This window comes from Gastrolobium bilobum, unplaced genomic scaffold, assembly GCF_033153095.1.
Source record: "Gastrolobium bilobum isolate Gb01-03AN ecotype WA unplaced genomic scaffold, APGP_CSIRO_Gbil_v1 utg16366, whole genome shotgun sequence".
NCBI classification, from domain to species: domain Eukaryota; kingdom Viridiplantae; phylum Streptophyta; class Magnoliopsida; order Fabales; family Fabaceae; genus Gastrolobium; species Gastrolobium bilobum.
This window is the reverse complement of record NW_026897955.1, coordinates 12,234-84,322: the sequence shown is the minus strand read 5'-3', so window position 1 is coordinate 84,322 and position 72,089 is coordinate 12,234. Positions and strand designations below refer to the sequence as shown.

The 72,089-nt window shown below is 34.2% G+C and overlaps 3 protein-coding genes across 5 annotated transcripts; all 3 read left to right on the top strand.

The window, feature by feature from the left end:
* Window positions 1–22,808: 22,808 nt before the first annotated feature.
* Window positions 22,809–24,102, top strand: LOC133311682 (uncharacterized). The gene is made up of 3 exons (XM_061512756.1): window positions 22,809–22,840; window positions 22,985–23,367; window positions 23,453–24,102. The coding sequence occupies exons 1-3, from the start codon at window positions 22,809–22,811 to the stop codon at window positions 24,100–24,102; spliced, it is 1,065 nt and encodes a 354-aa protein (XP_061368740.1).
* Window positions 24,103–37,918: 13,816 nt separating this feature from the next.
* LOC133311692 (29 kDa ribonucleoprotein A, chloroplastic) lies at window positions 37,919–40,070 on the top strand. The gene is made up of 5 exons (XM_061512778.1): window positions 37,919–38,337; window positions 38,459–38,560; window positions 38,843–39,244; window positions 39,722–39,818; window positions 39,965–40,070. Exons 1-4 carry the CDS (start codon window positions 37,990–37,992, stop codon window positions 39,782–39,784), a joined length of 915 nt encoding a protein of 304 aa, XP_061368762.1. The 5' UTR covers window positions 37,919–37,989; the 3' UTR covers window positions 39,785–39,818; window positions 39,965–40,070.
* Window positions 40,071–43,969: 3,899 nt separating this feature from the next.
* Window positions 43,970–49,234, top strand: LOC133311695 (protein CNGC15a-like). Of its 3 annotated transcripts, none has more exons than XM_061512786.1 (7): window positions 43,970–44,031; window positions 44,226–44,751; window positions 45,129–45,203; window positions 45,378–45,670; window positions 46,448–46,559; window positions 47,145–47,381; window positions 48,244–49,234. In XM_061512786.1, exons 1-7 carry the CDS (start codon window positions 44,000–44,002, stop codon window positions 48,952–48,954), a joined length of 1,986 nt encoding a protein of 661 aa, XP_061368770.1. In that variant the 5' UTR covers window positions 43,970–43,999; the 3' UTR covers window positions 48,955–49,234. The 3 variants fall into 3 exon arrangements, with proteins under 3 accessions (XP_061368770.1, XP_061368768.1, XP_061368769.1); XM_061512784.1 differs by having other exon boundaries at window positions 44,991–45,203; XM_061512785.1 differs by having other exon boundaries at window positions 44,991–45,207; window positions 45,385–45,670.
* The last annotated feature ends 22,855 nt before the right edge of the window (window positions 49,235–72,089 follow it).

Here is a 72,089-nt window from a genome sequence, read left to right as displayed (position 1 = left end):
TTGTTCTTGTTCATCATCCTTTTATTCAACATAATAAATTTAATGAGGTATAAGACATAGGTAATAAAGACCATGTAGACATTTTACCGAAACAAACAAGATGAAGATGAACTTCAAAATGAAACCGATGAATCAAATGCATTGTCAAACTATGTTTTAACCAAACAACTAAAAATAATTGAACTCCTCTTGAAATCTGGAACAAAACAGTCACCCGAAACCAAAGTTTTTTAACTAACTTGTTTGATTGCTAATGCAGACACAAGTTTTCATTTTCAAGCTTAAAATTTCTTTGTCCACCGTTGATAGGCATGCCATGTTTGAACTACTACAAATAGTAGCAAACATAATCAGTGATTTTTGAATCATTGGCTCATCCGTTAACCAAGCCTTAACTTACCCGTGTATGGTTCTTTTCATCATCTCTGGGAATTTTTCTTTTAGTGTCCCTGCAGTCCACACTTGAAGCACTTGACTTGTGGCTTTTTTCATAGCAACTGCTTTGACAACTGATAACTAAGCCATTTTGTTTCTGTTACCACCATTGGGTTTCCCCTTGGATTTAACAAGACTTGTAGCAAAACCTGCACTGTCTGCATTCTGTCTAGCATAACTGGTAGATGCAGCAAACATGTCATTAAGAGTCTGAATCATCTCTACTCCACTCTTAATCATGTACACTTGTTTATGCAAGTGTTTGGAAAGACTACAAGAACATAGTAGAGAACTATCATATCTGTCCATTTTCAATCTGAGTATTGCGCCTTAGTTTCCTTAGACGCATCCTCTGCAGGTTGCTATTGCCTTGGTATTGTAAGCACAAATTTTAGCTTTAATGTTTTAGAACAATACCGGTTTTCCACTTATTCGTAGTTGGTGCTATCTAGAGGTTTTTGACTCAAAATTATTTCTAAGATATTTTTTGAATAACATATAAGGCACAATATTTCAAACAAATAATGCAATAAATAAACAAAGTTCAAGTAGATTCTCATAACTACTCTTATTTATTGTTAACAATCTTTCAGTTTTCTTTACAAGGCTTACGATGAGCAAGTCACTTGTAAAAACAAAAATGTTATTTGGGCCTTCGGTGTCATTGCAGAGCCTCGATGGGAGGGTTAACAACTTTACCAAAGATGAATGTAATTAACCATTGTTTAACTTCAAAATTATCCTTAGTGTTCAAGCATTGCCGATGATGGGTCGTACAATACTTTACTAAAATATTAAAAAATTTAAGATTTAATCTAGTGAAATCCAATTATCCTTATCTGATGGGGCTTCAGCAATAATCATTTCACTAATAAACCCACCAATGGAGCCGATAAGTTTTAAAATAATTACTTAATTTAAAACCTTCACCCATTCAATATTTTATTTGAGAATTTTCATAAGCTTAGTCGAATTCAATGTTTAATTTCAAAATTATCTTAAATAACTTAGTATTGCTGAGTGATGGGTTGTACAATACTTTATTAAAATTTTGAAATTATTAAGACTCTAATAAAATCCAATCATGTTTATTCAATGTGGCTTCACATGATAATTTTGTTAACAGGCCCACAACGCGCCTGGAGGTTAAATTAATTTCTTAATTTAAATCTCCTCCCATGATTGTTTAGGTCCAATCTAATAAAATTTAATCATGCTTATCCGATGGGTTTCACATGATTATTTTATTAATGGTCCTATAATGCTCTTGGAGGTTCATTTAATTTATTAATTTAAATCTTATCACATTCAACATAAGCAAATTTTTCAATTTCCAAGAATTGTTTAATTGAGAGTAACCTTTGTTTAATTTCAAAAATATTTCCTTAGCATCCAAGAATTTTCGACGATGGGTCGTACAATACTTTACTAATTTTTTGAAATTATTATGGTCCAATCAAATAAAGTCCAGTCATTCTTATCTGTTGGGGATTCACACCACCATTTTATTAATGGACCCACTATTTACTCGTAAAATAAATAATTCTCTTAGGAAATTTTTAATTATTTATCTAAATTTAAATTATATTAAAAATTGACTTAATTATTAATCTAGATTATAGGAATCATAATATTTGTTATTTATGACGATAATTTGAAATCAAAAAAATTACCATAACGATTATTAAATTATTAAATTCGTTATGCACATATTTCGAAAATTAGAATTAAGGTCATAATGACCATTAATCCAGCCTATCAAATGTAATAACCATTACATTTACATTTCGAAATATGAATTAATTACCATAATGGCTATTAATCTAGTCGTACAAACATAACAGTCATCATGCTAATGTAATTAACAAGTTATGCAACAATATGACACCACCTATTTTATATAGCATGTTATCACATCAAGCATGTCATCAATCATATAATTCATCCATTCATAAAAATAAAGCAATTATAAATAAAACTTTAATCCATGGTTCCCTAGAAAAACAATTACAAAATAAGAAACCAAAAATTTCTTCAGCCCATTTCCTTTTTCCTTTCAGTCCATATGTTCTGTTTCAAGCCCCTTTATGATAACCACGAGCCCAAAATATCAAACTTTGGCAATAAACCCTAAGTCAACTTTCAGGAAATCTAGTTGTCACGTCCACTGCGCTGTCACCCAGACTCATCTCAAAACGAAACTTCAGGGTAAGGACCGCCATGAAGAGATAAAACCACGACCACCGGAATCATCCTTATCGGAGGTCACACGCGCTACGTAAGAACCCGCACCGTTAATTAAGGAAGTTAATTTATTAATTATGAGAAATTAGGAAATAATTCCATAATTGACCCTAATAATTATTATGAGGCTTAAATAATTATGGTAAGTTTTGCTTTTCTGATGAAAAGTGCAGATACCGGTTCTGCTACTCGGTATAAATGCGTACCGATGAAGTATCCCGGAAAATTATAATAAGTATGAGAATATTACTAGAATAATATATAGGACTTGTAAAACGAGTTTCAAGTCGAAATAATGAGAATTGGTGCCAGAACTGATACTGGCTATGGAAAAGCGCGTACCAGAAACGTGCTGCGAAAAATAAAATAAAAATATGATAAATCTTAGAAATATGAGTAGGTTCAGAATCCTAAGTTTGGAATTAAATTGCTAAGCGTAGCAATTAGCGCTAATACTATGCGATTAAGACTTAATGCACTATATATATGAATTGTTGGCCCAAAACCCTAGGCCATACAATATCCCTACGTGACTTGGTGGCTGATCAGCCCTTCCCCACTGTTCCATTGCCTTCCCTTCCCCATTTCTTGAGCCTAGAGGCCATTTCTTCATGAAATCTTCTCCTAAACACTTAATGTGAGTGAGGTATACCATTGGGGGTGAGTTGTGGAACTTGTTTCTGGGTTGTGGCCACTGCCTTGGTGAGTTTTTGGTGCTGAATTTTGGTTTGGTGGAGTGTGAAGCCATTATCTTGGTTGTTGAAGCTCCAAATGTCAACCTTTGTGAAGAAAAACCAAGTCTTGTGTGCCATTTTCGTGCACCCTTGAGGTCTGGACTTTGGGGGCTGTTTGTTGAGCTCCATGAGCCTTTGCTACTCTATTTGAGTCTTGGGTAAGTGTCACCAACCATGACCTTGTGTTTCCTTTGCTAAAAATGAAGCCTTGATGCATGTAACAAGCTAAAGATCATAACTTAAGGTTGGGTAAGGTTAAACACACCTAGAAATGCATGTTTAAGCTTCTGTAATCCGTAAAAAAGGAACCTTTGGATTGATATATCGCGAAATGCAGAATCTGAGTTCTGCCGTGAAATATCTGGATATTGGGTTAGAAATATTCGGATATTGATATCCGGATATAGATATCCGGACATGGGGTTCTGAATATCCGAATATTGATATCCTGATATTGCAAGTCAGATATCCAGATATTGACATCCGGATATGCCCCCGACGAATATCCAGATATTTTGGGTTTTCGAAGAACAATAGCTGCATTGTTCATACAGAATGTTGTTATGGGTTTGTGGACCCTAGTTTGATGAAGTAGGACTTCTGTAATGATTAATCTAAGTCAAAATCAAGTGATTAAGGGCTTGTGAATTTGTGAGAAGCCTTAAGACGTGAAAAGTAAAGGAAAGACGTTGTCTTTATGTCATATACTTGTATGTTGTATATTGATATGATTATTGGTCAAAAACAGATTGTGATTTTGCTGTGTTTGGGCTTTGAGATTGGTTGGACTCTTGACATTGGATAGTTAGCTTGCAAGGTAAGCTTTCTTGTCCTCGGTTTAGCCATTGTGTGGTTCCACCATACCTCATGGGAGATAGTTTATATGCATGCTATGTTTACATGCTTTGATAATAGAAGATGTTGATGAGCTTTATGTGCAATGACTTTTAATATGTATGTGTTGTTCCACTTCGACGGTTAGCCTGAGTATGTGGCGTCATACAAGACGGTAATACCGTGGGTGGGTGCAAGTGGCGTCTTGCACTAGTGTGGGTAATAGACGTATTCCTGCATTCTCTGGCCAGTAGATTAGTATTGACACACATGACATGATTATCTGCTGCATTGCACTATTTTGGAACTTATATTGTTGAACTGTTTTAGAACTTATATTGCACATGTAAGTGAGCTTGGGGTGGAAGATCCTTGAGGACCCCTTGCCTTACTGAGATTTTTGTTTAGAGATCTCATCCCATGTTTGGGCCGCTTATTTCAGGTTCAGGTAACTCAGGGGCCGAGACCTCTAGCGGTAGGAGGCCGGAGCTTAGTTGATTATCATGTTTGTTGTTATGCTGATGCACCTACTTGGTTTTATGCTTTTACCATTACCATGCTGTTTGTATTGAGACTTCATGAGTATGCTGTTTATTTGGTGAGCATGGGGATTGTCCATGCCATATTGATTTGACGATGTTTAAGTTTGTTTGCGTTGTATAAACTATCAGGGTTGTCCGGTCTACGTGTTGTAGTTCCGGGACTAGAGAGATATTGATCTTAATTTTATATTGAGGTATTTCAGTTAGCTGTCTTTTGCAATTTACATACAGGAAATGTTTTGAAATGAATTAAGTAATTCAACTTGGTAAGGATAATGACGTCATAATTGAAAAGAAAAAGATATTCCGCAATTTTAATTTAGCATGGCTTAATACAATGACATGTTAACAAATCGAGTATACACGGGGTGTTACACACTGCTTCTTCACCGGCGCGTGGCACCCACGCGCAGCTACTCGTGGCGGCGCATGACAGTGCGTGGAGGCTCCTCCCGGCTGGATCTGGTCATCTTCTTGTTCGATTTTCTGTCCTTTTTCATCCCATGTGGTTGGTTTCTCAGATAGGCCACCGGATGATCACGAACATACCCAAAATAGTGACAAACGTGCTTCTTTTTGCACCTTCTTGATCTTCTTTAATTACAATTTTGTAATATAATGAAAAACTATACAAAAATTGAAATAAAAAATCAAGGAGGAAACCTAATCATAAGGGATTAGCCTCCTTGTTACAACTCAAGTAAATACATTCAAATCTCTACCATGGATTAAAGCTAAAATCCAAATATAAAAGCATCGATTTTTAAAGAAAAGAAATATAAAGATACACATGCAAAATACATGCCAATAAACGTAGAACCCTATGTGCCATATTTCATGAAGCAAAACTAATTACATAAATAGTGAAACTAGATTCACATACCAATGTACAGCTAAGGCTCTGATACCAATTGTAGGAACTATTGGATTTATGCGAAAGCGATTTAAGACCTAGTACATTGGTATGCTTACTGAATCATCCTCATTTCACAATTACCTCTTAACGCGCAAATCTTCGTAGAATCACCTTGTGTATGTTTTTTCTTCAGTTCACGAACTGATCTCCTTTGCATCACAGCACGAACGCACGTACCGTTCTCTTCTGCATCATAGCATGAACAGATTTCTCTAGTTCGAACAGATCTCTGTACTCTATGGTAAACCTTCCAAGCTATCTCGAGGGAGAAGGGAAAGTGTGTGGGCACCTTTTCAGATCTAAGTTTACCTTTTCTATTCAATGACCTAAGAGGTTGATGACTTAAGCGATAGTATTTATAAGGGTTCCAAGAAACCCTAGCCCTAAGCTCATTGGACTATATGTTTTTTGGGCTCTTCTCATACTCTTAGCCTATTGGACTTTAGTAAAAGAGCACAAACCCAACATTAAGATAACTTGTGAGACTTATAGGTTTAGTAGTCACTATAATGGATTCCGTTGTCAGCACATGTACGAAAAGATTGTTGATATACATATTTTGTGTTAATAATTTGGCTATAGTTTTTGCTAGAGAATAATATAAACTATTGAAAAGATCTTCACCCAACACCTTAAGGTTTTGGGTTGAATTGGTTCTTTACATGATATTAAACCTTCAGTGACAATGTGACAATAAGGTCACGGGTTCGATCCTCACTGCCACCTACATATGGAATTAAACAAGCATAAGGTAAAAAAAATAAAAAATTGGGCTTATGGAATATCCGTGTTTCAAGCCCAAAAAAGCTCTTACTAATATAAACTATTTAAAAAATCTTCACCTAACACCTTGAGATTTTGGGTTGAATTGGTTCTTTATAATTTTAACTATTTTGGTTGTGGAAATACTTGATTCGACAAGGCCTAGTGGATTTTGGCGATGCTTTTTTAATATAAAGTTATTATTATTACATATATATTTCTTTAGTATAAAAGAATCTACTACTTTGTCCTTAAATATCTATTACCGTGTTGATAAATTTTATTAAGAATTTCTTGTTCCATAGACGGGAAATCAATGATCTTATTGTAGTTATGCTTTTATAAGCTTCCATCCAAAGATTATGGAAAAAATGTTTGAACAATTATTTTAGTTAAAATTAATTTTTTATTTAATATTTAAATTAAAAAAACCATATTTCCTCATAAATTTTATTTCTCTCATTATAAAATATAGCAGTTTTGACTAAAATAACATAAATCTATATCCTTTAAAAGGACAAATAATAATCTCAAAGTATATATATATATATATATATATATATATATATATGGGGAATGATATTGTGACAACCAAGTTGTGTTACTACCAAGTGACTACCAATTTATTACAAAAAAAAAAAGTGACTACCAATTAATCTCACCGTTAGATCGATTATGTTGATCCAACGGTTATATTTATTTCCATCTTTGTATGGTTATGGTTTCCCAAATTTAATACTTTATATTTATTTCCACCTTTTTATGGTTATGATTTTCCATATTTAATGCTTTCACTTTAAATATGAGAAATCATAACCATACAAAGATGGAAATAAATATAACCGTTGGATCAACATAATCGATCTAACGGTGAGATTAATTGGTAGTCACTTGGTAGTAACACAACTTGGTTGTCACAATATCCTTCCCCTATATATATATATATATATATATATGGTGTACAAAGACAAAAAACAACAAAAAGATAATTATCAACTAATCAGAAAATTCCAATCTTCATTTCTGCTTTTTTCTCATTTTATTTATTGGAAGAAGTGTTTATCATTTTAAATAATATTGCTATGTCATTTTAGATTAAACAATGTCGGTTTGGTGTATAATTAATAAATAATTTTTTACATTCTCTTACTTCCGGAAAATTAGGAAGAGAGAGAAAGTGAAAAAAATAAAAAAATCATTAATTATGCATCAAAATGACGTCATTCCATTTAAAATGACACAAAATTATGTAATTTAAAATTATAAATAATTTTTTCTTATTTATTTATTAATTGTTTTTGGGAAAAAAATAGTAATAATAAGGAAAGGTGTGGAATACACATTTCTCCTAGGGTGTGTTTGGTTTAGGGATTCTGATGAGATACATAGACATCTGAGAAGTGGGAATATTGAGTGTCCATGTTTGGTTTAAGCATTTTGAAAATATGTCTACCTAAACAGAAAAGCCACCTTAACTATTTGCATAGACATCTGATGAAAATAGCCAGCAAAATTTTCCCATTTGCAATGTGGTATTATATGTTATCTACCTAAATCATCACAATAGGCAAGAATCTGATGACAAGCCTACCCTCCTATTAGCATGAATAAACGAGAACCATCGACAGTACAATCTTGTATCAAGATGTGAATCTTTTGGGAGGTGAAGTGGAGTTATGAGAAACAGAGGACAATAGAGTCAGGGATAACCAAGCCATAAGGAGAAACACTTTTATAGAGAAAGAAAGGAAAACAAAACATAAAATAAAAATAGCTTCGTTTATTTAAGTATCTGTTGCTGAGGCTGTGTAATTTATTGACAAGCCAAAAATGGCAACTTTGCTGGGGAAGGAGCATGATTTGAACCTGAAGGAGACAGAGCTATGCCTAGGTTTGCCTGGTGGAAGCACTGAAGTGGAAACTCCAAGGGCCACCGGAAAAAGAGCGTCTCTGAGACTGTTGGAAATATGAGTCATCGAAATAAAAGAGAACACACACCAAAATTTTCCCATTTACAATTTTTTTATTTTCCCAAAAAATTTAAAAACAAGGATATTTTTGTAATGGTATCTTATTTCTCCATCTATATTTTACCTCAAACCAAACATAGACTTTATAAATCTTACCTAATTTGCCCAGTAAAATTTTTTCTAACCAAACAACTTTTTTTATATTTTCCTACCAAACTCACTTTCCAACCATTTTCCTATCAATTACATTTCTCTAGTATTCAAAAAATTTCTCCTCAACCAAACGCCCCCTAGTTGTGTGGATGGATCGCTGGGGAAACTTGACGTTACCCTAGAAATTAAGGGTTTCCTTTGGCGCCTGTTAGGTGGTTACATAATATTAGGGTTCCTTGGATGTCTTGTTGTAGGATATCTTACAAAAAAAAAAATAACTATGTACTATAAAATAGTACATAATTAATTATTTTCATACTCCTTATAATTATGTATTTCAAGTAATACATAGTTATAATATTAAAGTTTTTTTTATATCTCTTATAACTATGTACTATTCATAGTATATAGTTATTTTTTTGTTGTAGGAATTCTTAAAACATAATTCTTATATTTCCCATAATATTATATTTTACATCGCACTCTACTATCTTTATTGGTGACCAGCGACATGATATTGAATACAAACTTGAAGAAAACAGAGAATGGCGCCATTTGGGTATCTTGAACTTACAAAATAAAATAAAATCTGGACTTAAATCTTTTAACATTTTAAGTATTGAACTTATTATTATACTATAATCAGCAAGTATTTCGAGTATTATATAACTAACTTTTTAATTTAAGTAAAATATAAAAAACATAATAAAAGAAAAATATTTGAAATTATAAGAGAGAGATGTGTGTAATTGATTTAATAAATAAGAATAAATATAAGTAGCTGAGATTTGAAGAGAAAAATAAAATTTAATATGAATTAAATTTAAAATAAATTAATTTAAAAGTATAAACAACTAATATTTAGTAAAAAAAGATAATTCTAATTTAAAAACAAAAATAATTAGTAATATAAATTCTTTAAAAAGCCATAAGAATGTGTTAAACAATAATAAGTGAATAAAAAAGTATAATAAAAAATACTTTACTTTCAAATGTAAAATCTCTATGTTATTATAAGGATGAATATATTCTTTAAGTGTTACTGTGAGCATTAGCTTGTGGGGCAAACACAACATGATAAAGATTTTATTATTCAAGAAAAGGAGTAAATACGTACGTATGGATTTAAATCATCTTTCTTCGTTTTTTTTTTTTTATGTGTGTGTCTTTAATTTGAAATTAACATTTTAACCAAAAAAAAAAAAATTTCGTTAATATTTTGTAAAGAATAATATTTTTTCTTAAAAAAATATTTTTAATAAAAAGATAAGAAAAACAAGTGGTTTGATTCCAAAGCTTAAAGGACATTAGACAAAATGATACATACTTGATTCTGCTTAAGTAAAATTTTAGATCAAGTTATTGTGAATGTAAACAAATTTCTTTGAGAGAATTAGCCCCACCATGATGTGAATTTTTCCAATTCAAACACATGTAGTGATAATCCCTGTATTTATTTAAAAAAAAAAAAGGAGATGCGACAAAATGCGTTTCGCGACCAAGTGTTTGTCATCTTCTTCGATGGGTTGAAGGCCAATAAATGCCCTCTCATTTAAATAAACATTCATGCAACCATAAATAAACCAATAGGCATGGAATGAGAAAAAGAAAGGTGGATCATGAATGCAATGAAATTCGTTCTTATCAAAAGGGTCGAAAGAGAGAGCAATAGATGGGGTCGAACATGAATATAGGGTAACTTTTATAGTAGGACACTCAAAATCCAATTATGGTGGAAAAAGGCGAGGTTAAGAATACTTGGAAGTGATTATAATATAAATTTCTATTAAATAATAAAAATATTAATTAAACAAAATACATCAAAATTTAGTTTATTAAATAATTTAATAACATATTTTTATTCACTTTAAAAACAAATCCTCGATCCTTATATAATCTTTTGGAAAAAGTTCAAAAAATGTCATTGGTTGTTGCTTTGAATCACTTATATCTCTATAATTTTTTTTAATCACTTAATTTCCTGTGTTTTTTTTTTTCATCTACCTCATCCTCGACAGTGTTAGAAACTTAACTAAATATGTTTACTTTACATTTCTTAGAAGAAGAAAATAAAGTGATAAAAAATAAAAATAAGACCAAATATTATGAAAACTTAGACTACTTAATGAAAAACTAAAAGAAAAAAAAAAGATCAAATCCATATAAATAAAAACACATAGAAGAAGGACAAAAAGTAAAAGAAAAAATAAGACCAAATAAGATAAAAATTACAACAGTAACAGAAAAAAATAAAAATAGTCTAAATGGAAAAATATATACTGAATACAAGAAAATAGAAGAAAAAATTAAGATAAAAAATAAAATAAAAAAAGGAAAAAAGAAATAACATTTATGAATTTTCAAAGTATTTGGTTTCATTTTTTCTTTTTTTATCCTTGATCTATTTTATTTTTTTATTTAGATATGTTTGATCTTTTTTATATTTCTATTTTATTCTCTCTTTTTAATTTTTTTTTTTACGAAAGTCTTTAGTAAATGGGTAAGCACAAGGCTAAAAAAAGAAGAAGAAGAAAATCAGAAAAAATAGATCAAAAAGTGAAAAAAAAATAGAAAAAAGAGAAAACATATCTAAATAAAATAGATCAAGTGCAAAAATTAAAAGAAAAAATAAAACCAGATTAAAAACTCATAATTGTGATTTCTTTTTGTTCTATTTTATTTTTTATATTAATTTTTTTTCTATTTTTTTGTATTAAGTATATATTTTTTCGTTTAGCCTATTTTTTTATTTTAATTTTTTCTGCCACTATTGTGATTTTAACATATTTGGTCTTATTTTTTCTTCTATTTTTTTATCTAGAAACATTTGATCTTTTTTTCTTTTGGTCTTTTATTAAGTATTCTAAGTTTTCATAATATTTGTTTTTTTTCCTTTTTAATACTTTATTTATTTTTATTTTTTTTGGAAATAATATTTTTTACTTATTATTTTTTTCTTCTAAGAAGGATAAAGTAGTCATATTTAATCAAGTTTCTAACAATGTTAAAGAAAGGGTAGATGAAAAAAATTATAGAAAATTAAGTGATTAAAAAATATAGGGATATAAATAATTTAAAATAATATCACATAGAAATTTTCAACTTTTTCCTATTTTTTTTAAGGAAAAAATATCTATCCTTTTAGAGGATATAAGTTTATATCAATTTAGATCCTAACAGTTGATTTTCGTCCATCAACAGTTATAATTTATTGGGTCAAACTTAATGGGCCAAATTTATTATTAATTAATTAATAATTTTGATTCAATAAATTATAACCGTTGATGGACGAAAATCAACGGTTAGGATCTAAAATGATATAAGCTTATATCCTTTAAAATGACAGATGTTATTCCCTTTTTTAAAAGAGAAAATGGCTTGCGGACATAGCAATCGGCAAAAAGGCAGAAAGTACCGTGGCGTATTAGCGTCAAATTAAACCGTCAAACGAAAAACCCATGTGATCGTTAATTCATAATTACTATCCTATTAACCACTAGCCTAGCCTTGGCACATGTACCGACACCGATACGAGACACATGATACGACACTATACTCCGACACGTTAATTCTAAAAAATGTTAAATTTTGACACGTTAGGACACGTTTTGATATTATATAATTTTTTTAATTTATGTAGTGTATATTATATTTAATATTTAATAATTTAACAAAAAATAAAGCTAAACTTATAATACCTATCAATTTTGCAAAGAAACATAAGATATCCCAAATGTTTATATTAAACTCAATAAAATAATAGTCATAATCCAACGAATCTAATAGTTGGAACTCAAAATGCAACGCAAAGTAACATTTGAATCTTTTTTGAGTCTTTGCAACGAGTATTGGAGTGTCGGAAAATGTCGGAGTGTCGGGAAGTGTCGGACACGACATGTCAGAGATTTTGAAGTGTCGATGCTTCATAGCTTGCCACTTCCTATCCTATTACTGCCACCCCTCATTATGTGGATAATTCTCAAATAGAAAAAGGAATAAATATCAATACAGAAAAATATTTCTGCAGTTAATGCAGATAAGTTATCGGCATTTATTTCTAAAATGACATCATTTTGGGATTGAAAGATTAAAAATTATAATTATAAAGACTATAATAACCCTGAAATAAATTAAAATTACAAAAATATCATGATTTCTGTCCCAAAACGACGTCGTATTGGGCTTACTGCAGATAACTTATCTGCAGTAACTGCAGAAAAAGCAAACCCATATCAATATATAGAATAATAAAAGGGAAATCATATTCTTATGTTGCATGAGATTGATCTCTTATGTTATTCTCACTCCGAAAAAATGTGCCTTTTTTTTTCTTCTAAAAATTGTTGGGGCCCACTTTTTTTATCTCTTAATATGAGAGAACTTCTCTCATACTATATGAGAGAAGTAATCCCCATAATTAAATTAACGTCATGGATTTATTAAAACTATTTTAGTTGACTCTTTTGTGTATTAATTGTACATATAAACCTTTTTTAATCTACAATATGATTTATGGGTACATCTAGATTTATTTATGGAATTAGTGTTTTTCATGTTATAAGAAATAAGTTTATGTCTTATACATACATAAAAGTGTATGGAGCTTATATTTCATTCTATTTTTATCTTCTCTTCACATGGCCTTATATGAGCTCCACATATTTTTATGTATATATATAAAAGATAAAATGATCTCTTATAACATAAGAAACATTAATCCATTCATTTATTTACATCTATCTCTACGATTTTAAAAATATAAATGCTCAAGGTTGAAAAGCTATTCAAATATGTAAATTGCCAAGGAGATAAGTGGGAGTTCATGGGATCATTACCAATAAGTTAAGCCAAATGGGTATGACATTACACTACTAGAAAATTCACAATCAGCGAGGGACAAATTCCCTCACAAAAATGGAAAATTCCCTCGCAAAAACGGTCTGCGACGAAATTTGCGAGGGAACACGGTCCATCGCTAAAACCTTGGTCGCAAAGATATTTGCGAGGGAAATTTGTCATATGCAAATTCCCTCGCAAATTGCGACGGAAACGTTCCCTCGCAATAAAGAAATTTCCCTCACGAACAAGAAATCTGTCTACAGTGTATTTCCGTCGTAGATTGCAACGAAAATTTTGAGTATAATTTCCCTCACAAAATCTGCGAGGGAATATGTGAAATTTCCATCGCTGAATTTGCGAGGGACTGTATTAAATTTCTGTTGCAAAACTTGCGAGGAAATATTTTTATTTTTCCCTCGCAATACGCTACGAATTTTGCAAGGGAATTTTGAAAATTTCCGTCACAGATTCTGAAATTAAAAAAAAAATTAGAAAATGAATTAAACTTTTGCTAATTTTTCTGTAAACAATACGGATTCCAAATGAACATAAATACATAAATTGAGCAACAGAAATCCAAAAAAATACTGGATAAACAATTAAATTAAAATCAAACGATATATCAATAAAAGTGAACAACAATCCTAAAAAATACAACTAAAAATTCTAAACAAAATAAAACATACAAAAAATATCTGATATGTGTCTGAAGTCTTAAACAAAGTAAAACATACAAACAACAACTAATATGCCTCTAAAGTCCTAGCAAAGTCGTCATCATCATCAGGGTCGTCATCCGACGCTGGTCCCTTTGTCTTGTTGTAGTTGGCTTCTTTGTCCTGCATTAGAAGTCGAAGTTGTTCCTGCATTTGTTTCATAATTTTAGCTTGCTGCTTCATGAAGTCCGCTTGCTGAGTTAGCTGCTCTGTCATAGCATCCAATTGCTCCTGAATCTGGGAGTGGGATACGTTCATCCTTTTAAGCTCATCTGCAAATACATTATTATAAAACAGTAAGTTAAATGTTTAAAATAAAATATTAATAGAATAGAGATTGAAAACATAAAAGAATTAACTATGCATTGAGTTTACCTGCAGAAACACTGTCAACCTGGGTAGAGGGCCGTTTACTAGGCTTCAGCCGGCTAGCATATCCTCCCAGCCCGACCACCCTTCCTTTCTTGTTGAATCCACCTGCAGCTATAACCAACATGTTCCCATTATCGGAATAGGAGGAGCTGGAATGACCGTCTGTCATCGCCTGTGCGGACCTCTCCTCTTCAAGTTTTTGATAATTTTCCTGCAAGTAAAGAAAAACCAGCACACATGTGGACATGTAAAACATGACATAAACCATCATAGGAAAAACAAACGTCAAATAATAAATGATCAAACCGTTATTTGCTCCGCTCTAGGGCTTAACCATCGCCTTTGACCAGCTTCAAGCTGCTGGGAATGAGTTCGCTCAAAGGTAGCCCAATCAACCTTTTCAGGCGGCACTTCTCCAGAAGCCTCCTGGAAATACAAATGAAAATCATTAATTCATTAGTTGCAAGTACAAATTGTTGAATACTGAACTAGAAAAAAATTTATACTTACTATGTTTTGTCGATGCTTGCTGATTGGAATCGACCCTCTAGCATATGTGGGTGTTTCCTGCTTGGACCTATGTTTTGAGCAGATCTCTGTTGAAACTTAGGGCAGTTCTTCCATTTTTCTTTCAATTGGAATTTTAAATTTTCACTACACCATGCATTTTTGCCGATGTCATATCTTACTCTATTCATTTTATGTGAGAACATTGTGGTGGCTTTGTGATGCCAAGCTCTTGCCAGGTTATAGCGATCCTCGGGCAACCACCTATAATGCTCCTGTAAATTGCCAATTTTTTTCGATTAGTGCACAAATTGGTGACAAATGTGTAGTTAGTATACATTTTTGTAATAAAACATTAGCAAAAACGAGATATACATAACTTAGCAGGAATTCATTCAACCAAGCACGTTGAGTGTCCTCAGGAATATCTTTTCAGGTGCTCCATACTTGAGTAAAATTACGGAATATTTGATCTTTAATGAATTTCATGATCTCATTATAAGGTTTGAACCTGACAATATTAAATCAATTTATTTGATTATAACAATTGAGAAATGCTAGAAGCCACATTAGTACATCATTAGTAAGAATTACAACTTACTCTGTGGTTCCTAAAGGACGAACCCATATACGTTTAGTCTGTGGATCACAACTCCCCCACTCTGGCTGAAGTGCCGAAGCAGCATCTCCTACCTCGCTTGCAGGGGATGCAGCCTGCAAAAGGGAAAAAATATTAAGCATTAAAAAAGTTAGTACATAGATGCTTAAAAGAAACTATAATATATATCTAAATCATAAAATGATGGTTTACTTAACTTGCTGTGTCGGCCCCATCGGGTCAGAGGGAGTGTGAGGAATACCCGCACTTCCCATAACAGAGTCGGTGGTAGATGGTGATGATCCTATCTGAAGTGGAGGGAGGGATGGGGAAGCTCTACGACCTCTACTAGAGGATGCAACCTGCAAAAGGGAAAAAATATTAAGCATTAAAAAAGTTAATACATAGATGCTTAAAAGAAACTATAATATATATCTAAATCATAAAATGATGGTTTACTTAACCTGCTGTGTCGGCCCCATCGGGTCAGAGGGAGTGTGAGGAATACCCGCACTTCCCATAACAGAGTCGGTGGTAGATGGTGATGATCCTATCTGAAGTGGAGGGAGGGATGAGGAGGCTCTACGACCTCTACCAGAGTAGGTATATGGTGTCGTCCTACCTCCTCTGCCACCACGGCCTATAACTCGATCTCTACCGAGTTTACCATCACTACCAGTCCGCCCATCCGTATGAACCATCTGTGAAAACTTATAAACATAATGCAAAATATATATAAATATAAGAAGTATACAATACGACGTCTACCACTATGGCCATCCATTTGTCACTAATATGCATACACCATACAGAGATCTTAAAAGATAAAAAACATAAAACATAATTGTATAATACATATAACATGTGGCCTGTGAATAAAAATTATGTATTTAGTACAACAGATAATCTTTAAGAAAGAATAACTGAAATCAGTCGGACGATTCGTGTTCTTCGAATTTTTCTTGCCCACCTTCCTCTGGACTCTCATAATCATCGAATTCAGGCTCACTATCTGAATAAATATCTTGTTCATCATCGTCTGATTCCTCATTGTCCAATATAAAAGGAATTAACTGTAACTCTGCAGCAGAATCAAAAAGATTACTTGGCACATCATCCTCTGCAACATTTACAGGTAGTTCATGTTCCCCATCATCCTGAAATGGATCAGTCACGTCATTTGAGTCTGACTCCATCGACTTAGGGATAATATTCCGGGCTTTGGTTTTGATAACTCCTCTCCACCCTTGTTGGGAAGTAGGGTATAATGTGTAAATTACTTGTTCCGCTTGTTGAGCAAGTATAAATGGGTCGTAGCCAAGTGCATAACTCCTTGACCAATTGACCTCAACATTTCCATACTGGTCAACTTTTGTCAAAGAATGCAAAAGGAACAGAATTTGAACATGAAGTTTTTGAGACATGGAAACAGAAAGTTCAAGCAAATACCAGGTTCACGTTCTCATGCATCATACATAAAGAGAGTGCAAGCCGCACAATAAAAATAACGTTACTCATTTGCGAAAATCCCTTATTGGAAAAACTTTGTGAGTGAATGTTACTCACAACAGGAAACAACATGAATGTTACTCAAAGTCATCTAATAGACAAGCAGTCCCTTTCTTACCAACCGTACGTTAAACACAACCTCTTACCCATGGATTTCACCCACCGACATTTCCCATTCCTCACTTCCTCTTCTAACTTTGTTTTCTTCTCATTCAATTCAACCAAACCATTAAAACTACATAAATCCATTGCATGCCTGGTCCTCTTCTCGCTTTAACACCATTTTGCTTTCTCATCTTTTAAACACAAAGGACTAATGAATAAAGATGAAAAACAAACCAAACCATACCAAACAAACAAGGCCATGACAATACATGAAACTGCAAATTCATAAATAGGTATCATATATAAAGTTAAGAGAGTTTCATTACAAGCATGAGTGGTCCTTCTTTTAAAACTGTAGACACCCAAAATCAGGATCATCTCCTTAATTAACTTAACACTACGAGCTAACGTAAAAAGGAAAAAATTCCCATAAACTATATGGAGTCATCTAGGAAAAAGGAAAGGTCCACCAAGAACAGAGGATATGGATCTTTTAAAAACATATATATAGCTAGCTAGCTATCAAGTCATTAAACTAATAATTATCACCTTAACCAAAATTTTCCCAAAACCAAAAATTTATGGAATCTGATCCATATAATCTCTATAATACTCCAATTTAGGGAAACTTTCACATTAAACAACTACAACTTTCAGGAGAATGAGACAAGGACTAGGACTGCCACATAATAAACCCAACTTAAAGTTACAAAATATCTAATATTAATTTCAATCCCATGTGAACATAAAAATAAGACTTTAAGTATATATATATTTCAAACAAGAAATCACCTCATGCAAACAAGGATGCTCATACTATATGACAGGGAAGAAGGGTTACCTAGATCCCAACACGGGATGAACGAGACACATGCCTTTTCTTATTATCCTTGTCTTTGTCCTTGTTCGCTTTCGTGATTTTCCAGCCACAAGTCCTAATTTTTTTTACAGGAAGAAAGGTTGTCAAACTTGGATTGGAAGCATCTCCTTTTCTATGTATATTTTTCTTTAAAATAATAAAAAATCAAAAATCAAAATGTGAAGATACAGAGTAGTTAAGGTCCCGTCCCACAATCCTCAGAGAAAGAGATATGAAGATATGAAGATACATTCGACCAAACAAAAATTATAAGATGTACATAAGAAGGGGAATGTCAAAGGGGAATGACAGTGAAAATGGTACCTTGACGAAAATGGTAGCTCACTGGCGGTGGGTAACAGTGGTTGTCACTGGCGGTGGGTAATGGTACCTCCCAAAATCCTCGTATGAAAGAGACGAAGTTCAATGCTTTCTCACTGGCGGTGGGTAACAGTGGCTCACTCGTGCTTCAATGCTTTCTTCACCCAAATGACCATGAGACGAAGTCAGAGAGGGATGAAGTGAGAAATGAAGTGAGAACGCCCTAAACCAAAACTTTTGGGATCCCAATTGGTGGAAATTGCACAAATTTTGGGAGGGATAATTAAAATTTTGAGGAAATTAGTACAATTTAATAAAATTGGACGGTGACATTAGTTCCAACTCTTCCTTTAGTCAAATTGGTAAATTGTGTAGCAACATAGTTGGAGCAACTTGGAGGGCAAGGTTTCGATTCTTGCCTCCATGTATTTTTACAATATTGTATCACTATTTTTAATATATAATCTTATTATTGGATAAATATTTTTAATGTATAATCTTAATTATATATATCTTTAATGTATGATAATAATTGAAATTTCATTTAATTATAATATTAAGTATAATTTATTTTATTTACAATATTTATTAACATATCTTTTACTTATACTATATATTAAAATTTATAATATTTTTAATTTAAAACTTTCATTAGTTATGATATTATTTAACAAAATTAAATTCTATAATATTATTCATAAAAAAATTCATTTATAGTACTGATCATCATAATGAGTGTAACACTTGCTTAAATTATTTCAGCACTATCCATATATTTTTATTTATTGTACAAGATAATTTGATCACGTATACTCATACGAAGAGAAAATAGAAATTAAGAATAAATTCATGTGTTAAATATCATTATGTTTCCTCGTCACCGTATAAAGTTCTATTGAGAAACAAAAAACGAAGACCACTGCCCTTTCTGACTGTAGCTGCACGAATCCCTCTTTGCGAGATTCAATCGACAAACTGACCGTTAGATATAAAAGTATAATGGGTGTAACCCTTCCTAAAAATATTTTAGCACCATCCAACGGTGAATTTAAGATAAAACCTTCTCTCAATATTGCTGCCTCCAACAAGAAAAGCCACCGTCGGATATGAAGAATGATGAGTCGGGAAGCCAACAAAATCTCAGCTAGACTGAGCGGTAGATGAAGGATATCTCGTAGAATGATCAAAGATTGCTCCTTCCTCAATTCTCCTGTGAAGCTTTTGAAATTGTTCTCTCTCTATTTTCTCTTATAGTGACTGATATTCACACTCCCTTGTCTTCAAAATGCTATTCATGCACGTTCAAAATGGCTGCTGGACATCTTGAACTGGGAACCCTAGCTTTCTTTATTGGGGTGGACTTGACTTTTAATTAAGTGGTTAAACCCCAACTACAAAGACCAATGCCCTTTTTGGTGGCACCGGAAGCATGTGTCACTTTTCATTTATTTGTACAGTGATGACGGTGAGGGTGGCTAGAACGTGTCTCATTCAAACATTTTTCTCTACTTCTACCTTTTCAATCATTTGTACGCACACCTTAAATTTCAATAGAGTCTTATCTTTCCAACGATTAACTCACACAGGCACTATTGTCACTACACACACTCAATGTTTGCCACAAGAGGATGCGACGACCCATTTAATAACTTTTTCTCATACGCATATTGCATCTTTTCTATATAGTCTTCTCCTAACTGTAATGACACCTTCCCAATTTATCCCCTTGTCCCTTTAAAATTTGATTTATATGTGTTTTTTGAATTTTGTGAGGGAATATCATCCCTCGCAAATTGCGAGAAAAATAACGAGGAAAATTATGAAATTTCAGTTGCAATTTTTTATCCTACATTTTGCAAAGGAACTTCCGTCGCCAACGTTTTTCGTCACTAGTTTCCGTCACAGAGTTATGATTTTTGCGAGGAATTTAATTCCCTAGCAAATTGCGACGGACTTGTGACGGAACTGCAACGGATTCTGCGACGGTGTTGTAGTGAAGGAAATTTCGCCAATTTTCCGTCGCAAGTGTACTTTCCTTGCAAATCCCTCGCAGTTTGTGAGGGAAATTTTTCCTTGCAAATTTCCCTCACTATTAGCGACTTTTCTAGTAGTGTTATGTCTCAATATAAAATCTTAAAGTATTGGGTTCGTGAGTTTATCCACTTATATAGTCTTTACTTAGCCTATATACCATAAAAATATGAGACTCCATCACACTTGAATATCCCAATAATCTTAAAACCCACATTGATATACTCTCTCTCAATAGAAGTCTAACCCACCTCTAGCCAATCACCTGGCTAGTTTGAGCCAAACCAGACTAGACTACCACCAATTGACTAAGCTAAACGTATCACACAAAGTGGGTCCGACATTATGTCTCAACCCAAATTCTTAAGATATTCAGTTTATGTATCCATTCACTTATATGATCTTCACTTAGTCTATTACCAATCAATATAGGACTCTATCACAGTTGAATATCCCAACATAAATCTAAACATAATTCTTGAATTTTGAATTTATTGTTTCTTGTAATCCAAAATTTTAATGCCTTAAATTTTTTATAGATTTTTTTTATTTGTACATTTCTTATTTAATCCATTTTTAATCAAATATGACTTGTTTAGTTATCACGCATGAATAAATTTACCAAAATTTTTCAATTATATATATAAGGGTTTAATTATACTCTTTCTTAATCTGGCAAAAAAATTAATTTAATGCTTTTTAATAAAATAATTACGCATTTATTACAGTTTTAAGAATAATTACGGACCCACTGCACAATGTGACACCCCATTGAGGCGTCTCACCCTAAGGGGAGACGCTCCAATGGGGCGTCACACTTGAGCCCTATATATTTTCCTTCCACTCTATTCACTCTTCACACCTCTTCTCTCACTCTTCATATCTCTTCTCTACCAAAATTCCTAACATCATACAGACATAATCCTTTTTCTTTAATTTAGTATTTGAATTTTATTTCTTATTCTATTTAAGAATGAGTTCACATCCTAATTCTGTTCGTGTTGTGTTATATTACAATGGTAGGAAGGTAGAAGGTCGACGAGGTGTCATGTTTGAAGGTGAAAAAAGGCCGACACGAATCCAACGCAATGCAACCATTGGCGAACTGCATCAGAGAATTCGGCAGAAGTTAAATCTTCGAGGCAACCAATGTATCACTCAGATCACGACAAGGTTATAGCAATGTGATAAATACATTAGTTTGCAAGTGGTCGACGATGAAGACGTGGAGATGACAATGGAAGAATTTTTCAACCAGTCAAGGACAGATTTTCTAGAGTTGTATGTCGACATCGCCGCAGTAGAGAATGTTCCATTACCGGTGAGGTCAGTTGATTTAAATTCTTCCCGTCTTTCATCTTCGTCTGTCGCTCATGCGTTTCTAGTTGGTAACATTTTTTAGGGAGATGAAAATGATCTGACTTGGGAAATGCACGACGAAGACGACGACAACAATGATGAAAATATCGCAATGGAAGAACGTCTTCTGGCGGAGGATGCCAGTGCTATAGAAGAAGATGAAGATGGTGAGATGGGTGCGTCTCAAATCCTAGTATACCATGAACCAGTGGTCGCGCAAATGCCGCAGTTGCATGACGTTGCGTCTGCCCCATTAGGTAATCATCGTGAAGGTAATTGATATAATTTGTATATACCTGAATAGATACCTGATTTAGGAAGTTTGTATTAAAAAGTTTTAATTATCAGATGCAGGTGACGAAGCTGTTATTCCTTTTTGGGAAGGAATTCCGCATTATTCGTACATTGATTGGAGTTATCAGAGCGAACAAGAATCATGCACTGATGGTACGGTTTCAGGATTGGGTTCAATACAAGGTCCGTGGCAACTGAGTGACAAGTTATTTGTGAACCAAGAATTTGCAACAAAAAAAGACGTCCAAATGGCACTTAAGCACAACCTGACTAGGGAGCATCGAGAAGCAATTGTAATTGAGAGCACGCCTGCAAAGTTATCCATGAAATGTTGTGCGTATTATAAAGGTTTCCCGTGGCGCGTTAGGGCGATCAAACCAGTGTTTGGTGAAAATTGGAAGATTACGAGATGGGGTGGATATCACAATATTGTTTGAATGACCACATTTCCCAGGGACATAGACAACTTGATGTAGACGTTATTGCGGATCTCGTTCTAGGTACGTATTTATTTTCGATGAGATGTCAACGTTTACATACTACTGTGTAATTAAATACGTTCTATGTTATCGAGTCTGTGACCTCTTTAATGCAGGGATGATAAGGGAAGAACCATCTGTCTCAATTTCTTTGGTTCAAGAAAGGATAACCTCTAAATAAGGCTTTAAAGTTTCCTACAGAAAGGCATGGTATGCGAAGCAGAAAGCGATGGCAATTATGTACGATGATTGGGAGGAATCGTATGCTTTTTTGCCAAGGTGGTGCGAATACATGCTTCGCTTTTCTCCAGGTTCATTTTATCATATCCAAACAAATGATTTTTATGCGGAGCATGGGTTAGTTAATGGAAAAAAGGTGTTTCATCGCATTTTTTGGACGTTTAGACAGTGTTGTGAGGCGTTCAAATCTGCCAAACCAGTCATACAGATTGATGGAACGCATTTATATGGTAAGTACAAAGGCAAATTGTTGGTGGCCACTGCCCAAGATGGAAATGATGAATGTTTACCAATCACTTTTGCCATCGTTGAAGGTGAAACATTGGAAGCATGGGACTATTTTCTTGTTAATATTCGTGCTCATGTTACTGACATGTCAAACATATGCCTGATCTTTGATCGTCATCGTAGCATAATATCTGCTGTGGAGAATAACCCTAATTGGCTGCCACCAAATGCATATCACGTGTTTTGTATTCGTCATATTGCAAGCAACTTCAATCAAAAGTTTCAGAATGAGGGTTTGAAGCGGATGTTAAAGAATTTAGGTAAACTCATTCATATATCCTTATTTAATTCTTTCCATTATGTGTCTCAATTTATGTTTAATACGTTGATGTCCAATTTGTGTAGTCTATACTCCAGCCATGGTTGATTTTGAAAGAAATCTTGCGAGATTCCGTGAGACTAGTCCTCAAATTGCTGAGTGGATTGATGCCATCCCTAAGGAAAAGTGGTCGCGTGCCTACGATCTTGAAGGACGCAGGTACTGGCATATGACAACAAATTTGGCAGAATCTGTGAACAGGGTTTTGAAGGGGGCTAGAAATATGCCGATAACTGCATTGGTTAAGCACACATATAGCAGATTAGTTCATTATTTTGTTGAGAGAGGTACATCTGCCGTTGCGCAACTTCAATCAGTTAATCGTCATTGCAAAGATGTTGTTGAATTGGTCAAGAAGAATCAGGTACATGCAAAAGGTCAGCATGTTCGTGCATACAACGTGGAACATACTGTCTTCGAGGTTTATGCAGGTTGGGATCGTTCATATTTTGTCAATCTCCCACGGAGATTTTGTCAATGTGGAAAGTTTAAGGCCTTTAAGTACCCGTGTAGTCACGCTAATGCTGTTGCTTTAAGTGTTAGACAGAGTCCTTTCACGTATGTAGACGATGTCTTCTTGACAACTAAGTTGGTCGAGGCTTATTCTTTTCCGTGGGAGCCAATTGGAAACAAGGAAGCAATTTCCACCAAGTACAGGTCCAAAGATTATTCCTGATACCACTATGTTGCGTGCAAAAGGTTGTCCAAAGTCAACTAGCATACGCAACGAGATGGACGAAGTTGAGACAAGTCAAAGCTGTATCAGGTGTGGACTTTGCAAGGAACGCGGCCATAATCACAGAGCATGTCCAAATCGTGGGAGAAACGACTGAAATACTCAGTAATTAATCTACATGGATATTTTAGAGCTTGAATTGTAACGTACGTAAATTGCATACCTGGATATGTCGCATCCGGACAACATGTATAAATCCTGCCTGTGTGAGGTAGTCTGTGACCACCTCTGGAATAGCGCCGGTAGGTGGCCCCCCTGTGGTTTCCCACGCCTGGTCTTCAGTCTCCTCACATGCTCTGTATTCCACACTCGCTGTGAAATATGGGCACTTTGCGTCCTCTTACGAAGGGTGTCCCATCTATAAGGCCCAAGTATGATGTACATGCTAGGATCAATAGGCTCTGGATCCGATGCAGAACCCGAAGATGATGATGAATCAGCCATGACTCTAAACTATATAATATAAAACAACATTGAAATTAATCACATGTAATAACACATTTTATGTACAAATTAATTAAGCAATGCCCTAATTTATTATCAAAAATATTAAGCATAAACCCTACGTTTTTACTACAATCGAAATTAATGAAATAATATTAATACGTAGTACAGTAATTTGTTTGTAATACTGACATAATACTTAACTCTAAGTCACTAATAATTTCATAAATATGTACTAATAATAACACATAACTGACTACAAAATTATCAATACACTCCCACATTAATAACATCATACAAAATTTACGAAGTCACTATCACTATTTTCTAAATCACTAATTAATACGCTAAACCCCAATGCATAATTAAATATTAATAATAATAACGACGTAACAAAAAAATTACTAAATCATTACAACATTCATAGCATGGTACAAAATTTTTAAGTTACTATCCTAATGTTCTAAGTCTCTAATATACGATAAATCCTAGCATGTTCGCAAGGTAGCACTGTAATTTAAACGTATACATAGCAGGTATTACAAACTTACCTAAGTTGGCAGAGCTTCGCTACGAATATTTTCGCGTTCGGTCGGGAGCACAATCCATGGTTAGAGAGATGTTAGAGAGAGGTAAGAGTGAGAAGTGAAATGGTAAAAATGGGAGTATATATAGGGCACAAGTGTGACGCCCCTTTTGGGTGTCACATGTGACGCCGCATTGGGACGTCTCCCCCTCATTGGGGTGTCACATTGTGCAATAAATGTGTAATTATTCCTAAAACTGTAATAAATACGTAATTATTTTATTTAAAAACATTATTTTAATTTTTTTGCCTTCTTAATCTTCCATAGTTTTCATCTATATATGTCATTTCCTAATCATTTATCCAATCCCTCCAGCCAAAATTTGACAATGTTACTGAAATAATAATCATAGTAAAAAAAATAAAATAAAAAACTTCCTGTTTTGACTTATTTTCTTCCATTCCATGATTTTGGTTGTTTTATTAGTAAGCGTTCTATCCTTGGTATTTAACTTAACAAAGCTCCCAGTGGACGCTCAATCTCTCGCGATTATCCTGTTGATCATTCAGTGCATTGCGTAATTGCATACGATGTGTTCATTGAACTTAGCTTAACTCACTGTTACGCACAGTCTTCAACTCATAAACTCAAATGATTTTAGTTGTTTTTCAATTGAAGTCACAAAACTGTGCCTCCTCTTTTCATCTTTAGCACTGAATTAAACACACGGATCCCTGTGTAACCAACATGGTCCAAATCACCATGCTGCCAAGAATATAGTCTAAGTGTATATTTATTTGTTCACAAGACCTAGATTGATATTTTTGGGTCTCCGTGAATTCTGTAGCCAAAAAATATACATAAACAATGATAAAATGACATAGTTTTGGTATAAAAATTATAAAATAATTTTGGTCAGTGTTTTAGGATGACTGGATTCAATGCATCTTATCCAAAATTACCAAGGCCAATTCATGAATGTGTGAAGAAGGGTATGCATCATTGAATGTAACTCGTGTGTAGCCGTATTGTGATGTTGAGCTAGCTAGCTGGCTATAGATAAACAAACCTGTGTTACACATTATTTTCTTCTACATGGATCTTTTTTTCTCTGTCTAGCACTTTTGACAGAGCAGCTAGAACTTTTGTAGCTGTTTTTTTCTTCTACGTCCGAGTTGTATCTCCTCCAGAGTGAAGTTAGATACATCATAAAAAAGAACATGTGGGATCCACAATGGATCCTGTTCTTTTTCTTTTCCCTCTAATTCTAGAGCTCATTTTTATTGCTACCCTAGTAATGAGTGTTAGGTATTACTGTTATGTGGCTAGGAGAGCCTAAAATTGGGAAGATATGTACGTATAAATAGACTAAGTGACAATCTACCATAATAAGCGAGTCTATAATTACGTCTTAAGTCAAAACTTTAAAATATTACATTTATGTATTTTTACACTTCTATATTCCTTGCTTTGTTTATTTCTATGCAAAACATTATTTGTTACATTTGAATTCCCAACACTTATAATTTTATTTTCTGGGTGTTTGGGGTGCTGATAATGTGGCTCGAATTGGACTCTCTAACTGGGGCGACGAGGTCCGTGATACTGAAAGTCATTTCAGACTGAATTCATTTATTAATCTTGTTGTCTGTTATAACTGAGACTAGACCATATCCTTGGTCTGAGCTCTATGATCTTCGGTCTGTGATTCATACCGTCTCTGTTGGATATGAGTTCGACTATTATGATTTTAGCATAAGGGGGCGTTTGGTTGAGGAGAAATTTTTTGAATACTAGGGAAATGTAATTGATAGAGAAATGGTTGAAAAGTGAGATAAAGTGAGATAGGGATAAAGTGAGATAGGTAGGAAAATGTAAACAAAAAAGTTGTTTGGTGGGGAAAAACTTTACTGGGAAAATTAGGTAACTTTTATGAAATCTATGTTTGGTTGGAGGTAAAATATAGATTGGAAAACAAGTTGGTATTACGAAAATAACCCTGATTTTAAATTTTTTTGACGGTGGCATGCTACAAACAGGGTTGTTGCTCTCTCTTGGAAGACAGTGATCAATGGAATCAAACAGAGCAGAGTAATATTTCAAAGCATTGCACACTCTTGTTTCCAACCTGACCTCATTGTGCTGTGCTTCTTGCTCTGCCACAACCACCATTGTAGGATTTGTGCTGCGAATGAGCCCCAAAAAATCCCTCAAAGATCCTTCGCTCCCATCATAAAGCGTCTTGTGTAGCTGCAGAACACAATTCACACCCACGCTTGTAGTCATGTTAAGGCCAGGCTGTAACCAAAAATTTCCAGCACCCATTTGAGCCAAACTCAAACCTTCCCCTCCTCCTCCTTCCAGAACATCATCACTGCTACCCTTTTTTCTCTTTGCTTTGTTGGGAGAAGACTCGTGCTCTGTGTGCTCATTGAGGGTACGCTAGTCTTTTGGTTAAAAACCAATGTCAGCAAATAGCTTGCTTTTCACCAATACCACATGATCAAAGGGAAACTTTCACCGGGTATCTCCATGAAAATAAATATGCATCTTGGTTTGGTAGGATAGTGATTTAGGTAGGTAAATATGCAAGTTGGCTCAACCAAACATGGTGTAGGGATATTCCCACTTCTCATTTACCCATCTATCTCAACATTTTCCCCCAACCAAACACACCCTAATGGGTCCCCTCAAGTGTTTCCTTTTCTCCCAAAATAATTTGGCTGAGGTCCATGATAGGCGAGGTTTCTTCTGCTGAGTTCTGCGACTTAGCGTTCCCGTAGTTATTTTGAACTTCGACTTCCGGGTTTCTATGTTTTGTCCTTTTATCTTCCTATACAGTTGCGCCTTTACACGTGGTGCCTTGCGACTGGCTAAACGTGCCTAGAGCAGCGCATGCTGCCTTCACGCATCGTGTGCATCAATTGCTGCTATCAGAACGTCTCTTCAACCGCCATGTATCCTAGAAATTACCAGTTTGCCCTTGTCTTTTGCACTTCGTGCCGTAGGGGGCGTTTGGTTGAGGAGAAATTTTGTGAATACTAGGGAAATGTAATTAATAGGGAAATGGTTGGAAAGTAAGTTTGGTAGGAAAATGTAAAAAAAAGTTGTTTGGTTTGAAAAAATTTTACCGGGCAAATTAGGTAAGATTTATAAAGTCTATGTTTGGTTTAAGGTAAAATATAGATGGGAAAATAAGTGACAATTATGAAAATATCCATGTTTTTACATTACGAAAATATCCACGAAAATAAGTGGCACTAAACTAGAAAACAAAAACACAGTCAACATGCCATAAGCTACCCTAATCAAAGAGTCACAATCCTTTCTTTCTGTTTCTGCTGGGGCTTTGCCCCTTAATGTTACCAAAAAAAAAAAAAGTGACAATCCCATATCATCACCCTCCTCCTCTTCCTCGACCTTTTCTTCCTTTTTCTCAGGAGCCGGAGCAGCATCCGCAGCTGGGGCTGCACCTCCTGCAGGAGCAGCTGCAGCACCAACACCACCTCCAACGAACACTGCACCACCCACAATCACCTGAACAAAACATTCAACAGAAGCAATAACCGGAGGAATCAACGACGAGTGTGTTAAGCAAGGGTAGTTTTGGGAGCACCCATTTTCATGGTTTTCATTTACCCAGCTATCGGTCAAATACCACCATGGAAATAGGATTTTAGCGCCGTGATTTTAGTCCAACTTTGCGTGCAAAACTCAATTGCAAGGCAAATCAATTAGGTAGGCAAATTTTTGGATCACTTCTACCAAACGTGGAGAATCAACTTACCCATTATCAGATGCCCATCAAAATTTTGAGAAACCCTCAACCAAACGCCCCCTTAGTTCATTTGGTTTTACCCTATTCACTTTCGCTTCTCATTATCTTGCTTCTGCATTTCTAAGTTCTTCTTCTCCTTCCCATTTTCTTTTGCATTTCTTCTTACTCTGGGTTTTTGGGTGTTCGAGTACTTGCAAAGTTCATTTAGTTTGAGCAACTTTCGGTTGAGAGACGCTTTGTCACTTTCCTTTTGCGATACACTCTCTGTCCTCGATCCTAATATAGGTATCCCTCCTAAACACTTTCGTTTTCGTTCTTCTAGTGTTTCTATTAGCTCTACTTTACTCTTATTTTTGAGTTCTTCTGGTATTTATTTACTTCTTGCCTCTTTGTTGCTCCATTTGTATATTTTTGTGCTTTTGTAGTGGTCTGGGTGTACCTTTATTATTTTTCCATTCTGGGTAGGTACTTCCTAATTTCCTTCCCTCTAAAATTTCCAAGCGCACGAGTGTTGTTGAGGATGAGTATAAGAAATCGAGTGGGAAAGGGGAAACACAACATCTGAGAGGTTTCGGCCTAGGTGATGAGACGAGAGAAGACGAGTCTGAGTTTTTCCGGAGTCTTCCTCCCGGAGCTAGGTTTTGGCTTTGGGGCATAGACCAGATTGAGAAGGAGAAATAGGCGGCACTACTCTGTGGTTGTCGCAGCAAGGGTAGCAAGCGTAGACCCATTATGTGTTCCACTAGTCAAGGTCATGGCTCACAACTATTGGACCGGGATACTAGGTTTGGGTCTCCAAGTTCGTCGACTGCTGCTTATTTTATGCATGTCTCTCCGCAAAAAGATCCTTGTTGTTGTGATTATGAGATCCATGTTCGTCTATTTGTGGACCGTGATCGCCCCAGCTGGAGATAGAATTCGGGTCTAGGGCCAGTCCAGCTTGTTCATTTTTAAGTTCTAAACTTTTTGAGTGCGACTTAAGTTCTCTGACTCGGTCAACTTTAGCCAATTGTACTCATCAAAGAGATTTTTCCCAACCGAGTTTGGGTCCTGGTGATGTTTCTCATCCTTTTGAAATTTCGGATGAGACTTCTAACTCGTCTAGTAGTAGTTCTTTTGATTCAGGTATGTCTACTCATTTAACTAATCCTGGCTCTCCTTGTTCTAAGTCGTCTATGGAGCCGCCTTCAGCTGATTCGGTAACTCGGTTCCCTTAGGTTACTCCTGAAGTTATGTCGATGAAGTCGTCGATGGACTCTGAGGATGTAGTTAGGCTTACAGTAGGTAACATGGATAGTTACGACATTCTTCCCCTTGCTGAAGATGAGCTCGTTTAATCAGGGTGGAACCCGGACGAGGCTTTTTTCTTCTTCTTTTAATGAGACTTGATCACCAAGGTCGATCTTCAGTTTGCATTGACCGATTTCCAAATGGGTGTGTCAGCTCATCTTCGTATAGCCCCAACTCAACTTCATCCAAATTGTTGGACTTTTGTCAAGGCTTTCGAGCACCTGTGTGCATATTTGACTTTATGCTGCTTTATGTTGCTTTTCTTTCACTTCTTCAATGTTTATACTTCCCGCACCGGGTTCGCGTCGGCTGATCGGAAAGGTTGGACTAATATCCGGGGTCGTATGAAGAAACAACTTTTTACCATGTTTACCGACTCTTTTCAAGCGGTTCAAGGGTCACTTCTTCAAGGTTGTGGCCCGGGTCTAACATCGATTTCTTTCTTCTGAAGAGAGGGTAGAGGGGAAGTTTCCACTCTACTAGTCATATGAGCATCACAATTCCTCACCGCCCAGCTACTATTTCGGGGAGACCAGTCTTTCTGCCGAGGAACGAACTACGGCCAGGGCGTTGTTAAAATATTTGGAGCAACATGGTTTTTTCAGCTTGGCCTCCTTTGTGTTCAAATATCAGGAATTGATTGTGCTTCTTTTTCTGTATTCTTAATCCGAGCTAAATTCCTTGTTATATTTTCTTGTTGACTTCTTTCTGTTTCTATGTTGATTTTCTTTCCTGATTTTGCAGTTCCAACAACGATCGAACCCAGTTTCCTCGTAGCTTTGAACAAAGGCAAAACTTCTGCGGTGGCTTCTGATTCTAAGACGAAGAAGAAGGGCAAGGTATCTGCTGTGCAATTTCGCAATCAAATATATAAATCAATCACACAAGTACGCAAGTGCACGTGTCATATGTAATAAAGTGGATATGTGAGTCCAAGTATCGATTTCACGGAGATTAAGTAAAACTACGACTCTAAGTGAAGGAATAAAAGTAACAATAATGATTTTTAATTAATTAATGATTAAATTAATAACTAATAATTAAATTAAGCTAAGACTACTGATAAAATAAGGAACACAATAAAAAGATAAGTTTCAAGTATTCAAAGATAGATTAGGATTAATGTATCCATTATTGCAATTTCACCATAATGCAGTAACAATGCTATAACAATCATCCAATCAGTAATCAAAACACTTATGCATGCAAGGGCTCTCATCAACAATACATGTATACTAGTTCCCATATCTCTATGGCCAACATAGTTATGAATCCATTAAATGCAAGTTTCCTATACTTTTGTGGTGTGAATGATCTCTCTACCCACCATTAACGAATTAAATTAATTAAACCACAATATTTAATAACTTTTTGGGTTCACCTATATCTCTATAGCCCAAATCCTAGATCTCTTACAACTCTTTCTCGATAAGTAAACAAGATTAGAGACAATTTAAGTACTTTATTAAACAAGTAAATGGAAAATCATATAACAAAGTTTAGGCAAATTGATTACAACACAATAAGGGTACTCTATGACCAAATCCTAATAAATTAGCTCATACTTGAATAGAAAGAAACATGGGATGTTGCTATAGCTCTCTCTCACAACAACCGTTGGCTCCGCCACCATCCATATCTCTCAGCCGCCGGAGTAGTCTAAGGATTCACAGGATTCATCGATCTCTCTACTAAACCCTAGCTTCACCCTTTGATTTGTTGGATCTCTCTCAACAAACCCTCAATATCTCTTTAAGTGTTTCGCGGCTTGAAGCCCTAACTTTCTCTCTAACCGCTTTGAAATTTTGCGTTCAAACCTCCAAAGAACCTCCTGGATGTGTGTAGGCTTCTTTCTTTTATAGACCTTGATGACTTGGACTCCAAGTAATTCTTCAAATCCAGTACAAATATCACTGCAATCTGATCTTGATTTGATGAAGATTCTGCTCTGATTTGCTGAAGATATGGCTTTTAAAACAGAGCATATTGACTTTAGTGCTGAATCTCTATGCAAATCTTTCCAAATAATCTTCCAATATGAAATTGATTTGCTGAATATTCAATCCTGGTTTGTTGAAGATTTACTTTTGATTTGTCGGGGATTTATGTGTGATTTTTCTAAAGGGACGGTAACTTAGGCGCTAAGGAACTCTTTTTCCTTATTTTGGGCTTGGATCCCCAACGGCTAGCTATTGTTAATTTCATTCAACGCATAACTCTCCTAAGCCCGAGTGCTACAATTATACTTTTCAATCTTACGACTCTTACCTGCAATAAAACAACAAAGGCAATAAATGGATCTAACACTCAAAATAACATCAATTATCAATACTTAGCATATTTCTCATTCAAACCATGAAAAGATAAAGTTCATGCAATAATCATATAATTCCAAGAGAATTATGCATAAGTAAGGCATCAAATCATCAAATAAAAGCCTAAAAATAACTCTCCACAAGAGAGTTATCAGTATCCGTGACCGAGCTAGTATCTATCGGGGATGGGTCTCAAGGTTCCCCTACTTCTGCTCATGCTAGCTCCCCCGTGGTCGTGGCCACAACCATTCCTCTGAACAAAGAGGCCCCTCCTCCTCCTCATACTCCAGGGTCCTACATTCTTCAGCGAGGTGAACTTTGGGAATCCAGGGTGTCGACCGAGCTTCAAAGAGTCATCTGTCCTCCCCAACATTTTTTGGATCCCAAGCCCCTCTCTGAAGATGCACTCAAGGAACTTCATAAGATAGAGGCCGGCGCATTGAAGGCGTCTTCCTTGATCAAAACATTTTTTAATGCATGATAACTTTGCTAAGGCGCATTTTGAAGCTGCTTCTCTTCAAATTGAAAAAGATACGCGGGTAGAAGAGAGGAAGGCCTGGATCAAGGCTTATTAGAGGGTGGAGGAGGAATCAAAGGAGGCCAAGGCTTGAAAGAGAAGACCAACAGACTTTACCCTTTTAAAGGATGAGTTACTCACTAAGTTTCTCACACAAGTGTTTCTCTTTATAAAGGGATAAGAATCCTACTTCCTTCTTTAGCGGTGTTGCTGGGTTTCTTCCTCAGGATCTTTACCTTTAGCTTTGGCTTTTTTCTTCGCATTTCTTTTTTTTTCTCTCTCTCTTCGCACTTTACAATGGCAGCGACTAAACATCCCTTTTAAACTAGAGATTAAGGCACCTATTAGTTTGAGCCTGATTCATCATGGATCATAGATCTAATAGATTCTTACGAGCACAACTATTATAGGGTAATAATCAAACAAAAGGAGCCAGAATTGGATGAAATTTGGAACAAAAGGAGCCTCTTCATTTTTCTCAGACATTTTTGTGATCTTGTTTATCAATATAACATGTATAAAAGTGCATGATTATAATGAAAATGGACTAGTATTTGGGTTGGAAATACTGACATTGCTCTGGTGTTGACACTGGTCTGGCCTCCATTTACAAGTCAGATAGAATTTTCAGGCGATAGATATGTTTGAGAGGGTAGTAATGGAAGTTAATCAATTGAAAAACAATATTTGAGGCGTTGATTAGTCTAATTATTTAAACTAAATCTTGAGGGCATCAATCACGTTCTTTATTTTAATCTATATTCATATATATATATATATATATATATATGTATATATATATGGGGCAAGATATTCTTACACCGGTGTAAGAGTTAGAAGTCTTACACTCAATCTTGAGCATTGATCCACTTGTATCCAATGGCTCACATTACTAAAAATTTAGAATCCTTAGATATAAGTGGGATCAACGATCAAGATTGAGAGTGTAACTTACACTGGTGTAAAATGATCCTAACCCTATATATATATATATAACTTTGGTATATTGTTATATATATAACTTTGGTATATTGTCATGTGAAGTTTGCTCATATGTTTTTAAAATTTGAATCATTATTATAATCAGACCACATTATTGGTTACAAATACCCGTTAGTTTAGAGTTGCTTCCAACATATTTTAATATAATCTACATATGCATGTACGCAGCTGGTAGAAGTACAAACTTTTGCTGCACCTCAAATAATTTTAAGGCTGCTTTTGCCAACATTCTCATGTTTTGGAATTGAGAAATTATTCTCTCATGTAATAGGAACAAATTATTTTATTTTATAAATATATTGATAAATATGTCTTGTTATTTTTTATTTTTAACACATGATGAGACTCACCATATGTTGAGTCTATGACATAAGAGGGGGTGTCTTTTATAGCATAAAATTAGATGCTCCCTTTGGAATCATAGTTTTTGTCCCGGGGCAAAGGTAAATAATGGAAACTTAATAATAGGATGTGCACACGAGTCATATTGAACCGGAAGAGTGATTTGATTCGTGAATTGATTTGAAAAAAATAATGTAATTCTTAAATTGATTAAAAAATTATGGTGTAATTCGATTTGATTTCAACTTCAATTCAATTCATTTGTATTTGTCGCATTTCTAACAATGCATATGATTCGGTTTTCAACCCGAACAAACTAAACCGGACGTAAAATAATATGATTCAAGTCAATACACAAATCAAATCGGTTGATTTAATTTTTCACACATCCCTATTTTACGAGCAAATATGTAGTGCTCCAGAATCAATACACCCGGAGAGAGGGTCCAGGAAATTAATTTCCCTATTTTACGGGGCTAATATAGCTTGTGGCTTTGGTTTTATGAATTCGAGTTAGCTGGGCCATGACTCCAACGTATTTTAATGCAGGCGCATGTTGACTTTGTGCTATAGTTCATGGGATTGGATATAATGGCAATATCTGGTTTATATCAATGTATTCAGCTGCCTTCCCTGTCTCCGTTCACGGGTGCATTATAGGCTATGTAGGTTTCCATGTAGAATAGAGCAAGGTTTGTGAAAAAATCAACTAATATCTAACCATAAAATCCTCGAACAAGTTTTATAATTTTATTTTTTTGTCATCATAGTAGCTAGATTATAAAATAATGTCATACATGTTGTATACTTTATGATATCCTATAAGTGATTTTTACTACTCATTTGTCAATGCAGAGTTTCTAGTGATGTAGGCTGAAAAAGACATTTGAAGGTATTACAACAATGATATGGAAACTTAGGCTCTTGCCTTTCACACACACTCTCTCTCTCTCTCTCTCTCTCTTTCACACCTATCTTAAATTTGTATGACATAGCACTTTCATTATGCTTCAGATTAGTAAGTTTTACATAGGCAATGAATGACAGGAAGAAGATTATTTTTTGGCAATTAATATTTTTAGCATAATTTATATGATGGGCATGCATATGGGTCTGGAGATGAAACTTGTAGGTAGTACTTAATAAGAGTCTTCCTGTTAGTGCATGAAACCATAGAAAAACAAGTAGCAAGCTTGTATTTGTGACCCCAAACTTTTGATGTATCAGTGCTTTACGATTCAGTGCAAGTCCCAAAATAATACAAATTAATAAGGAATTTGACCATGTTTTTGTCACGTTTTCCCAAATTTTTTTACCAGAATGTTATGTTACTGCAAAAATTTGTCAAAATGTCGTGGTGACAAATATATTGTTAGTGATAGTGAGTTTCAAATGCCAAATGTCACGAAATGATAGATCACCAAATTCGTTATCAAGGAAATGATAGACCATCAAACTTGTTGTCTCTGTAGTCTATCGTTTCGTGACATGTGGCACAAAATTTTGAAAATTTTATCGTAAAATTTTAGAAGGTTATAATTTTTGACTCGAGTGTCCGAATCAGGTATTTATTTTCATTCCATATAACTTTTCAAGATCTATGCCCTAACAAATGCCTTGGTCAAAATTTTTTCCCAAAAAATGCTTTCTTATACTTCTTTTGGCACATTTTATCTCTGTAAATGATATTATTTTCTTTCTTGTGTCCCTTTTGGCACATTTTATCTTTGTAGATGATATTATTTAATTTTATTCTTCCTTGTGCCCCTTTTGGCACATTTTATCTCTGTAAATAATATTATTTAATTTTATTCTTATTTTCACGCTCCAACACTAAAAATTAATCCTTCGTAAATTTTTCAGCATGTAGATCTTAAAATATTATGTGGAATAAAAAAAATCAACCAATTTGATCACTTAAGTAAGAAGTTATAACTTTCTAAAAATGAGTTGACTTTTTGACTAATATAATGACGAGTTTGTCACCATGACATCTTGGCAAAAATTTTTTTTTTTTGGTGAAATCTTGGCAAAAATTTTACGTCACATAATGTCTCCAAATTAGTAAGCATAACATGCAGATGGTGTGGTAATTAGGTTTCTCCGCTGGATTTTTACTCTTTCTCTTTCACATTTTGACTTTCTTGCAGTTATTTATCTCAAGACCAAAAATTAAAGTGCTTAATCTTCTGATTTTATTCATATACCTACAGAGGGGCTACAATAAAGCCTATTCTGGGGACGATTTCCCATCATCAAAGAAGACTTCCATAAAGATGAAGAGCCTGAAACCCGAGATGAAGAGTTCAGTGAAAGTCAACTTAATAATTGAAGCACAATTGCTGTTGCAATATTATGATAAAAATAAAGATTGTTAAGAATTACTATATGCAATTCTTGTTGTGGCATCACATGCTCCATCTTATCATAGAACTTAAATTAATATTGGTCGGAATCTTCCTTCATTGATATAACAATAACTTTAAGAAGTTGAAGGTACAATAATTGACCTTCATATTTAATATTTAATTTGCATTCTAGGGTTGTTATTAGATTAATATTTTTTTCACAAATCATTGTCACCATTCCATAAATTAATATATATGCATTTTAGTGTGGTTAAGCACTTGATCATTCTTCACCATCTATATACGAAATCTGAAAAATCTCTTCTTCTTTTTTGGATATAGAAAAAATCTCTTTCTTGTTATAAATCGGTGTTACATATGACTTTAGTGTACTCATAAAATAAATGCTTAATCTTCATAATCCTTCTTGCTTGGCTTCTTGTTAAAGCACACTCAATATTTTGTAAGAATCACTGGGTTATGTGGATAGATGTAATCACATTAACGAAAAGTATGATCTAATCAAGCCAAGAATTAAAGAACATCTTTGGTACTATCGTCGTGCCGAGTACTAGGTATAATAATATATCAAAAAATTTCCTAAGAGAAGGTACCATTCATGTTGAATATGGTGGAAGGAGATATTATGACATGAAGCCTTGTATGATTGAGGCTCCAATGCAATGTTCGTATATTACTTACTTCCAATTCCTTCTTGTCTCAAGTTTATTAGGGACTTATTGTGATATGATATCTTAGTTAAAAGGTATAGGAAAAGGTACGCTAAACAAAAAAATTCATGACAATTACATGACACTTTCTTACTAGTTCTTTGTTTCACTAGGCCCACTTGCAAATTAAGAAGGAGGAAATCCAGCTTTGGTTTGGTCCTCCATGGAAGAAACGAACAAAACAAAAAAAGAACACACACTTGGGCCTTTGGGCCATAAAGACATGCATTATCCATTAGGTAATACAGATATCTTGCAGATTACACTGATAACACTTTACCACGTATACAATTTTTATTTTTATTTTGCAAAAATATCTCTGCACACACAAAAAGAAACAAAAGAAAATATCTGATACAAACGAGGGACAAAAAAGTAAATGTAATAACACCCCACCTTACCTTATCGGAAACCTTTCAGTTGCATAAATATCACAATGCCTTATTCACTCGCAATATAAACCCTCGCTTCCCATTTCATAACTCAAGAAACCCTTATTTTTTGGTTCTTAGCCTTATCCGTTAACGTTAACCATGTCTACCTCTGCGGCTTCTCTAGCACTTCCCACTCTCACTCTCCGAACACGACAACCTCTGTGTTCTCCTCAGTGTTTCTCTTCTTCCCTATCCCTCAACCCTAACTCAAAGCGCTTCTCCATTTCCGCGGCGTTTCTTCGTCCAACGTTGTCGTTGTCGTCTCGTTTCGTTTCCCATGTTGCTCTCTCCTCAGAGTTCGACCAGGAAGAAGACACCTTCAGCGGAGATGAACGTCCCAACTACTCCCCAGACCTCAAACTCTTCGTGGGTAATCTTCCTTTCAGTTGTGACAGTGCCCAACTCGCTGAGCTCTTCGAAAGTGCTGGGAATGTAGAGATGGTTGAGGTATTATGCTTGTTTCTTCTCAAAGTTTGCTTTTTGATGCTTTAATAAAGAACCCTTTTGGAAGAAAAGAAATGGGTTGCGATTTTTGTTTTTAAGTTCTGAAATTGTTGGGTTTTGGCAGGTGATTTATGATAAAACGACTGGGAGAAGTAGGGGATTTGGTTTTGTTACCATGTCTTCCGCTGATGAAGTTGAAGCAGCTGCTCAACAGTTCAATGGTTATGTGAGTCATCATGTCATAATTTGTTCAATTATAAAGTTAATTTATGTTCAAAGTTTCTTTTCTCTTTTTTTTTTTTTTTTTTTTTTTTTTGGACTTTTGTGTTGTTTCAGATTATGACTCATTTAGTGAAGTTGGCTACTTCGGTATTTAACTGTGTTAGCTGTCTGAGATTGAGTTTATATGATGTGAAATGTGAATGTATTTGTTGTTGTCTGTTTTATTATGTATGGCTTAGACCATTCTGTTTATCACATTTAAGAAAGAGTCTTTGGAAATTCATAGGAGCTAGATGGAAGGCAATTGAGAGTGAATTCTGGACCACCTCCTGCTCGGAATGAGAATTTCAGGAATGATAATTTCCGGAATGATAATTTCAGGAATGATAATTTCAGAAATGAGAATTTCAGGAATGATAATTTCAGAAATGACAATTTCCGTTCTAGAGGTGGCCCTCCTTCCAGAGGTGGTGGTCCTTCTTCAGATAGTGAACACCGTGTACATGTTGGTAATCTTGCTTGGGGTGTTGACCACTTTGCACTTGAGTCATTGTTTGCCGAACAAGGAAAGGTTTTGGAGGCAAAGGTAATCTATGACAGGGAAAGTGGAAGATCAAGAGGCTTTGGGTTTGTGACTTACGGTAGCTCTGAAGAGGTCAACAGTGCTATTCAGTCCTTAGATGGTGCGGTAAGCATGCTAATCCTTCTCCTTTGCGAAGTGGATGTATTATTTCAGTATATTCCGGAAGACATATATAAATGAGATAAGGCCTTTTTCTTTTCAGATTTCACATGTCAAATTCATATGGTTATGAAAATAATTTTAGATAAGAAGCATTTCGTCAAAATTCTGTTTGATAAAAGCTTATTTTGCTGCATAAATTCATTACTGTTTCTGCATTTCTGAATTCAAGCAATTAGAATATCTGTGTGCTAAACATGAACTGCAATCTGATGAGTTGGATTTTGTATGGTTACATCTTAAGAAGTTCCATCTTAATTATAAAGAGTTAAATCCCTTGTAAGAGTTCAAGCCTTGTTAAAAGCTATGTTCTAAGTTGTTTAAGTTGGGTACTTGTGTATAATTGTATAGGCCTTATCCTCACTGGCCATCTTCAATTATATATTTAACCACCAGAATCTGATTATTTGATATTGGTTGCAGGACTTGAATGGCAGAGCTATACGAGTCTCTGCAGCAGATGCTAAGCCCAAGCGTCAATTTTGAGGATTTATCCTTTCATCTATACCTGAGAACTTCGGTACTATTCTGTACCTATTTAATATATGTTGTGTGTTCTAATTCTAAAACATCTTACAATTATGGCATTTCTTACCATAATTCCTCATGAGGCTCTATGCATTTGGCTGAATGTTCCAAGCTTTTGGTATTGTTTGACCTTAACAGGTAGTTGGGAGTTAAGCGGCTGCAAGTCATTGATGTTTAGCAACAGTTTGTGAAAAAATGCATCATTGAGACTGTATTTACCTACAGTACAGTACCTGTAAGAAGATATGTTAAGTTTCTTTTGAAGTTTAAACGTATGCTCCAAATTCCAAGGTTGTCATTTGAAACTGATTTGTAGTCGTTATTTCACAACTTTGTTATAGAAGTAGATGACTCAATATTTGTTAGTTGCCATATTCAACTTCCTAAAATGTGCCGGAAAATTATCACCACAAATTTATTTTATAGTTTACTTGTTTGGTGGGAAGGAGTAATGTGATTTGTTGTCCTTGTGAAATCTATTATATATTTGGTTTCATGTTGATGACTTGAGGTAAATGGCCTAGAATTCCTCCTTCATGGTTATATTTGCTTAATTCTATGCATTTAATTGTACTATATCACCTGGGGTTTAAATACCCCTTAAAGAGTATTCTAGAATCATTCTCCACGTTAAAACCCTTTTACACCGTTTTTATATAGGGAAATAATTATTTCTTGTTGTATGAGAAAATTATTTTATGTAACAGAGACAAAGTAGTGGGATCCACATTATTTTTTTGTTTTTGTTTTTGTTTTTATAAATGGTGGACCCTATTATGTTGTTTTTGTTGCATGAATATAAGATTAATAAATCCCTTTTATATAATGTGTTGGTAGTTTATACACAACTTAAAACACCGCTGTGATTACGTACTAAAAAAAATGCCATTGTGATTTAGACTTACCCTTAAAACAATATTGTGTTTTGGAAGGTTATTTGTGATGTTAAAACTCTTTTTTGAGTAAGGACTTTATTATTTGTACGCCTACAGTAATACAAATTCTTGAACTATACTTTTTTGTTAAGTGAAAAAGGGATAGGTTATTTTTTGGCACGGTGTTTGAGAGCGGTAAGCAAGGTAGGTATAAAAAAAAGTAGGTAGAATAATTTATTTCAAATAATAGAGACAGAGAGTATATGTTAAAAGTTGTATCTTTTATTTATGGGGTTTGCATTTATCATTTAACATGACACAAGAAAGTTTTCTATACACAATATTTTGTGGAGAGAGTGGATTTTCTCATGTGAAAAAATGATAATGTGGTCATGTTATTTGATCATAACCACTTATTGATGATGAGACAAGAGAAAAGTATATAATTTTTAAATAAGTGGTCGTGATCAAATAACATGATCACTTTTTTACATGAGAAGATTTACTCCATTTTGTGGGGCTCACATTTTCTGAAGCAAAAAAAACAATTACGGTACGTAAAACGAATCTTTATAATATTACTCAAATATTTTTCTTACAACATAACACTTATAAAAATCTTTATTTATTATTTAAAGAGTGCAATTAACATAATGTTTGTGAATGGCTGGTGTCCTCGGCATTGAATATGGATAGCTGCCACTGCTGTTCATCATTTGCACGTTTGGTTTGGGTGGTTGAGCTGAATGATGCAAGTCTAGCATTGCCTTTAATGCTATCATCATTGAAGTATGTCACTGAGGCCTTAAATTCGTCTCACTTTTAGCCCCAGTCACGGTTATTACGTCTGGCCCTATAACTCATTCTTCTTGCCGAGCTGCACAGGGAGTTAATAACATTTGGGACAGAAATTGATTGAGCTGAAAGTCAAGCCAATATTATGTTTTATTTCAGATAACTTGTGATTAGGGCTATATAATAAGTTGGCTTTTGCCTAAATGAACGTGATTTATACATTATAATTGGAGGTTAGTCTGACACTGTCTCGTTAGTTTGATGAAAGTTAAATTGTAAGTCTGGCTTGATATATTTTTTAAAAATAAACATATTATAATCTCAATTATGATAAATTAACATATAATTCTTAAGAAATTGGTTTACAAAATAAATATGATTAACTTTTATAACTATCAATTAATACCTTCACAATATTTATTCGTGAAAATTTAGGGAAAGATAAATCTATTTAAATTTCAGTATTCTCCTAAAATATTATAGATCACTTTAAATATAAAACAAAAATACAATCTATTAAAATTTCATTCTAAAACGTCATAGTTCGGCCAATAGACTTTGAAGCTAGACTTCGTAAAATCAGATTAATTATTAAGTAATTTTTTTTTTTAACTACACATGCTCTATTTTAATACTTTATCCGGGTGCTGCATGACGTATTTAAACCCTGACTTTTGATAAAATTATATCATATAGAAACTCAATAATCAGTTATCATTCTTTTTTAAGTTCAACATCTTGATTTAACTTAATTTCTATAAGAATTTTGCCTCCATGATCAGCATCGTTCACAATGACAAAAAAAAAAAAAAAAAAAAAACACTTTCAAAATTTATAAGAGATTGGTTATATTTATTATCAACTTATATTAAATCTTTTATTACCATCTCTATTACCCTTAAATTTATAGAGGAGGTGAACGAGAAATTATTTAAATTTGATTCGTGGTAGTAATAGGTAGTTTGATAACAGGTCTTACTGGACTATGTTTTTTAGGCTTATGATCTATCTCTAGTTTATTACCTCCGATTTTATAAGGATTTTATATTATAGGATATAAAATTATCTTCTACGTACATAAAAATACGTGGAGTTCATATATATATATATATAGGGTTTTATAAGAGTTATGTTGTAGGAAAAGTGATTGTGTAATGTTATAGAGATTCGTTTTGCGTGCCTTAATTTTTTATTTATTTTTTTGTTTTAAAAAGTGTGGGCCCCACAAAATGTTGTGAGTGTAGAAAAGTTTGTTGTGTTATGTTAAAGGATAAAACGAAAACCCATATATATATATATATATTTACATGGCCTTACGTACATTAAAATATGTGGAATTGATATATATATATATATATTCACATGGCCCTATTTGGGTGGCACGCAATTTTATGTGTGCTTAGTAGGTTTTATACTCATATTTCTTTGCTAAAATTAATCAGAGCTGTCCCCAGACAGTAGGTGCTGTTGATAGTAGTGTTTATGACTTGGTTTTGAGCTTGACATCATTCTCTGCGATGCTGTTGGTTAAGGTTCTCAACGTCATCAAAATCTCTTCAAAATTTGAGACAAAAAAAAAGCTTACAATGCAATGCAACTGTAAACTTTGATGCCCATTCCACACATGATGAATAAACATTAAACAAACCCATGTCATTTAGAAAGCTTCAAATGGTCTATTAATGAATAAGACATGTTCTGAATTTTGGTTAGTAAGCAATCTTCAAATTATTTTTTTCTGGTACCTTCTAAGTTCTCACAGTTACAGTCCAAGTCATATTAAGTCAGTGAGGAAGAATAAGCAAAGTTCATAGATATGAGACTCAAGACTCAAAAAGAAGTTCAAATCAAAATTCATGGTACAAGTCAAATACTGAATTCAAGGTAGTAATGAAGAAAAATTGACTGCAAGTTTTATCTGGTTAAATTTCTTTTCTTCTCTGTCTTCCTCTTTCTACTTCTCTTCTATTGTTTCTCCACATAATCGAACTTGAATATGCTGTTTTTCATTGATACGTTTCCCCACAGTGTATCTTAAAATTTTGCATGGATATTAAAAGGGAAGAAGAGGATAAAAGGCAGTTTTGGTGGCTCTGCATCAACCTCATGTATTTTTCATTTCATATTCTTCCTTCACTATTTTCATCTTTTTATCTTAGAAAAATAACGTCCATATATGACCATGAAGTCCAAGGAGCGAAGACTTTGAATTCTCCACAATCTTTCAGCAGTATCAAATTCACAGGTTTTACCTGCACTTTCATTGAATAAACACCAAAAGATTACTGCAGTTATTGCTTATGAACCTAGTCAGTTGTCTCACTTTTCTGTCACATGATTTCTGGGAAAGATGGTACGGTAAATAAGCTTCTTCTTTTTCTTTTTCTTTTGTTTTTTGTGGTTGAGCTCTTCAATGAAATCTTTTTCTGATAGTTAATAAACCCCTATATATACTCTCTAATTCTCCTTGCAGGGTGAAACTAACAAGTTGAACTAGAGAACTATGGCTTGTGATAGATATTCAAGATCTGTAAGGTTTGCCTATTCTTCCCTTTGCAAACTTGCACCTACTTAGAATTTAGTGTTACTTATGCCAGTGCCTCTATTAACTAATTAATGTTATAGAACATATATCAATTTATGTAGTTACATTTTTGTGGGATTTGGCTATTCTCACTACCTTTTGATTTTATGTTGTTGCTAAAATTTTGTGTTATATGTGTATCCAGATTTCATGATGATCTTGAAACTGAGATGTTAACAGAAAGCAAAGAAAGTCACTTGTCAATGCAGGACTATAAGATGAGAGGCAAACAGAATATTGGGAAGGATGCAATAAACAAGTCACTGGAAGGAAGAGAACTTTCTAGGGTCTTTTCTGAGGATTATGATGCAGCTGAGATATTAATATTGGATCCTAGGGGACCTAGAGTAAACAAATGGAACAAAATTTTCTTAGTAGCTTGTTTGATTTCATTGTTTGTGGATCCCCTATTCTTTTATTTACCAGTTGCTAAGAAAGACAAATGCATTGATATGTCTTCTGGTCTTGAAGTGTCCCTTACCATAATTCGGTCCATGGCTGATGCATTTTACATTATTCAGATTTATGTTCGGTTTCAAACTGCTTATATTGCTCCTTCCTCTCGTGTTTCTGGTAGAGGAGAGCTTATTATAGACTCTTCAAAGGTTGCAGCTAAGTACCTGCATAGAGACTTCTGGCTTGATCTAGTGGCTGCCCAACCACTTCCACAGGTATGTTCAATGTTCTCTTGAGAATTTGTTGGTGAAGAAACAAAGCAGATAGAGTGAGGGTAAGAGTATCTCTTTTGTGATATGATAAAATGATAATATACTAATATAATATATGTCTCTTGTTATCATTTGCTGAACTAAACTGATGTTGCAGTTCAAAATGATTTTATGTGTAGTATACATCATGTTTAACTGTTTCTGTTGCAAGCTAACAATTTCATAATTAATATTCATGTTAGGTGTTAATTTGGGCTGTAATTCCAAATCTAAAGGGGTCAGAAATGATTGCTTCACGGCATGTTTTGCGCCTTGTTTCCATTTTCCAGTACCTCTTGAGGTTGTATCTTATTTACCCTTTATCATCTGATATTGTCAAGGTAAATGGGGTAATGATGGAAAAAGCTTGGGCTGGGGCAGCATATAATCTGATGCTCTATTTGCTGGCGAGTCATGTAAGTCAATGTTCCAAATACTTCATATTAGTAGCTTTCTAACATGTACTATATCAAGATCTCTTTTTTATTTTTATTTTTTTTTGTTATGCTTTTCATTCAGTTTTTTATTTTTTATTTTATTTTATATATTGCTTCTGATTCAATCCTTAACTGTCCCTTTATTTCAAAAAGGTTTTAGGATCCTCTTGGTACCTGTTATCAGTTGAAAGGCAGGATGAATGTTGGAAGAAAGCTTGTACTCTTGAGTACCCACACTGCCAGTATCATTATCTTGATTGTCAAAGCATAGGTGACCCAAATAGGGCTGCTTGGTTCAGATCAAGCAATCTTTCAGGTCTATGTGATCAGAACAGTGATTTCTTTCAGTTTGGCATTTTTGCTGATGCTCTGACTTTGGAAATCACGGGCTCAAAATTCTTCAACAAATACTATTACTGTCTTTGGTGGGGATTGAGGAATCTAAGGTAACTCAATTTGTTGATGTCAAAGTTGGACAATTCATCAAATAGAAAATTTATTCTATCTTTAATTTACCTTTTTTAATTTGATGGCAATACACATAATTAAGAGCATTATCATCACTTCAAAGAAGATCACAGATGATAATAAGTATTATGAGATTCCAATAGACCATATTTTAGTGAATTATACAAATTGATAAAAAAAAATTTACTCAAATTTTGGATTTTTGTTTTACTATTGTTCTGAATCGTCCTTCACAGTCTAGTACATGGCCTCCCCATAGTGAGTCCATAGACCTCATTAAAGGATCTCTCACTCTCTTGCACAGTTCACCATATGGTGCATTTCCTCATTCACATTAGTGAGATAGTAGGCAAAACAATTATAATAAGGGAATATTTTTCATATATATATCTATCCCTCTTCACCATTTGAAGAGGCATTCTGCATTTGTTACTTTCATGAACTGTTACTCTGCTGAAATATAGAGTCACCGTATCCTTACAAATTTCCTCTTTCTCAGCCATACCAGAGATACGCCTTTTGTGACTCCTCCAAGAGCTCTGATCCATAACACTACCTCTAAAAAGCACTTCCATAGTGATATACTCCTAGCTCTCCTACAAAAACAGCTCAACTATAATCAAGACCTTCATGTTCTTAAAGAAAATACCATCACGTTTTGTTGTCTTAACAGTCTTTTACTCTTGATCCTTGACCTATTTTTAGCCCACACTAGATTTTTAGATGTTTTAACTAATTCTATGCCAAATTTGCAGCTCTGCAGGACAGAATCTCTTAACAAGCACACATGTTGCAGAGATAAATTTTGCGGTGATTGTTGCAATTCTTGGATTGGTGCTTTTTGCACTGCTTATAGGCAATATGCAAGTAAGTCTAGTTGTTGCCAGTCTTTAAATGTGCTGCAACTTTCAGGACTTGATAATTATTCGCAAAAGTAAACTCATTATCTGTTGGTATATTAGAGTTCTTTAACATCAGGATTTTTTAAGAATTTTCCTTTTTTGGCTTACAATGATTATTTAAATATGAAATTTCTGAACCTTGTGAGACAGGTTGTGTGTTCATTGAGTAGGATTTATTGTCATGATTTCTAGTGAATTCGTCATCCATATATTAACTATATAGCTTATAATAATCTTTAATTGAAAATTCTTATAGATGACTGACTCTTTTTGTTGCAAAAAGCTTATTGAAGTACTGCCACCTTGATTCACTTTCATTCAACATCAACATCAACAACACCTTTATCCCAAATTAATTGGGGTCGGTGGTAGATGAACCCACATGAAAGATACAAAACGGTTGAAAAAAAAAAGTAAAAAAAGCAAAAAATAAATAAATAAATAAACAAATAAAATAAAAAAATAATATAATATGTATGGTTTTAAATTTAGATCATAACTTGGATTCTCATATATTGTATTTTCATATAAATACTTATCTGATTAACAGACCTACCTGCAATCCACCACTCTGCGGCTGGAAGAATGGAGAATAAGAAGAACAGATACGGAAAAATGGATGCATCACAGGCAGCTCCCTCTTTACCTGAAGCAAAATGTGCGACGTCATGACCAATTCAGATGGGTTGCTACTCGTGGAGTGGATGAAGAAACTATTCTCAGAGACCTTCCTGCGGATCTCAGACGTGACATTAAACGCCACCTTTGCCTTAATCTAGTTCGACAAGTAAATCTTTCTAATCTTTTTCCTGCATGTTATTTCTTTGACACAGCTTTGTGAATTAAGAAAGTTCCAAATAAGCTTCTCATGCAGTGTCAAATCCTAGTCAGCATGTATGCAAGTTTTATCCTAAAAGACTCATTTTAACCCAAAAGTGTAAGCCTTTTTTTAGGTGAAGACCGTGTCATTGACATACAAGAACCCATTAGATTTAAAATGTGGACAATGCATAGGCTCTCCTACTTTGTGCTAAGAAACTCCACAATATATAGTTATTGATTAATAGAATGGAGGATGGTGAGGATCACACTAGTTTGGTCATAAAAGTTCTGATATCATATAAAGAATTATTTTAACTCAAAAATTTAAACTGTTAAGTGAAAATTCCAATATGTGTTTCTTGTGAAATAAACTCGTGTCGTGGAGATATAATACAATCATTTGTATGTTTTTACCCAACAACTTAACCTTTTGGAATAACAAATTCATGACATGGTATCAAAGCTTTTATAATCAAGTGGTTTAGAATTTGATTCTTGACCTTTCTAGTCGAGGGAAGGGACAAGCATTGGCGGTCACCCTCACTGAACTTTGATTATTTTATAATTACATGTATAAAATGATATTTGTCAAATAATAATAAACTATTAGTGTTAATAGTTCGTCGCTCCAGAAAAATACTTATAATAGTCCATCTTAGTATTCTTAACAATACTTGTAAATTTGGTATTTTATTTTTGCCCCCTAACACAAAAATCTCGGGTCCACCGGTGCCTAAGGGAGAGATATAATAAAATCATTCATGTAAAGAGAGTTGGTTTGTGAGATAAAACAACTAAAAATTAACAACTTAATTGGTCCATGACAGGTACCACTATTTGATCAGATGGATGAAAGGATGCTAGATGCAATATGTGAAAGGTTGAAGCCTTCTCTGTGTACTCCAGGAACTTGCCTAGTTCGTGAAGGTGACCTTGTCACTGAGATGCTCTTCATTGTTAGAGGACGCCTAGATTCTTGTACAACCAATGGTGGCAGAACTGGTTTCTTTAACTCATGCAGAATTGGCTCTGGTGACTTCTGTGGTGAAGAGCTCTTGCCATGGGCTTTGGACCCTCGTCCAACTGTTGTCCTTCCATCCTCAACTCGCACAGTGAAAGCCATCACTGATGTGGAAGCTTTTGCACTCATTGCAGAGGACTTGACGTTTGTAGCAGCACAATTCCGCAGGTTACATAGCAAACAACTTAGGCACACGTTCAGGTTCCATTCCCATCAGTGGAGGACATGGGCTGCATGCTTTATACAATCAGCTTGGTTTAGGTATAAAAGAATGAAGGAGACAAGGGACCTAAAGAAAAAGGAGAATCTGATAATGGCTTATGTCCCTGGAACTGGTGGCACTGAATATTTCTCTGCACCTCTTCAGGCCCCAATGTGCTCAAGTTTTACAACTTATGCTGCTAAAATATCAGCCAACCCAAGGAAAGGTAGTAGCTTGAGATATGGTTCTGAACTTGACATTCTTGGTTCATTAAGGAAGCCCCTTGAACCAGACTTCACTGATGATGATAGATGAAGCATTAAAATGTTGTCCATTAATTGGAGAAGGCCTGTTAATCAGTGTGTACATCTTAATGGAGTATGTGCTGCTTACTAATTATAGTAAACTTTGTAACTATGAAGGACTCATATCCCTTGGAGTAGGGCCAAGGATGGTAGTAAACTAGAGCAGAGGTATGATTTTGCATGAATAAACTATTTGACTACTGGTACAAGATCCTTAACTCAAGTAGCACTCAGTTCCTTTGGATTACTTGATTCTAGACTCTAATTCCATTCAGGCCTCTTTGTATGTATTTTAGTCTACTATTTCTCTTCTCACACAGGTTATAGACTTCCTTTGTTAAATAAATAAAAAAAAGGACTACTAAATATAATTGAGCACATAATATAAAGCCAAGAAAGTTGAGTACTTCAGCATCTAACTATGCATATTGGAGCTGGCCCAAGTAATGCATAGCTGGGCGTATATAAAAATAACTGCCCAACTCAAGTGATATGGTCCAATGTTTGCCCTTTGCTTCATCAGCCCAACAAAAAATGTTAATTAGCTTTCATACCAAACCTTTTTGGGCCTTGAGTAAGAACCATTGGCAAACGGTTTGTCTGTGGATTTTGTTAGAGAAATGTAAAATAATTAATTTAGTCTCACCCAATGCCTTAAGATTTTGAGTTGAAGTGACGCTTATCAAGGTATCAGAGCTTCAGTCACCAGAGGTCCGTCTCCACTTTCAAATCGAATTAAAAAAAGCACAACTCACGTGATATGGTCTAATGTTTGCCCTTTGCTTCATCAGCCCAACAAAAATGTTAATTAGCTTTCATACCAAACCTTTTTGGGCCTTGAGTAAGAACCATTTGCACACGGTTTGTTTGTGGATTTCAACTTTTTCGCATGGTTCAAGATGATGTTTTATGTTGTTAAATAACACATACAACATTAATCTATTAAAGTTATCCAAAGAAAATTAATCTATTAAATTAATTATAATAGTAAAGAATAGCTATTAATAATTATGTTGTTATTTTTTATTACTATTATTATTATGATTATTATTATTATTATGTTATATGGTGAGGCAAATTTTTTTGAATAGGCATAAAATGTTCTAAACAATTAAAAATGACAATTATTATCTAGCTAAATAAATTTTATCAAATTAAAATCAACTGCATTTAACTATTACTTCATTTATTATCCATTTGGCCCTCTTTTTTGCGAAGGGAGTAATATATGGGGCGCAAGCCACTGTTTGGCCATATTCAACTGCAATAGACTGGTCTAAAATGTTTGACATGATGAAAGTTTCAGAAATAGCTAATGTGGGTCCCCAAGAATATTTCAGGCACTAAGTTTGGCAAGCAACAAATAATGGAATCATCAATTCGTGGAAATCAGTATTTTTTTTTTATTTTTTTTTTTGATAACAAAATCAGTATTTTTTTTTACCAACATGGCAACATTACTTAAAGTTTTCATGGAAGATACAGAGAATATTCCAAACCCATTTACCAAACCAAAACTAGAACACATGTCTTCAAAGAAAGAAAGCCCTTTTTTTTCCTTTAATTCCTTAATAACTGTCAAACATTCCATTTTATATACTGATCTTCTACTCACTACTACAACTTTTTCTTTTCCATTTTTCATTCTACTTATTAATTAATGTCATTGCTGTAAGTTGCTTGTTTGAATTTTCTTTTGATTCTGTTAGGTCCTAGATAGAACGTATTGCTATACCGTATGGTATGCGCTCAGAGATAGTGTATATCAAAAGTATACTAGGCTTATAGCCGAGGTCCCAATCACTGCGCACAAGCAATAGGCTTATAGCCAAGGGAGTGGGTGTGTGCACAGTGTGTGCAGTATAAGTAAATAGGTTCAGAATGTTTACTTGGGGTCCTTAGGCTCTTATTTATAAGGATTACCTTCCTAGGCTTAGGCTTTTAGAGCTTCCCCAATTGCAATAGAATTCAACTCCCTTTCTATTGAGATGTGACCCTTATCTTGTGTCCTTTGGCTATTTAGAGTTGTTGAGATGTTTCTAACTCTATCTCTAAGTATATTCTCATATGGGTAGTTGAGATATGATATTCATATCCATAACAGATTCTATATGAAAAGTGTCCTAAGACACATCTCGGCAAGTCCTTATTAGTTTATATGTTAATTCAATTGAAACTTAACCTAATTCCAAGTTCCTATGAGTATATATGTATCATGCACATTTGTGCAAATCAAAGTGGCCAAAGTCGTAAGTTTTGAATAAATAGATTAAATGTAATGATTAGAGAGTGCATGTTTATAGGCACGTACATCCTAGCTACTTCCTAACATCATATATACCCTTGGAAATCTGTCTTGCAAGCCAAGCCAAAGCAAACAAATGAACAAACTCAGACAAACAAAAAACGAGGTTTAATCTTTCTTTCCGTTAATCGATGCATCAAACTTATTCATTCCCTATCATGTCTAGCATGAACAAGCTATGCTTTGATATCATAGTGCTGGCATGCTTGCCTTAATTAATAAATATACTTATTTAACATTTTTAAAATAGAATACATCTTGATCGATACTAATATAGTATAATTAATACCATCCATTCACTTAACATGTGTACTATACTCTATCTATTAGATTAATTCCTCCTCCTCCATCCACCAACCCGTAATCGTACTACTAAACTTGCCAATTTGTAAGTGATATTCATTTAAGAGTTGAGAATAGAGAAAAATTATTAGCAAGAAACACCAAATATATGTCAGATATTAACATGAGAAAGCTAGAGAAAACAAAAATTAACGAATATTCCGGAAAACAGCTTTGGCGGTGCTGAGAATGTCAGATCGATGTTTCACGTTGTCTAAAAAATATGTGACAAAATGGTCTTTAACGAAGCCATATTGTATTTCATGTTCAAATGTCATCACCTTTGCTTTTGTCCTTTTTTCTTTCTTTCTGGAATTGTCTAGTGGGATCCAATAAACACCACACAATCGAAAAGCAAAAAGAGGGAATGAAAGAAAGAATGAAAACAATGATTTACCCTAACACATCTAATATAAGTTACGCCCCGCAATGTTTTACTATATTTTCATCATTACATTCGTTACAAAACACTCTGCTTAAAGAAAAATATAAATAAGCTTAAAAACTCTAAACAACAATATCTATTCATAAGACAAAGTTCAAACTATTAAAAAAGAACAAGAAAATAAAAAATAAACCCGAGACGCAAAATTGTACCAGACATTTGTGGTTTTGTCAACATGAATTATTATCTGAATACAAAATCTACGTCATGCCCAGCGTTATCATTATTCATCTTGCGTGTATATTCTCTCATGATCTCATCACATGTTTTTTCCATACCTAACTCAAATTCAATTATATATTCTTTTCTTGACGATTTACAAATAAAAGAAATTAATGCCCTAAACTTCTAATGTCGCTCTTGACAATTTACAAATAAAACAAGAGGAGGGCACACTATATTTGGTTATGATCATGAACAAATATGTGGAACAATTAATAGCAATTAAATAACTATGAGATAGCCTTAAACTTGAGTTTTCTTGTGTCATAATTTCGATCCAAAAATCTGGGTATGCATATGATATTCGACATTTTCAAATGTTAAGATAAAGCGACACCAAAGCACATGCTACACAATTGTTTGCATGTAATTGTTCCATGAAATTATGAAGCACTTAATTTGTTTGACTAGAGCCGGTTCAAAATTGGTAGTTTCATACCATAAAATTTAAATAAAAGCAAAAGGATGAAAAAGCAAAACATATATGAATCCTTTTTATAATCATGTTTTCTTTCATAAAGTTGTTAATTTGTTGAATAGGAAAAGAACTCACGTCCCCACCTGATCTTTCCATAATTAAAGAGGCTTTTAGTTGTCTTATGTACGTGATTCTGTTAGAAACAAGAAGTTCGCCAAAACAAATGCAGTCAAAAAAGTGGTTGTTCTATATCATTCAAAAGAGAAGCCATTGATAGCATTAAATCCTTTACACTTTTTCCAAAGAAGGGTATAGAAGTATGAGATTTCGGAACACAATTACCCTTGAAGGCATTTCATTATCTTCGTGAAAAAGAAAAGAGTAAATACATTTTTTAGTCCCTAACAAAAAACACTGTTTCTACTTTAGTCTCTTATAAAAATAAATTAGTCAGTTAGTCCCTAACAAATTCAAAGTGGACCCATTTAGTTGAAATCGTGGTCCCTCACAAATTCAAAAAAGACCCATATTAGTCTCTCAAAAGGACTAAAATGGGTTCACCTTAAATTTGTTAAGGACTAACTGACTAATTTATATTTGTAAAAGACTAAAGTGGGACCGTGTTTTTTTGTTAGGGATCAAGAAGTGTCTTTACTCAAAAGAAAATGAAACTTTTGTAAGCATCCATTTATGTCCTTGTATTGTCTCAATCGGCAAAATCAAACTTTAATCATTTAACGTAAGGCTTTTGGTTGACACCAAATATAGCTACTAAAAGCCTATCGTTTCTTGTTATATAAACACCGTCAAATTTAACAAGTGGACAAAATTGACCTATGTGGCTCCAAAAAACAACGCAAGCACGATTATGTTCTCACTTAGCCAATTAGGGAAAACATATAAAACTCCTTGAAATTAGGCTTTGGCGTATGAACCGTTCTACCTACTAACCATGCCCGCATGAATCATGACCATCAAAGGATAAAGGTTGTGAGAAATGAAGAGAAGAATTCTCCAAAATTAACAAGTTATCCTACTTAAGTTGCAATTTTATCTATATTGTACTAAAAATAATGTTATATTTTCTTAATAAATTGGTATAGCATCTTTTTAATTACTTTGAATTAAATGTATTAAATAAAAAAATGGTTGAAAGTTTAAGTACGAAAGATTAGTAATGAAATCTCACAAGTATTTAGAAAGTACCATATAAGTGGGAAGATGAATAAAATTTAATTCCTTAAGATTTTTTTTTGTTAAGATGTGATATTAAACTCATTTATTGTAGTTGTTGCTTAGTTCATTACAAAAATAATTTTTTTGGTATATTGACTACTATTAATTAAGGATAAAGGAAATATTTATTATTTTGCTTAAGTAATTAGGATACATTTCTATTTCAAAATAATTTTCCTTTAAGAGTTTACAGAAGAATTAATAAAGTCATTAAATATCTTTAATTTATAAAAATATAATTGCATTTGACTAAGTTTCTTTTCCACTCCATTTTTTTTTTAGTGAAAATATTACGAGATAAAAAAAACTAAAACAAATTTTAATTTTTCTAATTTAAAACAAACTAAAATTTTAAACTAATAACGATTTTGAAACAAATCTAGCGATTCTTTAAAACATTTAAAATTATAAATAAATAATTATCAACACATATTCTGATATGAGCCTAGGACCATCAAGCACAACAAGCAGCCCAATAGATATTGGCCCAGCAAACAGTATATTGGAGAACCAAGCCCAAGAAGCAATTCCAAACAGAATCGAGAACCTTCAGCCAAGGACACTACCAGCGGTGCTTAACAATGAAAGGGGATTGAGTGAAGTTGACCGAGACTTAACAGAAGAAGACGAGAGATCTAGAAGAATAAGGAAGAGACCATCACGATTTGAAGAGGAAGGATATGATTGGACAACAAGATGATCTTGTACACAAAGTAGTAGAGAATACTGTATAGGTTGTATACTTTCAGTTACATTGTTGCATGTTGGTATAAAAGGGAAAGATAACTGATGTATAGGTTGTTGAATGTTGAAATAAAATTTCCCTCTTCTTTCCCCAAAATTTTCTATCTTCTCTTCTCATCTCTACTTGTCAGATAGGTTTCATCCTATCAATTGGTGCTTTCATTCCCTGAACATGGCCCCTCCTGACAATCGCTCTCGTTCTGTTGATGATAGGTTGGAACAAACACATTCGGAGGTGCAGATTCTGAAAGATCAGATGAACAAGCAGTTCCAAGAGATTACTTGTAAGCTGGATGCAATTTTTGACAGGGAACAACCGGTGTCATCCAACACGGGGAACCACAATCCCTTCAATTCTAAAGAATTTTCGGCTGTTCGCAATCTGCGTCTCAAGGTTCCCAGATTTGATGGGTCAATTGATCCACATGATTGGATTTTCAAAGTTTGTCAATTCTTTGATTTTCACGGTATGGAGGAAGAGCAACGTTTGCGTATTGCTCCTTTTTACTTTGAAGGAAAAGCACTCGCATGGTACAAATGGTTGCACAAGAACACCAAAATTGTTTCTTGGGAGAGTTTTCTACGTTCTCTACAGGTTCGGTTTGGTCCTTCAGAATTGGAGAATTATCAAGGGCAACTTGCAAAGCTGACCCAAAGAGGTTCCGTCATTGAGTACCAGGCAGAATTTGAGACTCTTTCAAACAAGGTAGATGGTTTGTCTGAATCCTTTTTGCTTAGTTGTTTCTGGATTGAAGACCACTATTCAACATGAGGTTGCGTCATTTGCACCCACTACCTTAACCAGAGCAATAACCTTCGCCAAGATACTAGAAGCCAAGCTACAATCTAAATACCCATACCCTAGATTACAAGCTTCCTTACCCCCTCTTCTACCTACACCCACAAACCAACACCAAAACCCTCAAACCAACCAGAAAAATTTTAATAATCCAAGCACAAATAATCCTAAAACTACCATTCACCGATTGACCCAAAGTCAAATGCAAGAACGGCGTGAGAAAAACCTCTGTTTTACCTGTGGAGACAAATATTTTTTTGGCCATAAGTGCAAGGCTTCGGTTCATGTTTTGATAGTTCCAGATGAATATGATTTGGAGATGGGGGGTGGAGATGAGACTGACGAAAATCAAAACCCAAACACTTACTTAGAACAAGACACAACCGACACACCTCTTATTAGTTTACATGCACTTTCTGGAATTTTAACCCCACAGACTCTTCGATTCAACTGTCATATTGGTAAATCAGATTTAGTTTTGCTTGTGGATGGAGGGAGTACTCACAATTTTTTGCAACCAAGAGTAGTATCCACCTTACAGCTACCTTTGTCAACTGATCACCAATTTGATGTTATGGTGGGTAATGGGCAAACTCTCGAGTGCAAAGGATTTTGTCCAGCGGTTCCAATCAAAATACAAAACCATGTATTTCTGGTTGACTTCTATATCCTTCCTGTCCAAGGAGCTGATATGGTGTTAGGGGTTCAGTGGCTGCAAACCCTGGGACCCATTGTTTGGATTACTCACAATTAACCATGACATTTACATGGGAGGGTGAGAACATTCATCTGCAAGGGGATAAGCACCAGAGCCCTATTTCATTGAATCAATTCAGAAAGATCCAACAAAGACAACATATAGCTTCTCTATACCAGCTGACACTCTTGGATTCACAACCAACAGCTCCAGAATCGTCCATTTCCCTAGAGGCCCAGCAGCTCTTATCCGAATTTGAATCATTATTTCAGGAGCCCAAGGAGCTACCTCCTCATCGACAATTAGATCATGAAATACAGTTGGAACCAGGTACAAAACCAGTAAGTGTTCGACCTTATAGATATCCACATTTCCAGAAGGGTGAGATTGAGAAGCAAATTCTTCAGATGTTGGATTCAGGTTTTATAAGAAGTAGTACTAGTCATTTTTCCTCTCCTGTATTATTGGTTAAAAAGAAAGATGATTCTTGGAGATTTTGCATAGATTACAGGGCTCTCAACAGTATTACAATTAAAGACCGGTTTCCAATACCCACTGCTGATGAGCTAATGGACGAATTAGGTGGCTCTAAATTTTTTTCTAAACTTGATTTGAGATCTGGATATCATCAGATTAGAGTCAAGCCATCTGATATTCACAAGACGGTGTTTAGAACCCACCAAGGTCATTACAAATTTCTAGTAATGCCTTTTGTGTTAACAAATGCGCCAACAACCTTTCAAGCCACTATGATCCTATTATTGCAGTCTTACTTACGCAAATTTGTTGCTGTTTTTTTTGATGATATCCTAATTTACAGCTCCAACATGGACCTGCACTTACAACATTTGAGATTGGTTTTGACTACATTGCAGACTAACCAATTTTTTGTGAAGAGGAGTAAATGCTCATTTGCACAGCCGCAAGTAGAATATCTGGGTCACATTGTTTCAGTAGCTGGTGTAGGCATGGACAACAACAAAATCAATGCCATGTTGAGTTGGCCAGTCCCAAAGAACTTGAAGCAGTTGCGTGGAATTTTAGGACTCACGGGCTACTATAGAAGATTTGTAGCTAACTATGCTACTATAGCAACCCCAATGACAGATTTACTTAAAAAAGACTCTTTTTCTTGGTCTACTGCTGCACAACTTGCCTTTGATAAGTTGAAGACAACCATGACTTCAGCACCTGTCCTGGCACTCCCTGATTTCAGCAAGGAATTTGTAGTAGAAACAGATGCTTCTGATTTAGGAATTGGAACAGTTCTTCTCCAGTAGGAACATACTATTTCCTACATCAGTAAAAAATTATCATTGCGCATGCAAAGAGCTTCTGCCTATGTCAGGGAGCTGTATGCTATCACAGAGTCCGTCATGAAATGGAGGCAATATTTGCTTGGGAGGAAATTTCTCATTCGGACGGATCAAAAAAGTTTAAGGGTTTTTTTAGACCAAGTGGTGCAGACACCAGAGCAACAGTATTATCTTTCTAAGCTCCTGGGATTTCAGTATTCCATTACATATAAGCCTGGCAAGGACAATAGGGTTGCAGATGCTTTATCTAGATGCCATTCTACAATGTCTTTGATGGCCATATCAGTTGTGCAATTCGAGTTATTGGAAGCTTTAAAGAAGGAGAATCAACAATCTGATTTTTTCATTTAGCAATACCAAGAGTTGGCAACTCATCCAGAGACACACACAGACCTGGAAATCAGAGATGGGCTACTGTTAAAAAAAGGGAAATTATTATTGGATCCTACTTCACCCTTGATTCCTCAGATTGTATATGAAAACCATGCAACATTATCAAGTGGTCATTCAGGAATCCAGAAAACCATGGCTCGCACAGCTACAAATTTTACTTGGCCCTGACAGAAGCACGATGTTCAGAAATTTGTCAAATCTTGTGTCACATGCCAACAGGTTAAGTACTCTACACAAGCACCGGCTGGACTACTACAACCCATCCCTGTTCCTGAGAGAATTTGGGAGGATGTGTCCATGGATTTTATCATTGGTCTTCCAATGTCTTATGGTTACACAACAGCCTTGGTCATAGTAGATCGCTTGTATAAACAAGCCCACTTTGGGGTTCTGCCTCGCAAATATACTGCTGCAAAGGTTGCAGACCTCTTTACCCAAATGATTTGTAAACTACATGGTGTGCCTCGCTCAATCATATCTGATCGCGATCCTATTTTTCTTAGTCGCTTCTGGACAGAGCTATTTCAGCTTAGTGGTACTTGCCTACGTCGCTCCACTGCCTATCATCCACAATCTGATGGCCAATCAGAAGTGGTCAATAGAGTCTTAGAGCAGTACCTCCGCTGTTTTGTTGCTGATTTTCTTCACAGATGGTCTAAAATTCTGCATTGGGCTGAATTGTCTTACAATACTTCTTTTCATGTCTCAGCAGGTATGACTCCCTTCAAGGTTGTTTATGGGAGGGAACCGCCTTCCCTTTTAGACTATGTCTCTTCTCCTACAGTTTCTGTTGAAGTTGATCAAGTCTTAAGGGATCGACAAGCCATTCTGCAGCAATTAAAGGAGAATTTGCAGAAAGCACAGGGTGTCATGAAGAGCACAGCTGACAAACACCGAAGAGATATACATTATGCAGTTGGTGATTTGGTTTGGGTACATTTACAGCCTTATCGTCAATCTTCTGTCTCAAACAGGGCTTATTTCAAGCTGTCCAAACGTTATTTTGGCCCCTTTGAAATTCTGAAACGGGTAGGCAAAGTTGCCTATATGTTGAAATTACCAAGCCATGCTCGAATACATCATACATTTCATGTTTCATTGCTGAAACCGTACCAAGGAGACTTGGATATCACTCATTTTCCCTTGCCCGAAGTATTCACCAGCAATTTGCCAGTGCTGGAACCAAAACTCATATTAGCAACCAGTTGGAATGAAGACAGCACCCCACCAACAGCAGCAGTCCAGGTCCTTTGGGAGGGGATATCCCCTGATTCTACTACATGGGAAACTTGGGATGACTTTCTGCATCAATATCCTAACTTCAACCTTGAGGACAAGGTTGTTTCTAATGGGGGCAGGTATTGATATGAGCCTAGGCCCATCAAGCACAACAAGCAGCCCAATAGATATTGGCCCAGCAAACAGTATATTGGAGAACCAAGCCCAAGAAGCAATTCCAAACAGAATCGAGAACCTTCAGCCAAGGACACTACCATCGGTGCTTAACAATGAAAGGGGATTGAGTGAAGTTGACCAAGACTTAACAGAAGAAGACGAGAGATCTAGAAGAATAAGGAAGAGACCATCACGATTTGAAGAGGAAGGATACGATTGGACAACAAGATGATCTTGTACACAAAGTAGTAGAGAATACTGTATAGGTTGTATACTTTCAGTTACATTGTTGCATGTTGGTATAAAAGGGAAAGATAACTGATGTATAGGTTGTTGAATGTTGAAATAAAATTTCCCTCTTCTTTCCCCCAAATTTTCTCTCTTCTCTTCTCATCTCTACTTGTCAGATAGGTTTCATCCTATCATATTCCTTGTCTAATAAAAACATAGAAGTTGCAAGATTCTTTTTTCTATTTGCAGGGAGATAGAAAAGATTGAAAGAAATTTTATCTGGGGAGTCAAGGACAATAGAAGAAGCCACCATCTTATCAACTGGAGTACTATAACGCTCCCAAAGATAAATGGCGGTCTTGGTTTGAAACACTTGGAACTTATGAATGATGCCTTCTTTGCAAAGAGGACTTGGCAACACTACACAGATCCAGATCAGCTTTGGTCAAAGGTCCTATATCATAAATATGAGAAAAAAAAGATCGAGAGATGGTTTCTTTGTCACTCGTGGTGGTGACTCCAATTTTTGGAGAAATTTGTGTAGAATGTGGAAGACCATGGAGGAAAGGCTAGTTTGGGAGGTTGGTGATAGGCAGTCCATTAAGTTTTGGCAAGATAAATGGTTGTTCCATAGTTACTCCCTACAAGATCGTGTTATAAGGGGGAGCCAATTATTGCCCATAATGTAACAGTCGCCAATATGGTTACCCCTGGTGGTACTTGGAACTATGAAATACTTAAGAAACTTCTTCCTACCACTATCCAGGGCACTCTAACTCCGAATGAGGCTGATGAGTAAGATAAGAAACTTTGGTATCTGGAGGGTGATAATATAATTACGGTGAATGGTGTTTATGATGTGCTTATCAAGCAAAATATAATATTAGTAGACGAGAATAATCTATGGCCAAATCTTTGGCACTGGAAGGGTCCACAAAAAGTAAAAATAATGATGTAGAAAGTGATGCACAAGAGACTTCTTACAAGATCCAAAACGGCACAATAAGATGAGGCAGATGGCATATGCCCATTTTATGGCATAGAGAGGGAGACTATTTCACATGTCACCCGAGACTATAGTGGAACCAAATTTTTGTGGGTTAAACTAGTTCCAAGTGATAAAGTTGATGATTTCTTCTTAGGAAATATAGACCCGTGGTTGTCGAAAAATATTGCCTTGCATGTAAATGACAAGCAAGATAAAACATGGCTAACTACTATCTTTCTAACATGCTGGAAGATTTGGCATTTGCGAAATGAAAGAACGCACAGTGCCTCACTGATGCCCGTTTTCATGAAGGAAAATCTAACCCGAAATCGTGCAAAGGATATGGTAGAGGCTGCAAATAAATGTACAAATCTAGCTTATGACAGAAGAATCATGGTAGCAGACATATCTTGGCAGTTTCCCAATTCGGGTGCTGTCAAGGTTAATACGGATGGGGCTGCACATGGTAACCCTGGTCCAGCTGCCTGTGGGGTTGTCATTCGTGAGTGTGGTAAGTGGCTTGGTGGCTTTGCGTATAAATTAGGGAGGTGTTCTTCATTTAAAGAAGAATTATGGGGTGTCCTTAGAGGGTTGAAGATGGCTTGGACTGCTGGATACTGTAACATCATTATTGATAGTAACTCAACAAGTGTGATCACTGTGCTCATTAAAATGGTGCAGCAGTCCGTGAGAACCATTTGATTTCTCGCATACTAACATAGATCAATAAAAACTGGTATGTGACTTTCAGGTATACTTTGAGGAAGGATAACTCGTATGCAGACTGGTTAGCAAATTTTATATTAGACTATGAGGGATAGAAAGACAATCTTGTTTGGCAGAAATCTCCTCCTGACATCCAATTATTGTTATTTGCTGATCTATCAGCTGTTGAGAGACCTCGTGCTTTGAGTTGCAATAGTTAGATTTTTTATTATTATTCTTTCTCTGTTTTGTGACTTAAATATTTTGTTTAAAAAAAAACACAGAAGTTATGGATACCAAACTTATGTTTGACCCTTAATTCAAGATAGAGAGAAAGAGAGAAATAAAGTAAAATAGATGATACCTACCCCAAAAATAAGTAAACTAACGATAGTAGGATCAAGATCATGCATCTACGTTTATAAAAAAATTATACATGATTTCTGCCGTTAAAATTATTTTATTTTTCACAGTTAGTATTTGGAAAGAAGGGATCGAAATTCGTCTTAGTAACGAAACCATTTATTCTGCATTTCCATGTAAATAATGAGAAATACCGTACTCTGCATTTCGATGAAAAGAAAAAGAAAAAAAATTAAATCATGATGATCAAATATTGATTAAAAAATAATTAAGAATACAATAACAAAAGAAATATTTTAAGTAACACAGATAAAAATAATAATAATCAAGATACAACACGAAAAATTTATGGCATGTTTGATTGTGTTCCATTTTTTTATGTTTGAAACATCTTTTGTAGAATAGTAAATAAAATAAATATTTTTAGAATTTTTTTTTGAAAATTGAAAGTTAAAATATAAATTAGTAACAACTGAGATATGTTTTTTAAATTTGATTTTAAAATTTTAAAATAGATATAATTTTAATTTATTTATTTTACAAAATAGGTATTATTAAACAATTTTTTTAAAAACATATTTTTGAAAATAAAATTCAATCATATATTTTATTACTCATTAAATCATACAAAAAAGTTATAAAACATCAAAAGATAAAAAGATAGTACTTCTTATTCTTTTATTTTATCAACTACTCTACATAAATATTATTATTATTATATTTTAAGTTATTTTATAAGTATATCTTATGTTGCATGAGATAATTATCTGATACAACAGAGATAAGATAATGAGATCTACTATTTAAAAAAAAATTTGACATATTACTTTGTTTCTATTACATGAGATAATGACCTTATTTTAATATGAGATAATTATTTTCTTATTTTATATATATCAAATGATGAAGGTTACTACATTTTCAATTTTATATATTTGTTATGAAGTATGAACTAATAATATAAAAAGAAAAATTAATTAATATTATTTTATTCATATTATTTCTCCATATACATCAAATGTACTTATTGTAATAATTGATCTGGATAGGGTGACAGGGAACTTGTGTAGGTGTATTATGGCCTGGTACCACGTGTAACGATCATATTGAATGGAGAATGATGAGGTTAAGGCAGGGTTTAATGGTTACCCTTTCCAATGGCATGAGAACAGAGAGATATGGGCTATGCTATGTGGACCTGAAAGTCAAACCACTTGATGCACATAATGCACACCTTTGTGTTCTTCTGCTCCCGTAGCTATACCACCCCCTATAGTCTGCTGCTATTACTGCCAAACACTCCTTGCCAAACGACTTTCTCATCCCTTATCTTTGTCTAAAATATTTTTCGGAAAACTTTTGGGATTCCTATATAAATTTTTGTTGCTACTCTTGTACCAAGATTCAGTGTATCTCACAAATAAAAACATTATACATCGTAGGAGAAAGAAAAAAATTGTCAGAGAAAATAAAACTTTAGCTGACATATAATATTTTTATTGGTAAAATATATTAAATCTTTGATGTTACATTATTACCAAAGATTTGTTCACTCCCTAGCCCACATTACCGAATTATTTATGATACACTCGTTGTACCACTAATTTGTTACGATAGACCAATTAAAATGAGATGTTTTTTTATAGTGTGTATATAAAGGAGAGAGAGAGAAACAATTTTTTAATTTAAATTTAATTTTTTAATGGAAGTCATGATTACACCGGATGTACAAAAAATAATCTCCCACATTACAACCTAGTCGTCATATGAGATAAAGAAAACGAATTCTCTTTCATAACATAGAGATCATGTGTGATAAGATGATATCGGATCATGGATTCAAGAGGACCCGTGAATACACAGATTGTATGGTTATAATTAATACGAGATTTGTATGCTTGTAAAAGAGTTTATAGAAGAGACGTTGCAATGGATGACAAATTACTAATTGCTAATAGAATATGGTTCAAAAATAGATGAGTTTATTCTTAATATCTGAACTGTTTGCTTATATCCTAGTCTGTAAGTCCATGTAACTAAGTTATTATTAATAGTTGTTACGGGACCGATTGGAAATAAGTGCAGTATACTTTAATATCGATATCAAATTAATTAAATCTCAATCGTTTATTTTGTGAATTTAATGGTATAATTTATTAAGTCATACTTATTAATTAATATTAATTCTCAATAAATTATAATAATTAGATTGACAAAAATCAATAGTTAAAATTTAGTGTCAAACATTTTAATTTGACATCAGTGTCAAATGATCATATCTCATACATATATATGAGAAGAGTTATATTTACAAATAAAATTATTTACAAATTCTTATAATTAAATATTAACTGTTGATCTCCATCAATCTAACGGTTATAATTTATTGAGTTATACTTATTAATTAATTATTAATTCTCAATAAATTATAATCGTTAGATTGACGGAAATAAACGATTAAGATTTGATTATAAGAGTTTGTAAAAAAATTTAGTTTATAAATATAACCCTGGTATATTGTAAATATAACCCAGGTGTATATATATATATATATATATATATATATATATATATATATATATATATATATATATATATATATATATATATATATATATATATATATGGCTTATCGTTTCTCAAGTTGTTTGAAATAACTTTATCTCCGGCTAATAAATCATAACCGTACAAAGATGGATTAATGGTGACAAAGGAAGAGAGAAAAAAATGAAATCATAATCATCCAAAAGTGAATCAATTAATATAAAAAGTTAAATAAACAAAACGACGTAATTTTTGGATAGACGGTGATATATGTATTTCAAGCTGCTTGAGAAATATTTTTCTCATATATATATATATATATATATATATATATATATATATATATATATATATATATATATAGGGGATTAACATTTCTCCGGTCACTTGAGATAAGTTTATCTCAAATTACTCTTTTTTAACTATGCATTACGAGTCGTACATAATTATAATATTAAAATTATTTTTTTTCTCTCCTCAGTCATTTTTGAAAATTTTTATATTAACGTAGAGAGAAAAGAAAAATAACTTTAATATTATAACTATATATTACTCGTAGTAAATGATTAAAAGAGATAGCTTAAAATAAGCTAATATCAAGTGGCCGAAATATGATTGTCAATATGGACTTTGTTTCCCTCTTGTATTCAAAACTAAAGTAATTCTAAATTAGACTAAAAATATTTAAATTGTCACAAATACAATGAACTAGTTCCTTGTTCCCTACTTCACTCAGCTGTTAAACTTCGGTAGCTTCGATCACGTTGGATTGTAGCTAGTATATATGCTACGCGTGCTAGTTGAAATTTCAGAAAGTGACAAAAGTAATCCAAGATTTCCAAGGAAATATGGTGGTGCAAATTGGGTGGAATTCACAGCCAGAGAACATTGAATCTTTGAATGACATCGGTGCCGCCCAAGCCTGGTACAAAAAGTAACCATATATTTGAGAATCTCCAGAAAAGATAGGAAATACTTTATTTTATTTTATTCATATGAAGCGTCTGGGTCAAGGACCCAAACTACCTCCTGGCCAATGCACAAAAGCTAGAGAGCTATTACAATCGAAAACGAGAGGCAAAGTGCATACCTAGGACCTGAACCCGTACATGGTGAAAGTTGCGAGTGACGTTTACCATTACGTCTATGCAATTTACATACTATATAGCCTTAATTCCTAATTGCAATTGTGATTTATTAATTTAATATCCGATCAAGTAGATGTATCCAAATTTAATAATTTTTTTTTGGAAGGCCGATAAAGTTTAACTATAAATAAGCTTCAACTTAAGATTAGTGTCATAATCGACTTAAAGAGTTGATATTTGTAGGAATACTTGAAGGATTGATTCATCTAAAAAAATAACGAGGATTGATATATCAAAAATAAAATAAAATTTAATAACACATGTTGCAAAGCTAAAGTGATTCATTCCCTAATCTCTTTCGAATAATTAGTTCTGTCTTCAATCAAATCGGGCAAGTCAAGAAAAGTCCCATGCTAAAATATTGATATTCTTGTATGCATCAAGTCGAATTTTCCTTAAAAGTAAAATAAAGAAATCTTTAAATTGAGTCTAGAATTTAAAATGACTATTAAATATATGTTTTTATGTCGGTATTTTAATTTTTGTAAAATAAATGTACTGATATTTCAAGTGTTTAAAAATTAATTTAATGACAAATTTTTTTAAAAAACTAATGCAGTTACATTATAATCCTTAGAGCAGTAATTTATAGATTTATTCAAAGAAAAACTGTCTTTTGCTTACCTTGAAAGAAAGAGCTTATAGTATCATTAAATTATTATCATTTAATACGTCACCTCCAAGCTCCAAAAAATAAAATAAGTGTCAATCTTCACTTTCAGTCCATGGATTGTGTTATAGAAAACTAGAGTGTCACTTCACAATAACCATTATCGAATTGACAACACTGTTTTATTGGCGGCCCTTTTCCATCAGTAACCATATGGATAGTTAAGTGGGGAATGAAGCTGTCAATATGTTACTTTCAAATTAAAATAAATAAATAAAAATTGATTATCCTCATTTTAGTATGGAAAATATGTTTAGAATGGAAAATATGACTATAAGTGTCGAATATATATGAGTTTCAGGAAATCCTAACCCTAAGTTAAATTGTCTCTAGATTTTTTGGGCTCTTCTTACACACTAGGCTCTATTGGGCTTTAATGAAAGAACAAAACGCAACAATCTCCCACTTACTCTTGAATACAAACTTGAGCCCAAAACTCAAGTCCATGTATCCCACTAGTCGTCATCAGCTGAAATTTTCTCATCCCTTATCTCGAGCTAGTCTGGGGATCTAGCAGCTGTTATCAATCAAGGCTCCTGATAATCAATAAATGATTATCTGATTCGGTGCTTCTCCACGAAAAGCCTGAACTTGAACTCCAAGATTAATAACACATATAACATGAATATGCATTGCCCCTTTATAGAATGTCTATAATTGATTGACAAGTTTTCTGTAACTCAATCAATTATTTATTCCCTTGACTATGATAGTTTCTCTTATGGATTACATGCACTGACCAATGTCTTCAATATCCAAGTACCGAAACATATCAAGGGGACATATCCTAAAATCTCCATGTTGTTTATCACATAAATATCGATAATCAAATAATCTCACTTTCGAAATATCGAATTATTAGTCGTCAATAGATTGAACCTCACTCATTGGTAAATCAAAGAATGAAAACTATTTGATTATCTATTTAAAATAAACTCAGGATTAAGAGCAATCACATAACTATAGTTATCAGAAGATTCGATACCTTATGACAGAAAAACAACCTTAATCAAATCTCTCCTTAATCTTTTCAATGAGAATGTTAATTCATGTCAATATTTTACAATAATTTGGACAAAATCATTTTATAAAATATCGCAGCCTAAATAAAGCGCTCAACTTTAATTAACAGTTGTGAAACAATTCATCAATCATGAGAACCTATATCATACCCTTTATGAATGTATCCAAAAGGTCATATACTCCACAATTGATCCGGACCTTAATGTGCACTAATCAATGAATAATACCTCATTTGTAAAATTCAAAAAATGATTACATTGTTTTACTCCAAGAGCACAATGAACATAATATTTCCCACTCGCTTAATGTAAATCTGGGATCCTCCTAAGACCCAAAGAAGTAACATGCCTCTTGAACACAAGTTCAGACAAACTCTTAGTAACTGGATTTGCAAGGTCCACCTCTAATGCTATCCTAGTTTAGTGAAAAAATTCATAGCTCGAGGTCGATTTTCTTGAGTCAATCTCCACTTAAAAAAACTGAATCTGTGAAAACTCAGCTTTTCAAGACTCCCACTAGAATATATTAGCATATAACCTCTCGTTCTCCAAAGATATTTGAGTACATCTTAACAATAATCTAGTGTTCCTCTAGGTCCAGAATGGTACCGTTCTCACTACTCTCATTGTATGGCAGATGTATGGTTTATTGCCCACTATGATATGCATGAGACTATCTATTGCCAAAGCATAAGGTATTCTACTCATGCATTCTTCCTTCTTAGGAGTTTTTAGAGGTTACTCTTTAGGAAGATGAATTTCACGTTTGAGAGACATAATTACCCTCTTGGAGTTACCATGTAAAATTTTTGGTAAGAGCTTTGTCAATGTAAGTAGCCTAAGGTGATGCCAACAACTTATTCTTTCAGTCTCATAAGAGTTTTATACTAAGAATATAATTAACTTTTCCAGTACTTTCATACCAAAACATTAACTTAGCCAACTCTTTATGCTTGATATTACCTCCACGTTATTTCCAATAAGGAGCATATCATCTACATAAAGTACCAAAAAAGCTACTACCTCCCGTTGGATCCTTTACATACAAATACACATCATTCATCAAGATTCTCTTAAAATCAAAATTTTGATAACCTGATCAAAACTGATGTTCCAGGACCTGGATGCTTGCTTAAGTCCATGAAATAGATTTTCACAACTGGCATACCATGTGTTCCTTCCCATTTGCTATGAACCCTTTTGGTTGTTATATGTAGATATCCTGACATCCAACTCCCAAAATAAAATCTCATAATTGAGACTTATAGCAGCAACTAAGAGAATCTGCATAGACTCAAGCATGACATCTGGTAAAATTTGCTTCCAAGCTAGCTTTGAAGGTTTTCACCTTTCTGTCCATCCTCTCTTTGCTTTTTAGGTCCACATGCACCTAGTGGGTCTTACCCCTCTTGATGTCTTTACTAGGTACTGAAAGGAGTTGAAATACAAGTATTTCATCTCATGATTTGTAGCTTGAGCACACTTGATCAACACCATCTTCTAGTGCATTATCATAACTAGTGGGATCAATGTCACTCAACAAGAGACAACTTAAAAGTTAACAAGGTTCTCTCCTACTGTGAATGTACTACACTAGACCTTGTGTATTTACAGGTAGATCTGATTGGGTCAAATGGTGAATTTTCAATTTCTTGAGGATCCACATATTATGGTGTATAACAACTCCTTGATATTATTCTTCCATATATGATACTAATGTTTCTATTAATTTCATTTATATATATTATCATGTTGAATTTCAAATTATGGTTCTCATGTTTGTTCACTTAGAGGTATATCTTTCACCTCTTTGAACAATCAAGGGAATAGAGGATGGAACTTCTAGAGATTCTGAAAATTCTTGATATGAGATAAGTCTCATCGAGAATAAGCTTATTTAAGAGATTATAATTTTTCATCTAGTCCTCCTCTAAGAAAATCACGTAAATACCCACTTAGATCATCTTGTCCTTTGGACTAAATAAGATGTCATCCCCGGTTCTCTTAGGGTAGCCAAAAGATATGCACTCTTACTTACAAGATTCCATCTTATTTGACCGCTGTTGTAGGACATGTGGCAGAACACCTTAAATCCGAATATTGTTTGAACGAGACTTACACATTTTCCATAATTCTTTAGGTGTCTCTATAACAGACTTGAATGGAATCAAGTTAAGATGGTATATTGTCTTCTCCTAGGCATATTTGTATAACAACATTGGCAAGGATGAATAATTGAACATGAACTTTACCAAGTATAGAAATGTTTGATTTTTTAATACTGCAACTTCATTCAACTAATATGTTCCTAGAGTTGACAATTATAAAAACTATCCCCTCTTAAATTAGGTACCTGAACTTCCCAAACAGGTATCCAACACTTCAGTCAGACCAAAATGTTTTGATTTGAACACTTAGATGCTTTTCTGCCTCAAACTTAAAACTCTTGAAATTTTCCAAAAGCTTTTAGACTTACGGTGCAGTAAGTTCATCTATCTATATCCAGAGAAGTACTCAAATCCTTTTCTGGCTTGAATGCTAATTAGTCCACATATATCATTATGTAGTAATCCTAGTTGAATAGTTGCACGAATCTCTTTGATCTTGTAAGCCTGCTTAGCCATTTTACTTTTCAAATAGGACTTACATGTAGCTTTTAGTTAAAAGATTATGGAACTTTCAGTCTCTCTTTTAACTAAACCATGTTTCCTATTTGAGATAATCTGACTCAATTATAAAAGCCAAAAATTTGTTTCGTTTGAAACTTTTATTTCTTTGGTGAATGTTCTTATTCATCATCCTTTCCATTCAACATAAAAAATTTAATGGGGTATAAGACATGGATAATAAAGATTATTTAGACATTGTACCAGAACAAACAAAATGAAGATGAACTCAGAAATGTAACTGAGGAATCAATTGCATTGTCAAACCATGTAATAATTAAATTCCTCTTGAAATCCGGAATAAATAAACAGCCAACTAAAACCAAAGTCCTTTAAATAACTCATCCTACTGCTAAAGCAGAAACAAGTTCCCCATTTTCAAGCTTAAAATTTTTTTGTCCATCGCTGACAAGCATGCCATGTTTGAACTAGTACAAAGAGTAGCAAACATAATTAGCGGTACCTGAATCATTGATTCATCCACTAACCAAGCCTTAACTTACCCAGGTTCTTTTCATCACCTCTAACCAATTTTTCTTTCAGTGTCCCTTCAGTCCGCACTTGAAGCACTTGTCTTGCGGCTTCTTCATAGCAACTGATTTGACAACTAATAACAAAGTCATCTTGTTCTTGTTACCACCCTTAGGTTTGCCCTTGGATTTAGCAAAACTCGCACTGACTGCATTCTGTCTAACAAAGCTGCTAAACGCAGTAAACACGTCATTAAGAGTTTGAAGCATCTATACTCAACTCTTAACCATGTACACTTGTTTCTGCAAGTGTTTGGAAAGACTGACAAAAGCATAGCAGTAAACTACCATATCTTCCCTTTCCCAATTTGAGTATTGCGTCTTAGTTTCCTTAGATGCATCCTTTATAGGTTACTACGACCTTGGTATTGTAAGGACAAATTTTAACTTACATGTTTTAGAACAATATCAAAGTTTACTTTCTACTTATTCATAGTTGGTCCATTTAGAGGTTTTTGACTCAAAAATCAATTTCTAAAGGATTAAAGAAAGTCATTTTTTGAAAAACATACAAGGCACACAATTACAAACAAATAATGTAGCAAACAAACGAAGTGCAAGTAGATTCTCATAACTACTCTTGTTTATTGTTAACAATCCTTCAGTTTTCTTTACTAGGTTTACGTTGGGCAAGTCTCTTGTAAAAACTAAAGTTGTTATTTGAGCCTTCGGTGCCATTACCAGAGCCTCATTGGGAGGGTTAATAACTTTAGCAAAATTGAATGTAGTTAACAATTGTTTAATTTCAAAATTATCCTTAGTATCCAAGCATTGCTGACGTTGGGTCGTACAATACTTTACAATTTTTTTGAAATTATTAAGATCCAATTAAATAAAATCCAGTCATGCTTATCCATTGGGGTTTCACATGACCATTTCATTAATGAACCCACAAATGGAGCCCGTAGGTTTTAAAATTAAATATTTAATTTAAAACCTTCACCCATTCAATATTTTTATTTGAGAATTTTAATAAGCTCTGTCGAATTCATTGTTTAATTTTAAAATTGTCTTTAATAACTTAGTATTGCTGACGTTGGGATGTACAATACTTTATTAAAATTTTGAAATTATTAAGGCCCAATCAAATAAAATCCAGTCATGCTTATCCGTTGGAACTTCACATGATCATTTTATTAATGGACCCACATTACGCCTGGAGGTTAAATTAATTTCTTAATTTAAATCTCCTCCCATAATTATTTAGGTCCAATCTAATAAAATCAAATCATGCTTATCCTGAAGGGCATCACATGATTATTTTATTTAGGTCTTATTGTTGGGTTTTGCTATTTCATTAAATCCCAATAGGGCCTAGTGTGTAAGAAGAGCCTGAAAAATCTAGAACTCATTTAGCTTAGGGCTAGGATTTCTTAAAACCTGTTGAGATATATAGTCTCACATTGGTTGTATGTGCAACATTAGTTGTATAGTATCAAATCTTTATATGGCCTGAAGCAATCTCCTCGGGCCTGGTTTAGCCGCTTTAGTTCAGTTGTTGAATCCTTTGGATTAATCAAAAGCAAAGCCGATCATTCTGTCTTTTACCGGCATAGCTCTTCTGGCCAGTGCGTTTATCTCCTGGTCTATGTTGATGACATTATCATTACAGGCAGTGATCAGACTGGGATTGATCAGTTGAAAGAGCATTTATTCAATCAATTTCAGACCAAAGATCTTGGCAGACTTTGATATTTCTTTGGGATCAAAGTTGCACAATCTAGGCGGGGCATTTCCATCTGTCAGAGGAAGTATGCACTGGATATCCTAGATGAGACTGGCATGTTAGGCTGTAAACCCATTGATACACCTATGGACCCCAATGTTAAGTTATTACCAGGACAGGGGGAGCCACTGCCAGATCTTAGTCGCTACCGCCGACTAGTTGGAAAATTGAATTATCTTAGTGTGACAAGGCCAGATATCTCCTTCGCAGTGAGTGTTGCAAGTCAATTTCTTGATTCTC

Excerpts from the sequence above, each read along its gene's own strand:
- LOC133311682 (XM_061512756.1), top strand. The coding sequence starts at position 22,809 with ATGGCAATTATGTACGATGATTGGGAGGAATC. Across the intron at positions 22,841-22,984 it reads TACGATGATTGGGAGGAATC|ACAGTGTTGTGAGGCGTTCA; the intron begins GTATGCTTTTTT and ends TTGGACGTTTAG. Across the intron at positions 23,368-23,452 it reads GCGGATGTTAAAGAATTTAG|TCTATACTCCAGCCATGGTT; the intron begins GTAAACTCATTC and ends CAATTTGTGTAG.
- LOC133311692 (XM_061512778.1), top strand. The coding sequence starts at position 37,990 with ATGTCTACCTCTGCGGCTTCTCTAGCACTTCCCACTCTCACTCTCCGA. Across the intron at positions 38,338-38,458 it reads GGAATGTAGAGATGGTTGAG|GTGATTTATGATAAAACGAC; the intron begins GTATTATGCTTG and ends GGGTTTTGGCAG. Across the intron at positions 39,245-39,721 it reads TTCAGTCCTTAGATGGTGCG|GACTTGAATGGCAGAGCTAT; the intron begins GTAAGCATGCTA and ends TATTGGTTGCAG.
- LOC133311695 (XM_061512784.1), top strand. The coding sequence starts at position 44,000 with ATGGCTTGTGATAGATATTCAAGATCTGTAAG. Across the intron at positions 45,671-46,447 it reads TGGGGATTGAGGAATCTAAG|CTCTGCAGGACAGAATCTCT; the intron begins GTAACTCAATTT and ends CCAAATTTGCAG. Across the intron at positions 46,560-47,144 it reads TGCTTATAGGCAATATGCAA|ACCTACCTGCAATCCACCAC; the intron begins GTAAGTCTAGTT and ends TCTGATTAACAG.